Raw genomic sequence first — 72,089 nt, 5'->3', positions numbered from 1 at the left:
CTCATCACATCGATGTTCGTCTTAGCCGGGGATCCATGGATTCGCAGTCAGGGGTACTAACCACTAGACCAATGAGTCGTCAAACGTTTATGAACAAACAAAGACGTAAGATATTTATTCCAGTAGTAAGAAGTGTTTTATTCTTATCATCTTAAATTATCGTCTGAGTCTGTTATGGTAAACTTTGGTACAGAAACAGTACTACATTTTATTCCCATTCGTGAAATATATCTAATATATAAAATTCTCGTGTCGCGGTGTTTGTGGTTAAACTCCTCCGAAACGGCTTGCCCGATTCTCATGAAATTTTGTGTGCATATTGGGTAGGTCTGAGAATTGGACAACATCTATTTTTCATCCCCCTAAATGTTAAGGGTAGTCCACCCCTAAATTTTTTTTCTTTAATTTGTAGATAATTTTTTTATGATACAGCATTAAAAAATACATTTTCCCCCCTCTACGATCAACCCCTATTTTTTATTATAAATACATGATATACATGGCAAAACGACGTTTGCCGGATCAGCTAGTTCCCTATAAATACGAACGAAACTTGTGATCATATACCATAGAGATTCATCCTGTCAAAAGCGTCAGGCAAAATTTTATTGGAAATTTGAATTATCGTGAATTGTGATTTCGTAATTCTTGCTTTATGTAGATACGTAATTTTTTTTAAATAATTTCTTACTAAGATACTTCTTTGTCATTTTCACGAGTTGAGACTAACACTGCTCTATCAAAGAATACAGGTACATGAAAAAAACACTAATTAACAATTATTATAATAACTGTAAAAAGATTATAATGACCTTGATACTTTATATATTGTTATTTGCAACGTCCAATTAGTTACCGACTCTTTATAAGTTCTCTGTAATGTCTTTATGATTATTAAATAATATTTAATTCAATAAAGCAGAGCAGTGTTGGCCGGCTTCAGCGTGCGACTCTCATCCGTAAGGTCGTAGGTTCAAACCCCGGCTGTGCCTACCTAACCTACCTACATAACCTATGTACTTTCTATGTGCGCATTTAACATTCGAACGGTGAAAGAAAACACTGAAAGGAAACCAGCTTGCCTTAGACACCAAAAACGACGGCGTGTGTCGGGCACAGGAGGCAAATCACCTACTTGCCTATTAGATTAACAAATGATCATAAAACAGATATAGAAATCTGAGGCCCAGATTTAATAAGTTTGTAGCGCCTCTGAAGAAATTTAGTTTCACGTAATCCATTTAATTAATAAAACTAATTTTATTTAAAAAAACCGGCATTTTTCCACCAGCTCTTCTACAGGCATTTATAATAATTTATTATACTCCTATATACTGAAATATACTAGACGTAAGGAAGAGAGGAAGTAAAGGACGTTGGAACGACGACACAGAAGCAACGGTGGAAGTGGACTGGTTAAAAAGATGGTCCAGTAAGTTGGCAGAATGGTGTTCTTTACGAAAAGCGTGGAAGAGTACCACATAAGCGATGGAACGCACAAACATGATGGATAATTTATGACGGAACGTGGCGGGCAATGAAAGCGAATGAAGAAGAGTGGGGGAGGCTTTTACACTTGGCAAGCGGAAAATATTTTATAATACAAATAAAATTAGTTATATGTAAGTAATTTTGTAATTATTATAACATAACTAGCTGACCCGCCAAACGTTGTTTTGCCATGTATATCATTTATAATAAAAAATAAGGGTTGATCGTAGAAAGGTGAAAATTGAGGATTGTATGTATTTTTGTATGTTGTATCATAAAAAAATAATTGAAATTAAAAATTTTGTCTAAAAAAAAAATTAAATTTAGGGGTGGACTACCCCTAACATTTAGGGGGATGAAAAATAGATGTTGGCCGATTCTCATAGATACCGGTTAAGCACAAAAAATTTCATCAAAATCGGTCAAGCCGTTTCGGAGGAGTATAGCAACGAAAACTGTGACACGAGAATTTTATATATTAGATTTATATATCGCGCCCTATGAATTTAAAAAGATTATTCCCAGTGGACTTGCAACTTAAATACCTTAATTTTTTGTCATTAAATCTTAATATATATAAATTACGCGTCACGTTGTTTGTCCGCTATGGACCCCTAAACTACTTAACCGATTTCAATCAAATTTGCACACCGTGTACAGTTTGATCTAACTTAAAAGATAGGATAGCGTACATATATATAATTCTACTGTACAAGTGTATGTCACTGGACTCCTATTAAACGGCTGGACCGATTTTAATGTTTTTCTGTATGCGTTTGGGTGGAGCCCTGGTTGGTTTGCAGTCGGTACTTTCATACTTTGTTTAATATCCTAATCGCTTTAAATATTATGCAGGACAACGTCTGTGGGGTGCGCTAGTTTAATATAGATTTACTGTATGTAATAGTTAATATTTAGTAAACCAGCACTGAAGATGCTTCTAAAATGCTGTGTACAGATGTCATTGGACTCCAGGTTTACAAATGTTGTTTAGTGTGTAATAACTGTATGTATTTAATCAATCTGTTTTCTGTTTCTGTACCAAAAATGTAAAAATAAAAAAAATAAAAAAAAATATCGCACCCCAAGTAATAATAGTTTAAACTTTAAACTTTAAAGATTTTGATTTATCGTCACGTATTTGATGTCGCAAATGTTTATTAAAACCTAAATATAACCATCATACCACATACAGTATTTATAATTAAAAATGAATTATATATATGTATAATTAAAATTAAATACATAGTAATAATTAAAAATGAATAAACAGAAAATTAAAACAAATTTAAAAAGTTTGGTCCTTGTGGCAGTGTACCTTATATGTATTTAGGGTTGCCTGGAAGAAACCGCTTGTTGGCGATAACGCCGCCCATTGACTTATAACTTATGTAACCTGCTTTTTTTATTTTTTTATATGTATTTTTTGTATAAGGTAATAAAGTGTAAATAAATACCTTTAACGATGGCAGCATTTCCTCACTGAATTGCGTTAAACCTATAAAAACATTAGTGATAAGTAATTGTTTTAATCAGACGAATTCGTAATACCAGGACTTTTATGGGGCAAGATCCCCACCAGACCATTACACACCTATTCTTGAAATATAATGTATATTAATTACAATCAAAATTATAAAATTTTATTAATAAACAACACTAGTTATTATAAAATCACAATTGTATGCCAGTCAGAGTACAATTACGAAGTCCTATTTAGTTCCTAAACCAGCATTTCTTAGGACATACAGAGAAATGAAAAGCGTTTATTATTGATTGGAGATACAACTATAAAATGAATTGTATCCATTAATAGGTTTTGTAATATTTAAATTACTATGGCGAAGTTGAAAAGATCTGGTCTAGAAATGATATATACGTCGAATTGATTTGCATTAATATACCCACCTATAAAGCACATTCACTAAACGCTTTAAACTGTTTATAACTGTTTTTTTTTCTATACCAACAATAATACAGTGTAAAATAAAAGAAAGTGTGGGAGCTGAGAATGCAATGAAATTTTATTATTTATTTTAAAATCTTTACTCCTAATGAGGTATTTTGGTTCTGGTTTATTATTTCTAGAGGTCATTTCCAGTTCTTCTCGTTCGTTCTACGCTTGATTTCAGAACTGGCAGTAAATGTAAAATTAGAAGTATTTCTTTATTGACGTTCATAAGTGCACATTGTGTTACCTATATGAATAAATGATTTTGAATTTGTTACACGTTATTCAGCTTTTTTGTTGATTGTTTAATCACTTCTTGTACTTTACCCTTAGTTGGTTTTTTTTTAATTTTTCCATACTAGGCTTGCCTGGAAGAAACCGCCCGTTGACTTAAAGCTTATGTAACCTTTTTTAATATGTATTAAGGTAATGAAACGTAAATAAATAAATATTTTTTTGTACCAGACATTTTGTGGATATCTTAAAGGCAGCATATTGTAGAATCTTGGCATATATGTAAAACTTTGTAAGAAAAAAGGGAAAACTCTTTAAGCTAAATTTAAGTTTTTTTTTAGAATAAAATCATATCAATTACTTAGAATATGATGTAAAAATGTAATCAACCTAAAGTTGTTACTGAAAATAACCTGGCTAAAAACAGTCGATTCTTAAAAAAAATCCTTTTAATAATTCATTTTTATATGACTTCTTGCTTATACATATACCTCTGAAACGGCTCGGACGACTTTAAAGAAAATATATTATGTAGTTTTGGATTTTTTCAATGATTTGGCGCTAAAATATATATTAATAATTGTCACCCTTCTATTACCAATGGCAAATTTTAATAGCGGTATTAGTACTGTACTAGTCGTTATATGGTAAAAATCGCTAGTTGGTATATAGTACTTACCATTTTGTGATGTCTATTTCCCCGTCACTCGTTGTGTTTCATAAGACTGCTCCGTTTTGGAAACCTACAATTATTGTTCAATTGAAATTACAAGAACCACACTACACTGTTAGAGGCGTGTTGGCCTAGTGGCTTAAGCGTGCGACTCTCATCCCTGAGGTTGTAGGTTCGATCTCCGGCATTTGCACCAAGGGACTTTCTTTCTATGGGCGAATTTAACATTAGCTCGAACAGTCAAGGACAGCATGGTGAATAAACCGGTTTGCCTCAGACCAAAAATGCGGCGGCGCGTGTCAGGCACAGGAGACTGATCACCTACTGAGTGTCTATTAGATTAACAACAGATACAGAAATCTGAGACAGACCTAATAATGGTTGTAGCGCCATTAAGCGAAGTACTTTTATACAAAGTTCTGATGTTCTGATATCATGATGATGGACCTAAAATCAGAAGCTAATTTTATGTTAAGGCCTGCAGGAACACACTCTCAATTTTAAAAATAATAGTCTAGGTTCTATATTTGAAAATCCGTCACATCTTTGTGTGATAAGTCTAATAAGCTATTTATTAAAAAAAAAACAAAAATAAGTAATTCATAAACAGTACACATTTTGTTACATACAATAATACTGAACGTAGAATAATCATTCATCACTAATGCTGCCAGCCTCTATAAAAAGACACAAACGCGAAATTTGTCGTTGAGTTTGACCAATTATTAATTAGTATCAAGGAAATGCACTCTTACTGGCAATATGAAAAAAGGAGGGAAAATATTGAATTTTTATTACGTACCGTTCCATACATTTGCAAATGAATTCCCTGTTTTTACTAACGAACTTCACGTGGGTGAACATAGTCGACTTCCGCAGAAAGCTTTTGTGGCAAACGTCTCACTCGTGTGTGCGTATATGATTGAAGGTGCGCGGAGAGACTAAAATATTTTTTTAATGTTAAATTTGTAATAGGAGGCAAACGGGCAGGAGGCTCACCTGATGTTAAGTGATACCGCCGCCCATGGACACTCACAATGGCAGAAGGCTCGCAAGTGCGTTGCCGGCCTTTCAAGAATTGGTACGCTCTTTTCTTGAAGGACCCTAAGTCGAATTGGTTTGGAAATACTTCTGTGGGCAGCTGGTTCCACATAGAGGTGGTGCGCGGCAAAAACTGCCTTAGAAAACGCTCTGTTGTGGTGATACGGATGGTATTTTGTATTTTGCCTTGACGTCCGATGATGAAACTCGGCTGCAGGTATTAGACCGAACAACTCCCCTGAACACTCTCCATGGTAAATGCGGTAGAAGATGCAGAGAGATCCCACATCCCTACGCAACGTTAAATTTAATTAATTTTGTTAACAGGAACACTGAACAGGTTTATATGTAATAAAACGTTTAAATATGTTCTAGAATGCTCTTAGTTAATTAAAGCGATAGTTCAATAAAAAACAAGCTGGGAGCTTTCAAAGATCTAACCATCACGGGACGCCTGGCAGATGTGAAACATCGACATTATTTTGTAAAAGTAATATGCAGAAAAGAACAGATTGTGATAGGAACTAAATATGTCATAATGATCAAATAAAATATTACGATCTTTTTTTCAGATAACGATGACTATTTATTGAATGAAAATTTATTTTCATTGAATACAAAAATTTACGAATTAATTTCAAATCGTAACTACTAAATTCATTTAATCAGTGACTTCGAAATACACACACCGTACACACTACTGCATATAGACTGTATATATATACCATCATATAGCCTGGCGACGCGGGTTTTACGTGCGGCTATAGATGTTTAACATCAATATGAGATATAAAGTTTTTAAATAATTAGTTACATACCTTGTCCTTGCACTTAGATTTGACTGGGCATTCAATTTTTCTTAATTTGTGAACTGCCATGTGTTGTTTCAACAGATATGCAGCTGTACTGCGTATACCTCACACCTCACAGATAAATATTTATTCAGCACCATGTACTTTAGGAATGTGTGCTTTAAGAAGTGTTGGGGTTATGAATATTTTTCCAAAACTTTGCTAAAATAGAAAATTTCAGTTATTCATTCAGATGTGCCCAACCAATGTGTGTATTACATCATAAAAATACAGATAATAAAGTATACCTCATCTGAGGATACATACAACCAAAAGTTTCTGCATTACCTAGGTAACACTGAAAATTTTTAAGAAAATGAAAAACGGCTTAAGCCAATGATAAACTAATAGCCCCACAAAAAAATAACCAAACCAATTCACAATATTACTTATATATAGTTATTGTAGTAATTTAAATAGTTTGTTTCCATTAAAATCCACCCCTAAAAGTTTCCATGAAATTTGTATGTAAAAATTATTTATCAAAATAAATAGCAAATTGATACTTAGAATTAAGAGAATATTGAAATATTACACTACACATTTTATTTCATATCAAGTAAAATACACAGGAGGGATTTAAAATTTGTATAACATAATAAAATCCATTTCCTTGGCTCTATGATGTAGCCTGTAACAGCAGAACTTGTGACTGTGATAGACGAAGGTTAACAAGTAATTTTGTTATAATTTTTTTTGGCTAATAACTTTCTATAATTTAAGTACTCCCGATAAAGTTTCAGGCAATTTAAATTATATGATACTTTTCATAATAAATATAGAGACAAACGGAACTTAATTCACGTTTTGTTTACATATTATATGCATTTCAATATTACAACAGTAATTTGTCTTAATTTTCGTTTTAGTCAATACATCTCTAACATTTTCGTTGACTTACTTTCACTTTGTCTTGCATTTAAATTCAATAAACTCATTCATGTTTTAAATAAATTATTTATTTAACTCGGAACAGAATATTCGTTCGGAGTTTGAAAAACAGAAACAATGTAAATTAATAACGTCAAGTAGTTGTAAAGCCAAAGCACAAAAGTGTCAAGTGTGGACTGTGTCCAAACTCCATACTTCAAAGTCAAAACTTGTATGTCTGAACCTACTGTAGTCTATGGTGAGAAATAAAACTGGGAATTTAGAAATGTCATTTGAGTTTTGACTTCTGCACGCTAACAGCTAACTAAAATCTAAATCAAATATTACCTCTAGTCTCTTCATGATCTGTGACAGACACAAATGCGATTCTTTAATAGAGAATCTTTATATTTCTTTGTGCATAACAATTTTGAGAAACGTGTTTTGCACACTAAGTTAATTTTCTTTATATTTATCATTTAGTTATGTCTAAAGGCTCAGAAGTTTTTAGATCTTAATACTGCCCACTTTCTTGTAAGATTTATATTAATATCAACGTCAAGTTGTTAGCAAAAAAAACGTTTAAAAATGGTTGTAGCATCGACAAATTTTTCTGCGCCGGTTGAAGGTGTGCTTTTACAAAATCCCTCTACGAAGCTGCTGGTAAATAATCTGGAAATTGGCACAGCAACTTTATATATTACTGAAAAGTATGTAATTTTTACTCTATTCTAATCATATGTCTTATGAAAGCCATGTAAAAGTAAGGTTTGTTTTCATGAATGAGCATTGTAAAAATCTCGTTATTAGCATCAATACCGCTGTGTAGATTGAATTATAATCATATTACTGACACCCTTGACCTAGGAGGGTCAGGTTTTAGTTATTGACCTTCCAAAGGAAGGTGAACATAAAGACGGTAGTTACTTTTATTGACATTTCATAGGCAAGCTTGTGATCAGCATCTGTTTTTGCTTAATGAAGTGTTATACATGAAATAATATTTCATTTGGTGGGAAAACGTTTTAAATAATAATTATTTTTAAATTAACTTATTTCAGCAATGTTGTATGGGGTGGGGGCGCGGCAGCTTCAGGTGGACCATCACCACCTGTGTCTCTTCTTTATCCAAATATTTCTCTTCATGCAGTACAACGGGAACCAAGCCCAGCTCTATATCTTGTCCTTAACTATGAATTGAGGTAAAACTACTCACTTTTAACTATGATGGTTTAATATTAATAATATTTGAAGGTTAATCAATTGTTTGAAATTATTTAATAGTACAGAGCTCACTATTTTTTTACTATTTATGTATTGTGTGACCTCCAAATTATGATATTAATATGTTAAATATGAATTAATTGTGATTATAGGTAGTAACTAAAGTTCTGAAAACTTTAAGTTTGCACAAAAATTTTGTTACATAAATTTATTTAAAAACATAGTTTTTTGTTAATAAGGTAATAATTGTTTAAGATTACCCAATGTACCCACCGGAGCAGGTGATAGCAATGAGGCTCAAAATGAAAATGAGGATGAAGAATTTGATGCTGATGATCAACCCATCACACAGATAAGGTAATATAAAAAAATTTTTTTCAAAAGTGAAGTTAGTTGTGGTATTGGACCTACATTACCTTTTTCATTCTCCATAGTTTTTACTGTATACAATTTACATTCATTAAGAATGTATGTATAGCAATATAATAATAATGTATAGCATTTTTTTACAACTGATATTTTATTTTTTCCTCATTTAAACTAAGTGAGATTTAAAAATAGTCCTAATTCCTTTTACTTTCATTGATAGTGTATTATATTTTTGTAGGTTTATACCAGAAAACGAAAATGACCTGCAACTTATGTTTTCGGCTATGTGTCAGGGTCAAGCTTTACACCCTGATCCCCAGGATGAATCAGAAGATGACCCTTATATGAATTTGGACGATGGTAAGTCTCTTATATTTATTTTAAATATTTTTCAAATTATCTTGTGAAATTTTAGAATGTACACTTTGTTAACGTACATTAAATAATTTCAAAATTTGACAATGTATACATTTCCATTAGAACATCACTCAGTTCTTAAAATTTGACAGATGATGAAGAGTTTGAAGATGCACAGGAAAATGACTCTTCAGATGAGGCGGCTGGGAGAATGCAGCAACTTAGAATTGAAAATTTAAATGGGAGCACACATTATGAAGGTTATAATTTTTTTGGCTTCTAATCTCTACAAAAAAACAATGGCAAACATTATGAATATTTTGACAGTGCTCTATACTTATGGTACATATTGTAATTAAATTGTTTTATTTTCAGATTGCGAAGATGTTGATAATGAATAATTTAACTTTATTTTGTATGGTGCACACACAATTGACTGAAAAAATATTTGTGTAGTTCAGGAAGATAAGTTTTTTATAAATATTTATACCATACAAGTAGCAATATTCTCCATGTGTTTGGATATATCTGCTAATATCAAGGTTTTTATTGCTCAATATTCAATGAATTATTAAATCTTTATTTTTATTTTGAGCAATGCTTCAAAATGCAGTTTCCTCTGAAAAGCAGATGATTTTTAACAAATGTAGTCTTGTAATGATTTCATATGGATGTAATAGAAATTTACTATGCATATATTATTCTAAAATATTTGTCTTTAATACCTGTAGATTTGCTAAATAGTTACTTAATAAGAAATTATTTAAAGCGAAATAATATCGTAAAATTCGAATATAAATAATCTCTTCCTTTGGCAATACTTTCTAATAAGTTTGGTTATATACCACAGTTAAGTTTAAGACTTGGATACAAGGAAAACTGGTATGCATGTGAGCTTGTTCGAATGCTAAGCTGATCCACCAATTGGTACTTTCTAAATCTCACGAGTATACCATGGTGAGGTATTTTTTTTGTTTTTTCTATGTTATGAAGCAATACTTTTATTTCACTAGTGATTAACAACCACACTCTAATGTAGTATTTGTATTCCAAAAGCTAGATGTAATGTTTTGTAATAAATTGTATTATTAATTAAGTATTTTCATTTATAGTTGTCCATTAGAAAACGGAGAATCATAAACTCTGTCTAAACTAAATTTTTGGTCAGAAGGTATTTCAATTTGAAACTGAGCTCGAGAAGGCAAAAAACAATTACATTTAATGGTTTATTTAACGCAAAATTTATCTAACAAGTACTTATATATTAACCTTAGTCACTTAAACTCTTCAAAATGTGTTACAAATTGTAACCTAAGTACACTATCGGATTTAGTAAACAAGTTACACAAATACACTATCCGAATTGCACTTTCACACTTTGATGTAGTGATTTCGTTATTTAATTATATTTTATGTAATTTTGAAAATATTTTCAGTAACTTCCCCAATTGCACTTTATATACACGTAAAACGAAATACACTTTATAAACGAAAATACACTAAATCAAAGAGCACTTTAAAATTAATTACACTATACGGCCACGCTAAGGAAAAAAAACCCCTTAAATGTGCGTGTTTATAAAAATAAACGGATTTGATGAAAAAAACATGCCAGTCAAAAAACATTCACTCATAAAATTGTACGAAATTATTTAGTCTAGTGAATTATTGATTACTACTTTATACTCGAATTACATCTATTATGTCAATATATTAGTGTACTGTTTAGAAAGAAACAGGCTTTATAATAATTATTTAAATACAGGAATTTTAGATCAGTGTACCAAAAACTTAGCATCATATCCTTTATTCAGACAGATTTTTTACAGGTTTTTCAAAGCCAAAAGCTTTAATACACCCTGTATATGTAGACTTTGTACTTACAAAGCTGAATTAATCTATGCGTGACCGCTTCGGCGGCTTCGATGCCCGTTTTTAATAAAATACGTAATTATAACAACCATTTCTTTATATTAACTTATAACATAAACGGGATCTTGTTTAGCCGCTACTCATGGCTTGACACTTAACAAGGTGTGGAAAATAATTCATATAAAATATATTATAGGCCGCAACTGTTAAAAATTGTTGTGTTGAGGGTCTACAATTTTAAAGCCGTTTAAAAGTCAAAACTTAATCGTATACGGATAAGAGAAAAACATCGCGTATAAACAATACGAAAGTGTATGATTTCTTTTGAATCCGAAAAAAAATACTTTAAAATATGTACTAAAATAATTTAGTACAGAATATTTTATAAAGCTAATCTGGTAAAATTGTTTTGGGTAATTAAAAATAGTAGTCTGACCTCGTTAAAATGTTTACTTACAAAACGACGAAAATAATTGTAGACCCATAAAAAAATTACCAAATAATTTGTCAGTAATGCTCGGAAAACAAACAAACGAATTTTACAAGATTTAAACGGAAATATTCTCGTCCACACTACAAACACAATCACGCCACTGGTCCCTCCACACCGTTTACTTCAGTTTCGAGTTTTTCCGATTTTTCAGAAATTTTTTCAACCTTTTCTGGTTTTTCTGTTTTCTCTGGAACTTTCTCCGAATCCGTATCCATTTCTGATTCGATCTTTTCTACTTTGTCATCTGTCTGTTTGTCGTCTGCTTCATCTTTTTCTGTGTGTTTGTCTGTCTCGCTGTCGAGTGTGTCCTGACTGGATGTGTCCATAGTTTCCACTTTAGAGTCTTGTGAAGTTTCATCCGCGCTTTGGTCTGTGTCCGTTTGTTTGTTTTCTTCTTGCGATTTTTCAGATTTGTCTGAAACAGTTAAATTAAACATGTAATGCAAATACATACATATTTTATACATTTTTGTATACATATAAGCATAGTATAGTGTGACGGTAGCGATGTTACAGCACGTAAGTAATTGGACCTTAAACGTTATTTCGCCCAGAATTATTTTTTTGTTTGGGTACTTTGTTTTCTTTGGGAGAACATCGGAAAGAATGTCAACAAGTCTCTAACATAATACTAAACTCACCAGTGTCATCAACCTCCATAGCTGTCTCCTTTTTCTCATCACCGTTTATTTTCTGAAAAGAAAAATTATATTATTTTTCCCAATGTCAAAAAATATATAATAATAATCATCGTGCACTTTCATCACTCGATTGTTATGTCTACATTTGAATTTCAATTAATTTAGAAAGACAACAGGAGAGACTCACAGACTAAACATAGTAATATGATCAGTATACCCATACAAGGGGGAATTGAGACAACCATATCATATTTAAAATAAAGTTATTATTAATCGTCACGGATAATAAATTTAAAATGTTTAAGAAATTATTTATTTAACCCATGTTAGTCCGTCAATATTGTTTTATTGACGCACGAAAAATTATGATTTTGATTTATAAGATTACAGTTACAGTCAAAACCGTTTACGACGACATCGTTTAAAACAACATACCGGTTTTATTGACCAAAATTAAAGGTCCCGGCTGAATTCTATTGTATTATGTACTTAATAGCAACGTTATCGGCTGTTACGACTATCGCTTTTTACGACCAAATATGAGTAGTCCCTTCGATGTCGTTATAACAGATTTTGACTGAGTCTAATACACAAAAATACCTCATACCCCATACATATCATACCTTCAAAAGATACATCCCAAAAATACATACTAATAATCTAACAATACAGTTCTAACGAATAACGAAACGTTTAAACCTAGTTTCCATATTTACTAATTAACATTTAGTAGTAGAAGTAGAAACCGAGTCATGCTTTCGCACCACTAAACTTGAATATGAAACATTTCGTTATTATAAAACATAAAAATCACGGAATAGATTGAATTGTATGCAATATTATAGTACATCAAATTAAATAGGAGTATTTAAAAACTTAGGTAAGTATCACTCCCGCGTTCAACTATTACGTAACGTATTTGGGGGGGGGGGGAAGGGGGGTGTGTGTCCTTTTGTAAAACGTTACGATGCGGGGCGGGGATTGAATTACGCGTTATCGTTAATATTTTTTTCGACTTACACCACATGCTAGTAACTAAAGAGTCACTAGGTGGTCACGAAACGTTTTACTATACTTGGGTACTGAATAACGTTACGGCGAGTTACATGGGGGGGGGGGGCAATAATCTCCAAAAATTGCGTTACGTAATACTTGAACGCTCCCTATGTCAAAAACGCTGCTCTGTGACAAAGAGTGACCTACTTTTATCTATTCCGTGATAGAAACAACGGCACAACAAAAATTACCTAATTACCAATTACTAATCTAAACCTATTCTACTCTACAATAATAATAAAAAATTACTAAAAAACAGATGATTTGTTTTGATAAACTTGATTGTTTAGTCTCATAAGAAGGTATGGGACAAAAATCTCTCCCACACCACAAATATTAGGGAATAAAAATTTACTGAATTCACAAAAAATCATCTGTTTTGGTAAAAAAAGAAGAAAAAAAAAACCTATTTCTTGGCTTGCGAGTGGGTGCTGCCTTTTGTTTTTTAACCTATGTAAACACACAATTTTATTTATCATAAGTAAAACTGTTTATTTTATAATACAGTGCAAATTCTTTAAAATGCCAAAAAATAGCTCATCATCATCATCATCAGTAGCTATGTAGAGTTTACAGTGAATTAGTAATAACATATTTGAATTTTGTAAATTGTAAAAATAATAAATTAAAATGTGACCAACTTTGAAAGAATCTAAAATTCAATTTAGATCAATTTTTCACCATTAAAAAGCATATAATTAAATAATATAAAGGAACAAAAATTGCAATATTTTCTTAAAAACAAATTAACAAAGTCAAGTAAAGTAAGGTTATGTTAATAAAAAGTTGTGTTTTCTTAAAAGAGTAAATAAAAAAAAATACCTCGGAGCTGGTGCTCTCCTTGCGTTTCCTCTTGCCTTTGACTTCTACACTGACCTCACTCGCACTCGTCGACGTCACTTGCTGGTCTTGTTCCTGTTTGGCTTTCTTAGCCTTGGGTTCGGATTCGACCTCCGCTTGGGGCTCTTCTGGCTCCGGTTTGGGTGATGGCTCTTTTTGGGGCGACGTGTCTTCCTGCAATACCCATTAATTCATTAAAAACATACATATTCATTACAAAAATGTCCTTTTAAAAGTGAACTTCTTAATATATTTTTTATTATTTGAAATTAGGCATCTACATTTTTAACTGAAAAGATGTCGATTGTGTGTACATAATTGTAAATTTAATTAAGTAAAAAATAATAATTAATGATAAATTTTACTTTCAAACAGTTCTTTACATAAAACTAGTGTACTGATTTAACAATTATGAATAACTTCTTCCATTACATAAATCAACTACAAAATATTAAATTAAATCACTAAAACTACAATTAATTTTGTTCTACCATTCCCATAATTATTTATATATATGTGTTAAATATTTTAAAGTTACTTTTATAAAAACAGTAATACAAAAACAATAGATCATATTATCAACTAAATGATTATTAATGAAATTTTGAAAAGATAAATTTGTTATTTTTATATTTATATAATTGCAATAAAAGATTGTATTTTTGCAACCTTGCAAACTTACCACAAAGAGCACTGTATGTTGGCCCCCAGCAGATATTCTAGCCGGTTTGTGGCTGCCCGCAGACAGATTGACACCCAAACAAATGGACGGGGTGGGTTCGTTTGCGTCGGAACTTGTACCTGTGCCCAACTGGCCTTCACTTCCCATGCCCCATCCTAGTACTTCACCTGAGAAAACATAGAACATTTCATTGAAATTAATTATTCTTTCACTTATTAAGTTAACCAAGACTAAAATAAGAATATCAGCCTCTAATGAGAATGAACAGTGGGATCTGAAAACCATGAACCCCGATGGTACACCTTAAGTCACTGAAAATAAGCTAATAATATAATGTGCAACATTAATAAGATATACAAAAATAATTAAACAATAAATTGCTGAACTTAGTAATTAGTTTGTACCTGTTTCAGTGAGAGCAAAGGAATTACTAGTTCCGGCTGCTATACTGATACATTTCTTGTTCTGGAGAGCAGGAAGTGGCTCTAGGGCTTCTGCATCCTTATTTCTGTCGCCTAGACCCAGTCTGAAAGTAAAGACATTATATTTGTATTAATAACAACCTCAAAATATCATATGAGTTGCATTATAATAGATACAATAAATTTTAGTTTTTCGATAATATTTGATTCTTTGCATATGACATATATATCTTAATATTTAAAAATATAGATAAGGAATAGTTTATATAAAAACATTCAAGTCATGCATGAGTACAAATATAATAAATAATTTAGATATATATGTAATATTATGGTATGAATTCATATAACTGATTCACTCCATTTATTTTTCTGGGGAACATACCTGCCATATTCGCACCGTCCCACCGCATACACCTGTCCATTGGAGTCGAGGGCGAGCGAATGATGTTGTCCCAAAGCGACTTCCTGCCAACTGAGTGTATTGGAGAAGGCATCACATTCTGTCGGAGTGTGTAGTGCTATTTTGCGCTTATCACCTGTTATACCTACAAACATAAAACATTTACATAAATTTTATCTCATTGAAACCTATAAAATCCTCACAGGCTACTATAATGTTCCAGGAATTGAGAAGCTCTTTATTTTAAGTGAAAATACACATTTGAGGGGTAGTTCTTTAAAACTTAAGACCACTCAACATAACACAAATTCCCTAAAAAACTTTCTTCCAAACCGAGTAGTGGCCGACTGGAATAGGCTTCCGGAAAGTGTAATCAGTGCACCATCTCTGAACTCCTTTAAAAATAGATTGGATAGTTTCTCCAAATCTCAAAATACATGCGCATCAGTTGCTAGTGTGTTTATATACATTATAATAATAATACATTTAGGATTTTCTAGAAAATTTCAGAATATTTGAGTAATACCGTTTGAAAAAAATTTATCGCCTCCAAAATTTGTACTAGACAAAATCTCACCGAGTTGCCCGTAGTTATTGAGTCCCCAAGCGAACATCTTGTCCGAGACGGCGTCCAACGCGAACGTGGCATGGTATCCTGCCCAGACACGGGACACTACGCACTTCAATGTTACTTTCGATGGTACTAGCAGAGCGCCTGAAAAACAAAACAAAGTTTTTATTGTGAAATATCAAAATTCAAAGATGATTTATTTAAATATACTACTTATTATTTTAAAATTGATGTTTATACTCACTGAATCCATGCCGAGCTTCCCTGGATGCTGAGCGTTGTGACAATCTTCCGAGTTGTCCTTGTTCGCCACACCCCATGGTGTATACAGCACCGCTTGTCTGAAAAAAAATCATATATTATTATATGCTCACATAAACCATAATAGTGTATTTTTTATATTTTGAAATAAGCCTTACAAATTAAATTACACAAAAAAAAAGGTTACAAAAAAGCAAAAGTACAAAACAAAAATTAGATTCAAGACAACAAAGAAGACTATTTGATAGAAGTGTAAATTCTAGACTTTTACTGGCTTCACACGTTAGTTATTTACTACTTACAGATAGAACAACGAGGTGATCTCCCCCTGAAGCTATGCCCACAGCTGTCTCAGGAATGGCCAGTTTGAGAGGCTCTTTAGAAGGCTTGCCTTCACGAGCCCTCAATACAAGTCCCATAGTGCCATGGGAATCCTGAAAATTATAATGTTTGTTATACATCAAAATTTAATTTAAAAAAATCCATAGATTTTGGTCTTCTATAAGTATACTTAGTGAAATAATATAGGTTCCATTGGTTATAAGTTAAATCATATGAAGTCAAAAAAATTTACAGAAGATGATTTTCTAGTGTAGTTTCTTGATTATGAGTTCAATAATATTGCGGTTTTAATTATTTTTAGGAAGCTACTAATAAGCCTCTTTAGGATAGGTTACAATATTAACTATGACTAAGATTTTTTTTTGGATTTCATAGTCTTTAATTATTTTTAATATACAGAAATATTTTTACTAAACAATATGCATTTTGAATACTAGAATGACTTACCCGGAAAGCGCCCCAAGCATATACGTCTCCATTATTCAGCAATGCTGCAGAATGAGAATCTCCTGCTGAGACGGAGACTGCAGGTGCTGGGAGCGACACAGAACTTGGTGTACCTTCCTCTTGTTCATTGGTTGTAGGACGTCCTAGAGCTCCTTCATCATTGCACCCAAAAGTCCATACCTGTAAAGTATTGCTATATGAATTCCCTTGGAATGAAACTTCAGCCATGTGTGTGTCAAAATTATCTTGGTTGAATGAAATAGATGGCATTACTGGAATTATGATTTATAGACCAATAAAAGGAAAATAAGACAAATTACTTGTATATTTGTCATTTGTGTCTATACACTATATAATTTTATGGTGGAACATTTTTATTCACATCTCTGCTTAGTATACAAAACTCACCTTTCCTTCAAAATCGAGTGCAACAGTGTGCATGCCCCCAGCACATGCATCCACTATTTTGTTACCCAACCTTGTAACTTGCTTAAACCTGAAAAGAAAAAAGTAAATTGTAATTATGTGGAACAAATTTTGAGAACAGAGGCTAAGATTTTTTTGATATAATGGTCCAAAAGTATATTCAAAGAAAGTGCGTTTAAAACAAAAAAATCTTATTATTAATTAAGTCCTTGCAGTGTCCTTCAGCACACTGACACAAAAGTGATATGTATATTATTTTCTGTTAATACTTACTTTGTGGTCTCAATGACATCTTCACCCAATCCCAATTGTCCTACATCACCCTGACCACATGTTAACACACAACCACGGCCCTTTGGAGCACTTGGTACTTCCAATTGTATTGCTGAAATATGACATGAACATATAAATACAATAATTAGAAAAAAATTAGAAAGTCATTTTAATGATAATTTTATCAACATAAAATATGTTAACCTGAAATACCTTTAATATAAGAATGTAGAAAGAATTAGAATTTATTAAACATGCCTTGAAATATGACCTCAATAGATTTTTGACCTTGAAGAAACTGCAAATATGTAATATAATGATTGTTTCTCTATAATAATTGTTTTAGAGTGTCAATACATTTTATATCTCATTAAATTTTCATGATGAAATTTATACATATTATTACATAGCAATGGAATGCTATAACGATAGGTAGGTACGATATCTCTGAAGGACGCATAGTACTTAAACTTCGGCAAAAAATAGACTACGCCAGTAAGCCGCGATTATTCATCTAACCTCAAATTTTAGCCATTTAGTAAGGACGCTTACGTAACAAAATGAAAATAGAATATCAATACGAAGTTAAATCTCATTACAGGTTATTATACTTATTCCAATAGTATATCAATGTAAACAAATTGCAATTGTGTAAAAAGGCGCCAATACAAGTGAATGCATTTCCCGCCATTACGGTTTGACAGGTCATTGACGTCGTAGAAATGTAAAGAAAACAAGACCCATGTAAACTTACCTCCCCGTTTCTTCTTATTTTTGGGTGCCGATGATGCTGTAACGGCGGATGTTTTAGATGCCGTTCTTTTGACACCTCGTGCAGCCGGCATGTCTGCAATATTGTTATAACTTAAAGACGCGTCACTCGTCGGTAAACATACACATAGAGCGCGGCAAATCAACGCTCAAAGAACGCTTTGGCTTGATGACGTCTTCACAGTTTTTACAATTGTTAGCATTTTATTTCGACTTTGCTCGCATCTGCATCAATCACAATGCTATGCTATCGCTGACTTATGCAAAATCCGAGAAAGGTTATATTGCATTTTGTGTTGCACTAAACAGAAAGAACAACGCATCAAACCATTGTCAGAAATATCTTATAGACTTGAAGTATTATACTTACTGATTTCTCAAAAGATTTACTTGTAATCCAAATTAAAAACGAATAAATAGCCACTAAACATAAAATGACGTATTATTTCAGTGTACGAATCTCGTACATTTCACTAACTAATAACTTGTTTCACCTTCGCTTGGTCAACGACGAACGAAGTGCAAGAATGACAATTGACGTTTATACATTTCACGTTTGACAATTGTTAATATACAACCACAGACTAAAAATACAAATGATTCAAAAGTAATAGATAATGAAAAAGTTTATAGTTTTAAATATTTTAGTTATTAGACTATTAGTAGCAGGGTTCACAACCGTACGATAATTATCGTACATTTGCGATAATTTCATAACTACGTACGATGTACGATGGTACATGACTATCGTACGCAGATTGTACGATAATTTCCAGTCTGATAAAAAATTTGATGATTACACAGATAGCCCAATAACAATTACAGTTTTTAGTGTCAGTGCCATCTATTGGCTTATTTTTCTATTAGGAACTTATGCTGTCACAAGGCAACTACAGCAGATGAACAATGCGTTAATGTACAAACACAAAAACGCATCAGAATGCACAGCCAAAAAATTCACGATTTGTATGGTGACGCAGATTTGGAAGTCTTCGATAACATTTTAATACCTAACAAATTTTAAGTGATAAAAATAATATGCGATGTTTACGGACAATAGGTATATCACTTAGAGCGAACACCATTGAACAATCAACGAGAAAATATTGCGTATTTTTGTTCCTCTTTGACGGAAGAGATTGAATTATTATTATTTTTTTCAATTTGAAAAACACAGGTTTACAAGATGTAAACTATAAATCGTTTGCAACATTTTATTTTCACGTTTCATATGATTTTTTAAAGTATTTTTAGCCATTTTCCTGACTGTACGATAATTTATCGTATATGGATCACATATACGATAATTTTACGGCCCTGGTACGATAACTGCCTGGCTTCAGGTTGTGAACACTGATTAGTAGTAATTTGTTTTAATTTTATATATGTGTCCGTTTTGAAAATTTTGCTATCCTCCTCTAACCGCGTTCTTGTAAGAGTTTCGGAACGTCGTATATATGCATATGTCAGTGATAGTAATTAATATTTGTTAAATTTTACAATATAAGTCGTAGCTAAAGTTTCTAACATTATTATATAATCTTTTAGACTGTTCACACATTCTAAATAAAAATTACAGTAAAAAACCTATAGACGCATTTTAGCGTGTCTTGCCTTCCAACCAAAAATTGCTACATGGATAAAACAAACTAAGTGGTTGACTTTGGTTTATTATTTATTGTACCTGTCATCTTTACTTTTCACTGTTAATAAAATTTAAGGTTGTAGGTAAGTTGATGCACGTGCAAGTACGTAGCACGTAGCCGCCGCGCCGCCGACATCGAAAATACTATGTTTTCGCAAAATTGTTGTCTTATTTTACGGAATCAATTTTATTTAATAAATTCTCATTCCTGTCTTTCTGATGAAATGATTATCCCTGTCTTGGCTTCCGAGGGCTATACTTCCCGTTCACCGATCACTCTGCAGAAATTCTCTGTCTAAATTATAGATAGGTATATTTTTTATATAATTTTAATTGAGACAAAAAAACAACATTTATATTATTATTTACAACAGGACATTTTGAACTAATACAATATACACAGAACTTAAATAGTAGGTTTTGCTTGTTTGCAAGTTTTAGTACACTCTTTCCCTCATTGTCAGTGGCGTAACTATACCATCTGGGGCCCTTGGCAAAGTATTTTGATGGGGCCCCACTGTTAAAATCGTCACGTTTAATTTTAATAAACTTCGAGATTTTCAGCGTACTCAATTACACGTTGTATATGTCCCACTCACTGACTCATGGCCTCCTCTCATAGGCGAGAGGGAATGGTCTGTAGTCCCAACGCTAGCCCAATGCGTATTGGAGACTTCACAATCATCCATAGATCATAATATCTCAAGGCAGTCATCATCTATTCGCTACTTTTTCGGTGAAGGAACAACATCGTGAGGAAACCTGCATACATTTACATTACAATACATGGTCCAATTCTTCACTTTTGGAGCACTGTTCACTCGACTTTTCATTATTTAAGTCATCATTTTTCAAGTACTGACTAATTTTAGGTAGCTTTTATTTTTTTCTTCAGTCTCCTGAAGTCTAGTCTTCAGTCTTCTTCCTCTCTAATTTTTTTTGAGCTCGCGACCTCTTGGGTCGGGGGCCCGTAGCATTTTGCCATCCCTGCTACCCTATTGTTACGCCACTGCTCATTGTGAAGAAGATAAAACCATTCCGTTTTTACGGATTTCAAAGACGAAAATATTATAATTTTTTTGTTTTGGACCGTATTTCAAATTGTCTATGCGTTTTTTACTATCTATGGTCTCTGCAATTCCATTTAAGTTATAATAATGTTTTTTCGTTCATGATAGGCACACGATGGTACGATAATAAACACAAATTGTTCAGCATTAGCATTTAGATTGTGTAATGCATATCAATGCCAATGCTTAATAATGTTAATGCTTTTTATGTAATATTTTAGAATTACTTCAGAATGTAAACATTCTGCGGGATTATAGTTGTTACTTGTTTCAGATATTATACACGATAAAGTTTGCAAAAAATATAACTATAATTTTATAATAATAAAAAAAGATAAGAAATAATTATAACTATAAATAATAAATATTAGCTACTTGTTACTTTTTAAAACTTTATCGGTTTGGGAGCGTTCAAGTATTACACGTAACGAATTTTGGGGGGGAGGGGGTCTTTTGTAAAATGTTACGATACGGGGCGGGGATTGAATTACCCTTTATTTTTAATATTATTTTCGACTTTCCAGTAGGTACCTACTTTACACCACATAATGGTAACTTTTAGGTATAAAGAGTCACTAGGTGGTCACGAAACGTTTTATGTATACTTGGGTACAGAAAAACGTTACGGCGCGTTACATGGGGGGGTCAATAATCTCCAAAAATTGCGTGACGTAATACTTGAACGCTCCTTTAGTTAAAAATAAGCGGTTTTCATAACTTTCTTTTGAATAAACAGTTAACAACTGTATCTAATGAGGATAAAAATACATTTAAGTATACAAATTTGGGCCCTGGCCACATCAATAAACATTTTACGGTGTAAGATGTTTATTTCTCAATAAGTAAATTACAACATTCACTTATAAGAGAAAACGTAGCTTATTAATTAATTGTATATTACAATAGTATAACAGCAGGCAAGAAGTCGAAGACTTATCAAACACAATACAAAAAAAAACTTCTTACGCGTGTACTTATGTACGCGCGCAAGAAGTTATACTTCTTTGGCATTATTAAACATAGTTTTTGATTGCATGCAAATAATTAATTACAATTAAATAATCAAAGACTGGAAAAGGAGTCATTATAGGCTTAGTTTACATTTGAAAAATTAAACAAATAAATATTTATTATTATTCTCTTACATTAAGTGTAACATAAATTCTATTATTATTCGAATGTTGTTTTTAAATTATGTCCAATGCCGTAGCATCTTCCGTGGGCAACTTCATTCTGTTAATTTTGTGTAACGGTGCGCGCGCATCGTAAAATTTCACTCTCATCAATTTTTCATAACGCGCCTAAAGAAGCATAACTTCAAAAATCCCCAATAAAAATAAATATATACTGCAACTTCTTTGTGGAGCCAGCCGTCAGTAGAGGTCCAAACCTATCCGACCTAGGTATATCAATAAAAGTCGTGTTTAAGCAACCTTGCATTGTTAATTATTTATTATTATTCTTGTCTTTTGCATTGTTATATTCCTACCTTATTGATATATTTATGTATTTACATTGCATATTCGTGGACGCTTCGCGGACTCATGCCACCTAAATAAAAAATAAAGAGTCCCCTCGGAAGTTGTGAGCTCCGATATTACGGGCTACTCGATTGTGAGAAAGTTGCATGGATATGGTTACAGTTCTTAAGTAATTTTCACACCTTTTGCTAACATATTCTTAAGTGTTTGATTGTCCTCACGTTGAGGCAGATTACGGAATACCATCCGTATCACCTTGACGTCCGTCGTTCCACAAAAGCGTTATTAAGGTGGTTTTTACCGCGCATCACCACTTTGTGGAACCAGCTGCCCACTGAAGTATTTCGGAACCAATTCGTCTGCGGGTCCTTCAAGAAAAGAGCGTATCAATTCTTAAAAGGCCGGCAATGTACCTACTCGCGAGCCCTCTGGCATTGAGAGTGTCCATGAGTATCTTACTATTGACTTATATGAGTATATAACTTAACATCAGGTACTTAAGCCTCCAGCCCGTTTTCTCCCTTATATAAAAACCACATGAAGCCTTTTGGCGTTCATAAACAGTAAGCACTTCTTTTTAAGTGATTGGACAATGTTACACCCGTGTTGTCTAGTCTGTGCGAGCATAAAGTGGTGCTACCTCTTTTGACCATAGAGAATGTTACACTGTTTTCGGTGTACCTACACCGAAAACAGTGTAACATTCTCTATGGTCAAAAGAGGTAGCACCACTTTATGCTCGCACAGACTAGACAACACGGGTCAGGAACGTTAGTTTGAGTTTTTGGTCCAATCTTGGGTTTCCATCATCTGCATTATTATTATATTGCATTATTCATGCGTGATGATTTGAGGCTTAAATTTTAAAAGCTGTTAATTTGTTTACACTTGAAAGTCGTGGGTAATAATTAAATTGGAGATTTATCCATGTAAATTATGAATTATTATTTCATACAAATTAATTATTTTTAAATTTTCATTGCAATCGCTCCACAGGGACCAAAATTTTAAAAATTAGTTTTAATTTTCTATGTATTAATTATTATTATTTTGTAGGTTAAGAATATTGTAAATACTGTATATGTGTGTTGAACTAATTAATATAACCATTAGGTACGTTAAAATTTTCTAATATAGATACTATAACTTGGAAGCAAATTTTTGAATTCATTTCTCACACAATAAAAAGTCGAATAAACAATTTGCTAATCATTAACAAATAAACGAGTGGGTGGCGCCTTAGTTAACGCCCACCATCAAAGCCTTCTATATAGCCGTCTCTTTCACGCATCGTGGTTAGGGGTCAAATATGAATTTCGTAAAGGAACTAACAAGTCAACGGAAACATTCCAGACGAAACTTCAACACTAAGTTATATAATTTTTGACTTAAATTTTTTGTATTGAGCCTAGAGCATAGAGTTTTCATGACATTCCTAGGTTCATGTGAACAACCATCAGGTCCTGACTTAAACAAAAAGAGAGTTCATGTCTAATTTTACATTTCTGCCAGTTCTCAAATCAAGGACGTAGAACGGAAGAGAAGAACTGGTAACAATTCTAGTAAGACTCTGACAAGACTAGTATATTGAAACAGAATATTTCTCAGTTCTAGTAAATCTCATTAGATTATGTAACTTGTAAGAATAAGGCTGTGCCAAAAAACAATCTAGAAGGAACTGTTTAGGAAAAACACCTTTTGTATGGCCATTAAGGTTTACAATAATTTACCAAAAGAATTAAAAGATCTTCCGACTAGGTAGAGTCTTTAAAAATCGACTTGGTGTATTACTTTTCGAAAAAATGTTATATTCAATAAATTATTATTTATGTAAGACACTGTAGTTGATATAAATTTAATAACGTATGATATGTACGATACAAATAATATAAGAACTACTATAAACTAAAATTCCTTTAAAGACAAATTTGCGCGCCATTGTGTGTGGCAGAATATGTGAACTTACGATTGTACCACCTTACGCATTTTTGTACCATACTCTTGCAATAAATTAAGTATTATTATAAAACACCTTTCGCCACTTTACAAAATACTCGAAGTGGGATGTTTTTGCTGTGCAGTGAGCTGTGAGAGAGTTGTAGATTGGAGGAATTTAGGAGGAAAAATAAGATGATAAGCAATTTATAACAACGCAAATAATATTTCGTTAAGAGTTTTGCATAAGTAACAGCATCAAAAAGTAAATTACTAAGGTCATATTATGTACGAAAGAGGTTACGTATTTTTACTTTAACAACTTTCTGGTTATGGTTGTAAACTTTGAATTTCTACGAAAATTCCGCGTTTTGACTCCATTTCAAACTATCCTATTCTTGCGTCGCCCTTTTATTGAAGTGAAAACTTCTTTAGCGGCGTTGTACACTTTTTTTGGAATGGCTAACAATGTTAAACTCGCGTCAGGTCACGAGTCCTGATCGAAAATTCGTAAGACGGATGTTTTTTTAAAGGATTATGAACCTTCGTACTATATTGTTACGGTTTTAATTCATTTTTCTCTTTCCTCTGATACATTGATGCATGTGGAATTGGACCTTAATACATCAAGGTTTAATTTTGCGAAACGTCTAAAGCTTTATTATTAACGATTTTGTCAGACTGACGTGAATTTTCCTAATTGGATTATTTAATACTAATTTTAATTATTTTGTGAAGGTTTCATAAGACGGATGGAGAGTAGACAGCTGGCGCGGCGTATTTAATGTAATATACATTGTCATGATTCTGTACGATAGCGCAATAAATAAATATTTTATTCTACCACATAAATGACAGTACTTACTTTTATACTGATAATTAAAGCAATTCGTGCAAAATTATTCCCTAACCATTCCAAAATATCAAAAATGCACAACGTTAATAAGTTTTCACTTCTGCCGGCACTCCCGGAGTGCAACCCGTCGTTTTTATTTTTTTTACATAATATGGGGGGCTACCGGAGGCTCACCTGATCTTAAGTGATAACGTGCCTTTTAAGAATTGGTACGCTTAGTCTAAGTCCAACTTGGACCCTAAGTCGATTTGGTTGGGAAATACTTCAGCAGCTGGTTACACATAGTGGAGGAATATGCGTTAATATTTCAAAATAAGTTTAATTGAAAGTGTTCGATGTGATTAAATGACAAATGCTCAAAAGCTTAATTTATATAAAACCTCCATGGCAAACAGGTTGTAAAAATTCCAAAATCAATTTCCACGGCCATAATTCGAAAAAAAAAACTGTTATCTATAGCAACTGTCATTGGCCCTCCGCGCGGTAACGTGACTCCGCCGTATATCAGTACCACCCGCTTCGAGAAAGGATTTTTATTGTCTTAATTTTTGGTTTAACGTTTGGGAAAGCATTATTTATAATGATACGACGATATTTAATGACTTTGGTAACAATTTTTCTGTTCATATTTTTATTTCTTACACTCTTATTAGACGTTAAGACTTATTAGAGCTAACTTAAACTCCCTTGTGTTGTGTATTAGATTTGATATATGGGAGTTATACTTAGTAAGACTCCACTGAATCTTACGCATATAATAGTAGTAATATGATAAGTATCTATAAAACAACGTAAAAATAACATGCTTTGAATCTAAACTTAAAATCAAATGTAGGTATTATTATAAGGAGTCCCTTTAGCAAGGGTTCCAAAGATACTGAAAACTTTTTTTTTTTAAATCTAATAGGTTTTGGACATACGATAGTCATAATTACGGCTGTCTCGTTTAACCCGTATCCGACTCTGTTACCATGGTTACCACTATTGCAAGGTAACATGGTAGGTGATTAACGTTTTATAAGGCTGAAGTCAACAATTCCCCGTCCTTATTACGTTTTGAATTTATTTAAAGATTCATAGAAGTTAAACTGCAGAACTTAACTGTTTATGTTTTACTCCTGAGTGAAAATGAGGACTTGTTGAAAAATAACACAAAAACTAACTAGCTAATACAAATTAAAAACAGTTTTACATTAATCGCAAACTAATTATTTATTCCGGTGTTAGTAATACTTGTTAGAACATTCATTTTGTTGCGACGACCAATCCCTCTCCGAGCGGCTTGATCCCTTGGCTTTGTGTAGAGATGTGGAGTCACTCTGCATCTTCTACCGCATTTAGCATGGAGAGTATTCAGAGGATTTGTGCAGATTAATACCAGCTGAGTCTCGTCATCGAGGCAGAATACGAAATACTTCCCGTATCACGACGTCCGTCGTTCCACAACTAAGCGTTTTTTAAGGCAGTTTTTGCACCACCACTATGTGGAATGAGCTGCCCACTAAACTATTTACGAACCAATTAGACTTCAGGAAAAGTGCATACTAATTCTTGAAGGGCCGGCAATGCACTCGCGAGCCCTCTGACATTGAGAGTGTCCATGGGCGGCGGTTTAAAGCACGCGAAACGTCGGTTAAATTTAAAATTATGTTAAATAATTGTAAATTTATAATAACATAACTTTAATTTGGTTAAAAATTGTTTTTGCGAGAATACCAAGTTTTTTGGCTGCCACTTGGGCCTCAGAGGGTAACGATAGTTTTATCATAGCCTAGAATATAAAAGCAATGAATCAGTGGTACAACCTCTTTAAGTCTTAGCCTCAGATTTCTGAATCTGTTTCATGATCATTTTTAAATCTAATAGGCAAGTAGGTGATCAGCCTCCTGTGCCTGACATACGCCGTTGACTTTTTGGGTCTAAGACATGTCGGATACCTCACGATGTTTTCCTTCACCGTTCGAGCAAAAAGGTTATTAATGTTAAATGCGCACATAGAAAGAAAGTTCATTGGTGCACAGCCGGGGATCGAACCTACGACCTCAGGTATGAAAGTCGCACGCTAAAGCCACTAGGCCAACACTGCTCTTATATAGCCTATAATATATTTGATTTTAATATGTCGGGCATAGCCAAAGATGTAGTATGTCGTCTCGCAAGAGAGACCCAGAAAGAACAGGTCCTTGTGGAATAGAGGAAGAGTAGCTAAGTCACACTTCCGCAAAGTTTTATTAATATATGTTTATTATCTAGATCGTTTCATACAACAAAACCGAAATAAAGCAATAAATTGTTTGTCCTCTTTTCAATTATAACGTAAGCCCCCTGCCGCGCCTAACATAAAATTTTTACGTAACTACTTGCGGTGAAAATGTATTTAGATCGTTACTCAGCATATTGTTGCAACCCCAAGTTATATTTGTAATACATTAGAAATTATCGCACTTCATTGTGTGGTGGTTTTCGTCGCATTTAAAAACGTTTAATCAAATCGTAGGAACTTTTAGTTAATTCTTTTAAGTTAAATGCGGGAAAAGTTAAAGAAGTGATGACCAAATATTAGATTTTTCTAATCAATAATAAATATTACGAAATTCGCCATATTTGAACAACGAATAGCTAAGGATGTAAACGGAAACGGATCTCGCATCTCCTGTCATTTCACAATCGCTAATAATTAAATTCCATTCCTTTAAATAATCCCACTAAAGAAACGCGTTCATAACACTATATTTTTATTATTAAAAAGTAAAGGACTTCTTCAACTAGCACCAACTCTCTCTATCTTAAGCATGTCAGAAATTGGGTTGATATTTCGAGACGAGCGCTAACGAAGACCATAGACAATTGTCTTTGGTATGGTATACGGGTAACGGGAGATATACTTGACTGTGATTCTTAGATCTTACCCGATGTGTGGACACACACACTTGTGCATTATATCATCTGTGTTAATGAAAAGCTGCTGCAGAATCTCTGCTTTACAGTCCTACAGACTGAATGCTTGCCATAGTCGTTTTGTATGATGATTTGATATTTTAAAAGAGAACCGAGAGTTTTTACCCCGTCTTTAGGGATGTCTACCGATTCAAATTTAATGACGTGGAATAAGTGATACGTGTATCTTATATTCCATAATATATTACACATATACACAATTTTTTTTTATTTATTTAGAATGCGTCTGGACTCTGGGTAGGTACGTATATTTCTAGTGGTTTGACAATTGTCTACAACTACAAGGTACCTATTAAAACACATAAAGCAATCATTTACGCTACTAACTATGCACATTGTTGCCCACCCTAGCCCCTTGTTAAGGATAATAGCCGCAAAAAATTGTATTACAAAGATCCCACGTGGTAATCAGTTTTTATAATTCGGTAATCTAGTAATATTGTTTTTCGGCCAAATTCTTTGATTTGTGTCAGTGATTCACTCAAAAATAGAATATGTTTTATATGAAAACGAAGTTATAATAGCAGTTAATGTAAATATCATTATTTTTTTATTCCTACGAATGTATTCACGTTACTCAATATTTGTATAAACTTAATGAGCTGTTAAATCATCAAGATCAGCCCTGCGATTCTGTAACTCACTTTTCGAACTCACACAGCGGTTTTCGCATCGGCGGTCGCTCTGAAATCAGTCGCTCCCACGAGTAGTTTATTGTTTATCAGAATGCCAAATCATAAAATGACTGCTTCACGACTGATTTCAGAGCGACCGCCGATGCGAAAACCGCTGTGTGAGTTCGAAAAGTGAGTTACAGAATCGCAGGGCAGATTGTCGCCATAATCTGCTTCAAAACTAAGACTTTAATCTTTAATTAATCCATAATTGTTACTTTATTTATGCCAACTGCTGCGTCGAACCTGGATTAGCCAAAGTTCCACAGAACTCAAAAAACACTAGCACTGCCTACATAAACCCGTGGCAAAGCCACTTCTAAGCATCAACAGAATTAATCTCAAAATAATGATTACAATTACGGGCCACTGTCAAATAAACATCTCTGTCCTTGCGCAGAGGCAGTTTTAGCGCAGAGGAACAGTCACGCACGTAGTCCTGGAATGCGTATCTGTGGCTTCCCAACGAGCAGAAATCCTCGGAGCAGTGTGGTCGCTCCGTGAAGCCTGCGAAGTGCCTAGAAACTTTAGAGCTTCTGAAAGGAGCTAGGCTTGCTAACAGATAACATAACAGACCGACAAAAGTGTACCGAGAGGTTTTACGCCGGCTTTTCTCTCGGCCTACACCCTCTGTCTTCTTTTCTGATGAGTAGGGATGTCTACAGATTCAAATTTAATGACGTGGAGTGATACCTGTATCTTATATTCCATAATAAACATATTTTATTTTATTTCAAGTCAGGATTTAACAAATGAGTGTCTAGTGCCGAAATTCAGTTCACACTACACTATACAGTGTACACTAACGTAAGTGAGTGCTCCTATCGCTATGCCTGTTTAGAGATGGTTTTCTACTGTAATTGATTCCATATCACGTGTAGTATGGTGTTATGGTCGCAAGTTTACAATCATCTAGTAAAACAAAATGGCGAGTTGCTTGCCAGTTATCAAAACTATTAAAAGCAAATTTACAGACATTTGAGATTTGACGTTATATATCTAGTAGTACATGAATAAATTATAAGTATTTGATGATTAAAATATTAAATACGTAATACGCTTATTGTTTAGCAAAAAAGTACTAGAAAAATCATAAGTTGGAAGTGTCATATTTTTATTGTATTTTTGTTATTATTTTTTTGTAACATTTATGTTTACCGTAACAGTAATATATTTTAGAAAATAAAGCTTGTAACATAGCATATATTATATAGATATTGCATTAGCTATAATGTGAACTTTAATAAATAAATAAGTGCTTGATTAGGAATCGTAGTTGTCGATGGTTTGAATATACTGAAGTGCTACCTCGTTGACTTCCCTTCAAGACGGAGTGCACTTTAAGGTTTTTCTGTGCACTAGTTTAAACTATTATTGAATTACAATGAGATCTTGAACAATACTTATCTTGTTAGATCAATGTTTGCGATTGTATTGATACTTGACTGATGGATATGAGTAAGTTGAGTTTAGGGATTACGGTTCCGTAGAGATCTTAATCTTTTAATCATAATATTAATTATTTTAATCAAAGTACATTATTTTTATTGTTACTATGTAGGTTAAGAAAATTGTAAATACTGTATATATGATTGTTATGTTCGGGTTTTAATAAATGAGTTATTAAAACCCGAACGATTACACTCTCCGAACTTAATAAGTGAGTACGATTTGTTAAAAATCAAAGTATGTACCTACATTAAATTAATTTATTTTAATGTATTGTGTAAATTTCTTATTTTTGCATAAACCTTCCTCAGATTAATAAAAACTTCCTAAGAGTCACAAACTTTTGATTCATTCCAATATATAATTAATGTAAATTTTTGTTTCAAAGATGACCTATATTTACACTTTAGAAACTAATTTCATGGACAATAATCATTTCCTGAATGTTTTAGTTGCTAAATACAACGTTAGTACTCAATTAAATTTCTTACAATGCTTTTGATAAAAGGGTTTTATCTTTATTTATAATTTGATATTCACTCATAAGGATCTCCAAAACCGCACCGGTATTTTTGACAGTGAAAACAAGATGTCTACCGCTAAATGTCATCGAACAAAGAGCGCTAAGTACAAAAGCACTCAACAAAGGGCGCCAAATAAGCGTATAATAGCCGTATTCAATGGATTAACTACAAACTTTTTGGTGTATGTAGTAAAGCCTCTATGGTGGAAGAAAAAGGTTGAGTTTCGTATAATTTTTCAAATTTGGAAGCGACTGCGGTATTTTTTAAGGTGCTATTGCAGGATATAGATTTTTAAAGGAGAAATCATTTTTTTTCTGGATCACCTTTACGACATCACCTCTAGAATATATAATATTGGAGAATAGATTAGTAAATCTAAGTCCCGAATAATTATAACTTTATTAAGGCAATTGGCAATGATCCAATTTTGGACTATAAAACTAATTTAAGTCTTTATTACTTCCTAATATGCGTAAACGCAAGAATGAAATTTAAGAAGCGAATTTTCCTTTATTGCCTATCTAATATACATGTTGACTTATATTTATTTTTGCTATAGGATAATTTTTGATCGACTTAACTATAAATCTTTTCCTTACTGGCTTAATGTAAACTGTGGTTTAAATGAAGAATGGAATAAAATGAGCAAACTACAGAGTCCCGCCTTTGATAATGGGACATGTTTTTGGTACGCTTTTAACTTTGTTTGCACATGTGGCGTTTGGGAGCGGCACAAACGTCTTAATAAACTCGGGATATTTTTTCTTTTTCTTAATGCTTTTAATTTAAATTTGGAATTTGTTTGATTTCAGTTTATTTACTCAGAAAGCATTGTAGTTTAAAGTAATTGTTTTATATGGCATTACCAATCCGCAAATGCAATTTCTTAAATCATAGTAAAGTGAGTATCATTATTTTATTATGAGCTTGGCAGCGGCTGAGGTTTTTTAAGAAAATATTATGCTTAAACAAATATGCATAAAAATACTATGCTTCCATAATTGCATTACATCAGATCAGCTAAAATTAATAAATAAATAGACTGAGAAGTTTTTATATCCTTTTTAGTGAAAATGCTCTTTAGCCATAGAAACAGTTTCCGAGTGTTCGGTGGTTTAATAATATCAGCTGTCCGCGTTCGAAATATCTCTTTCCGAAATCATTAAAATACGCCTACTTTAACGAGCCCAATTGTTTCAGACACGCTAAAATGGCGAACTAGTCAAACAACCAATGGGAGGCGTGACCATGCCAGAAAATGGAGCATTCAGATTGGCGGTTTCACTCTGTTCATTAGAATCGACCAACCAGGATCGAGTACGGAAGTATGGGAATCCAGTACCATTTTTGCTACGAACGCGTGTGCACGAGTTTTTCAAATTTGGAAAAAGAACGTTTTTATCTGATTTTGTGTTTATTTGTTGTTGTGTAGCTGAAAATTGTGTCTGTGTTCGATTTGTAACTGTTGGGATAAATTTGTGTGGATGTTATAACATTATTTCAACACGGTGAGCGTTTATTTTTAGAAATTAGCTTGTTAAAGTTTGTTATGTGTGGCTGGTCTTAATTTAGAGTTGCATATTAGTGTGTGTATGTTACAGTCTGCTCTATATATTTTTTGGCCGACGGGGATTTTGTTGTTTTTAAATGTTAAAATAATCATAGTGAATGCGGTTGCAAACGATGAATTTGTATAAAAATATATTTCATAAATCTTATTACTTAAAAACAATTTCAAAGTTTACAGAGACATATCACATACCTAAAACCTATCCAGATAAATTGTATACGTTTACCTAAAGGAAGCGCAGTCTACTCACCTACTAAAATATTTTTATGTCAATTTTATACCTTATATTGACTAAAATTGACAACTTTATGCCCAAATCAGTTAGTGAATCTGTTTAAATACGTAAATTACTAGTTGTGGCAACTGGCATTTGTCAACATAACACTAGTAAAACGATAACAAACGAATAAGCTAAAACTACTATTCGTGTGGCATCACAGACAGCACAAAGCCCCGCGGTAAATTGTGGTAATTTTGCCAGATATTCAGACAAATTACCTCATAAAAGTACCTTGGTACTGATGATAATGGTTGCTGCCGCTTTGTCATTTGACATTTTTAACTATACGGTAGAGTTTTTGTAAGCTTTGGGCTATTTAGTTATTTAAGTATAATTAAACATCACTTACATTATATATTTAAGTATAAACTATTAATACTGTAGGCCTTCATAACTACTATTTTAAAAATATAATAACGCGAATATTTGGATCTTCTTATAGATAAATAAATAAATTAAAATAACTTTAACTAAAAAAACGGAAGTTACGGCAGCGTAGAAAACTGCTTTATAAGATAATATATTTTATAGTTATAAGTGATATATAGGTACATTATAAACTAAAATATTCGAGTAAAGATTTCTTATATACTTATAATGGTATCGATCGCTTATACGAGTACTGGGAATAAATAAGGCGCAACTGCGTTTCTCTGTGAATACAAAAGAAACAACATTTAAAGCCATAAACATTTATTCTAGGTTTTATAAAATTAAATAATAAAATGAAAAAATTAAAACATCTTACATCTATTATGTCAAGTGACAAATTCAACACCGTCGATCAGACGGCAAAGAAGAAAAATAAAATATTAAAAGAGTTTGTATAGGAAAATATGTTTTCCTTACATACTTACTACGCACACCGAATTGTACCAAAATAAAGAGTTTTTTTAAGAGGATAATAATTCTATACGTTCTGCTCTGTAAAAATTATGAACGCTATTAACGACATCAATAAAAATACGTTTTAAGAAACTTAATAACACGTGTAATAAATGTAAGTCTTCTATCGTAATTTTGACCTTACATGATCATTAATTAACCCCCTACAGCTTTGGTCATATAAAACCGTTTTACGCTTCGAGATACGATCTGACACGAGTGTTAGGCCTATTCCATTTTTGAATGTGACATACCCATAGTGATTGACTATGGTTTATAATTACCTGTTATCTTGAAATAGACAATGTGTAGACCTACATCGATGTTCGATAATGGCGCTACAATATTCTGTTCCAATAGGTTAAAAAATAAAAAGTTATCAGTTAAATGAATTTATACCATATGAGGTATGAATATTATTTCTACAGTAATTTATTATTATTGTTTAACTCGATATTAGAAACATAATTGGTTTTAATTGTACCTACGTAATATAAATGTTTTCTATTTTTATTTTCATAAAAGTGAAGTATTAAACATTTATAAGCTTTTGTGGCTTATTAACTTTATAAGAGTAGTAATTAAAATACTAAAGGGTGACTAACCAACTCGTTCATGTAAATTGGCATAAACAAAATACAATTTCAATTAATTGTGCAGATTCAGTTTAAAACGGGCACTGACCGTTTACGGCTTGTTAATATTTTATCGCATAACACAAAATCACATCACTAATAGCAAGGTGATTTGTACCATTATCATGGCGCAGTAATCTGTCGATAAATCTTGTGTTTTACAGCTGGTGCCCGCGATAAGGATCGTACGCCACGTGGGGTTCTAGTGATGTGTCAGAACTTAGATGTCGATAACCTTACTTAAAAACAAGCTTAAATTATACTGCTACTTAGATATTTACTACATTACCTTAGTGTTGAATGAGCATGGATTTTAATCCTGTAATTCTGAGTTTGATTCCTGCCCTTTACCTTAACACTTACCAATAACAATGTCTACTTTATGGAGAGTTACAAGACTTCAAACAAAGACGCTGAGTTATTTTATTTATAAATATAAAAAGCCATAGAAATTATATAATAAAACATATTTTTATGAGGCAAAAATAAAATAATTAACAGAATAGAATAAAACCTTAACTGAGCATTAAAATTATAAATAAATATAATTCAAATTATTATTATTATTCCACTGAATAGTACCTAACGTTAATGCGGGCAGCGTCTCCTCGCTGTAGTGCGAGGCTTATACGCTGAGCGAGGGAAGCACCAGCTTTCAGCTAGGGTCACCGGAACAGTCTATCAAGACAACCTAAATCTTGTTTAGCGCCTATGTATTTGAACATGGTCCAAGAGTCTCTAATCTATAGGAAACAAAAAAGCCGGAAAGAAAAAGAAACACTTGTACTAATATTTTTAATTTTTGTTGTTTCTAGACGAAAACCAAGTACTATTTTTATAATATACAAGTAGTACAATAACGTAGGATGTAACAGGCGATTGAAGTAGGTTTATTATAGAAAAATAGGTTGAATGAGATATTTTAACAAGTTTGACAAAAGTATTTGGATGGGTGCCATCTGGACAAATTGATTGAAAAAATAGATACAACCAATTGCATTGAGTGTACATTTAATTTGGAATTTAGTAAATAAATTGTTTTCTGGTATTCTTATGGACGGGATTTGGTGGTATAAATATGAAGAACATTGTTGTCTCTAAGTCGTAGTCTGTAATATAATATTATTTATTTATGTTCATATTCATTGACATAAAGCGTCAGGTATGAAATTAATCAAGTACCCAAATGGATATAAAAGTTATTAGGGTGGCGAACTAATCGTTGTAAAAATAAAACTTCCAAAGTATTACCGTGATTAATAATATTGATTAACATAATTTAAACTAATGCTAAACTGTGACATCCTGACCACCGCATAATGCGACATTTTAATTAGTTTCAAATAGAGAAACATGACGAGATGAATAATTTATTTGGTTTTGATAAAGTCGTTTATTTGCATAATGTATTCCATTGTAAATATACATGAACAACATTTGTTTCAATTCGGTTAAATTCATATGTAAATTAAACTAATAAAGGAAATACATTTGCCTCGTTTATACCAACTTATTTAATCGTCAATTTAGCCCCAATACAATTTTATCGATAACTATAGGTACTCATCCCTAACAAATCGTCAACTTCATATATCACCAGGGCCTCCCTAGCGATCGTGTCGATGATAAAAATTACTTAAAACACCAAACATTTAACATTATGCCCCTTTACCTACAGCGTCCCTTTCACACCCACGTACTCACGTATGCTCGAATGAAATAGAAATATCAATGTGAGTTATTAATACGACAATTTTGGGTGCCTCTAAGAAATTGTAGCGTAAGCATTTTTGTTTAAAGGAATGTATTGTAAATCTCTGTTGTCTCATCGTTAAATCTCAGTAATATTTTATCTGGATATATTTATGAATTTTATTTCTATCAGGTCACAAGAATTTTAATTTTTGTGTATTTACGTTGTATAATGTAAATTTTTGTTTTGTTACAGGTGACGCACATATCTTGTGTTGCCGATTAAAATGAAAAAGAAGAGAAAATTAAAACGTATAAGTCTATAAAACACGCACCCGTGATTTCATTTCAAAATCACAATATTTATAAATAATATAAACCAGACAGAGACTGGGGTGTCCATTAAAACTATAAATATTTAAATAACAAGTTAAAAACGCAAATACGTAATCGCTTTGTCAACACTTCTGGCACTGCCGCCTTTTGTTTAGTTAGTTTTAAGTGGACTATCAAAATAAAACAGTACAGAACTTGAAAGTATACAACCTTCACGGATCGAAAATAAATTTATTTCCAGCCAGTTTAAAAAACAAAAGGGACATTGACAATTAACAAAATACGCGCGAAATGTCAGCGTGAGTCTTGCGCGAAGTGATCGTTTTGGCGCGTGTTTTACTGTGAAGTACATATTGTGGTGGCAAAGTGGCTGGAGACGAGCATTTAGACATGTTGGGGGGCCCGGAGTGGGGCCAGCGGGAGGCCACCCCCCCAAGAGATGCACCCCTGCCGAGTTTTGGCTTCACACAGGAGCAGGTCGCGTGCGTTTGTGAGGTTTGTATTGTTTTTATAAGTAGACTGTAGAAAATCTTTTTTGTCTTTGTATATATTTGGCAGACATATTTTTACTAAATTTTCTTCTAAGCAGGCATTTAGCTGTAATGAAGTTTTGTTTTTCTGGTATTGGAACCTAGACTTTACCTTTTTTTATAGTTTAACTTAAACCATAACTAACAGACTTTAATAAATAGCTATTTAGTTGTTATACATTCATCACATCCAGGCATTTCAGTTCGGTAGTCTTATTTACATTCCAAGCACCAAAAAACACACTACCATATATTTTCTATAGACTGTTTAAAGACAATGAAATATATAAAAAAATGTCTCATAAAATCTACTGTATATTTAAAAATCCTCCCTTTACATAATTAATATATTGCTATTACCGTTGTAAGCTTTTATTTTAATTTTCTTTAAGCTTTATTTAAGCAGTGTTGCCTAGTGGCTTTAGCGTACGACTCTCCCTGAGATGGTAGGTTTGATCCCCGGCTGTGCACCAATGGACTTTCTGCCTATGTGCATTTAACATTTGCTCGAACAGTGAAGGAAAACATAGTGAGAAAAGATGTAGACCCAAAAAGTCGACGGCGTGGGGCGGCGCGCACAGGAGGCTGATCACCTACTTTCCTATTAGATTGACAAATGATCATGAAACAGATACAGAAATCTGAGGCCCAGACCTATAAAGGTTGTAGCGCCACTGATTTATTTAATATTTTTAAGCTTTATTAAGAACTAATCGCGATCCAGAAAACTGTAGTAGGTATCTACTAACGGCAAAAATTAATAATGTATCCTCAATCTATGATTATAACCAATCTTGGACTTATTCATATCTAAAGACCGATCTCCAATCTGCATGCCAATAAACATTTCTGCTATCCGATTGTTTATTTGACAAAAGATTGACAGCAATCTTTTGCGTGATCCTTGCCTCTCGACCGCGTTTCGTTCAATGCAATATGTTGTGTTCAAGCATACCAAAAGATTACTGTTTTTGGAACGAAATAAAATAAGTAAGACTTAGGGTCTGTTTCACAATGTATGGATATAGCGTTTTGTTTGTTTTTTTGTTACGAACAAATAAAGTTACAAAATTCTATAGAAAAACATAGAACCTTAACCTTTTTGATGGTCATTTAATATTACTTGTAACGAAACGGGCTGTCATTTTCATATGGTATTATTGTTTGTTAGGTTATTGAGTATTTTAGTACATATTATTACAAATATAAATTTTCTCTAAGTAGTTTGTGTATGTTGTTTTTGTGATTCGAGGTTGGTTCTTTAACTTAGAAAAATGTCTACGCAAAAACGTGAAAGATGCGTCAATTTCAGCCGGGAAGAAGTTGACCTTCTAACTTCGCTTGTTGCTGACCATAAAAATATATTAGAAAATAAAAAGAGTGACTCAGTCACCTGGCAGGAGAAAGAGCAGTGCTGGAAGACGCTGGAGGCGCTGTTTAATAGCACAAGTGGGGTAAACTTTCGCAGTGCTAAAGCTTAAAGAGGGCTACAAGAAAAAAAGTCTGCCTTGATACATGCTGAAACATATCGTACAGGAGGTGGCCCTAGTGCTGCTACTCCTCTTACCCCCTATCGAGGAAAAAGTCAAAGACATGATATTGTTGTCTGTCGAAGGAAATGAAAGTCAATTGAAAGGAAGAGCTTCTAAATAAGAGAAAGCAATGGGCATTTGAAGAGGAAGAAAGAGAGCATAAAAGAGAATTATGGGCCATAGAAAAAATATATTGTTAAATAAATTAGAAAAATAATAGATTTTGTGCCTGGAGCGAGGATGTATTGTATTAAAAATTTGTATTTTTACTTAAATAAAAGCATTGAAATTTTATTTAATTTATCTCAAAAATGTTGTAATTTATAAAATATTATAGTAATAAAACAAAATAATCACTTATAAGATTACTTCGCACACTTGCATTTCCCACGTTGTCAATTGTGCTTTGATCAATATCATCAGCTTGTTCATCTACTTGTGGCAGTAGTTCAAAATGTTCATCTCGCATATCAATAGCAATATTGTGCAACACTGCACATGCCACTATCACGGCTTGTACACGAGATACTTGAAGCAAAACCTTTTTTGACAAACCGATTTTGGGGAACCGATTTTTTTACACCACCATACTATGTCCTTTCCACCACATTTCTGCTTCGTATTTGAGATTCGTTATAAAGATGTTCTGCTGGAGTCTTGAGGTTTTGAAGTGGAGTTAGTAGGTAGTATCTATAGTAACAAATATTTTTGGTTGTAGCTAATATTTAATTTTTTTTTACAAAAGTTGATAATGATAAAAGGCATATATGATAGACATCATTTTGTGTAAAAGTGTCTCCAAAGCTTCTTTTGTTAACCTAAATCTAAAGAGAGTGTCAGTGCAGAGACAATAAATAAAAATCCATCTTTCGGAAACGCCCGGATTTTACAACAAAAAGATTGCAACAATTGAGCATATTTGTATAACTTTAAATAATATCAAAGACAATGACAATTTTTTTTGACAGCAATGACTAAATTGAAGATTTAATAAATTCTCTTTCAAATTATTTTTGTTTATATGCAATATATCCAACCTAAAAACATTTAGTCGTAGTTCGATGTCACGCGTCGAATATAAATGTCTTATTATTTTTTTATGATGTCAATTAAGAACCAAACAATAAACGATACTGGGGTCACGTGGTACAAAAACTCAGTAATGAAATTCATTCCGCTATTGCGCAATAAAGATGCTATATACCCAGAAGCAATATTGATACATTAATTAAGTTACCAACTTTTAAAATAAATAATTTAATATGACTATTTCGCATACACGATAAAATGTGACAAAGTTTCATAAAAAGGTAATTAGCTAATAGTCAATACCTGATTCTAATAAATATCGAATATACTACGAACGTTTACATCAGTTAATGACGTCTAAACCAATTTTCATACATACAGATCTAACGGATAAAATTGCTATTAATAAACAGGAAAAGGAATATTATGTAATTTTGAACATTACTATGAATATAACGCATAAGTTATTATGTACAACCACATATGGATACAAAACTTGGTCTGATAGAAATGGTACATAAAAAAATACATCAAAAATATTACACTTCCAATTTTAGATTTAACTTGTCATTTTTTGTATATGTTTTTACGTATTAATTTTTTGAAGGAATCCTCGCAAATGCATTTCGTTTTCAAGCATAGACATTATGTGGGTAATATGTGTATAAAGTAAATAATTACTGTTGACGTAATCACCAAATGAGAAAATCAAACACTCCCCCTATACTTGAACGGCTCATTATCAGTGATTTTTTAAAGATTTATCTTGTACTACAGCTTTTAAATTGCGATCACATATGTGAATATATTTTTACTTTACAAAGTTGCGCTTGTGTGTTCTGGGTGTTCCATTCTTAGTATTGGTTATGAAATCTCTCACGCTGAGAAAACCAGGAATGCTTCATGGGCAAAACAAGCTTTCGCCTATGTTTATAAAGCGATAAGCCACTTGCAACGGTTTCATAAAATTTAATCGTTATATTATATATATAAAGATATAAAATATATATATAAAGATATCTTGTTAAAATAAATAAAATATCCACAGAAAAATGTCTAGTTATAATTCAAATTACAAGTATTTTTGACCGCCCGGCTTTGCACTACTGGATATTAATTTGATTAAATACGTATTTGTAGATGTGTGAATTTCTTCTATACTAGCACTTTCCTCTATTGTCAATAGATTTTCAATGGTTTTCTTTTCACACATTGGATTACATTATTAAAGTTTTCATACGCATTCCTTATATTTTTGAAACTATTCTATAGCTTATGGTTATTGTTTATGTTAATGTAATAAAGCGGGCTGTTCGGGGTATTTGTTGTGATTCTCCTAGGGAGTCGGTATGGAATAAGTTTAAGGAATTAAATATTATGACGCTATCTGGTCAATATATTCTTGAAGCCTTGTTGTACAACAAAATATAAAAGATTTTAAAACAAATGGTGACTTTCACCAGTATTATTATACCTACTGGTGAAAGTCACCATTGAAAGTCAAATTAGTTCTATTACGCGTATTCGCGTAATAGAACTAATTTGAGTGTACGACCAACCAGGCTCCAGAAGATAAACCACTCCTTATATGGAAATTGTATTCGTTTTTACAACTGGAAATTAGAGAATTATCACTAAATAAATTCAAAGCCCTCGTTAAACGTAAATTAATCAATAAAGCTTTTTATAAATTTGACGAATACTTAAATATATATCTATATGTCGCAAATTTTGCCATAATACACGAAATCCAAACAGGTGCAGCTACGAAGAACCTAAAATCTTTAGTAGTTTTCTGTGCAAAAAGCAAAGTCTTGCCAAAATAGACAAAATCAAAACAGGCAAAGCTACGGACATAAATTTAAACTATTTTTTGTACATAAAAAGCTTTAAATTATTATACTTAACACGTCATCAAAATCAACGACGAACGTCCTACTAAATTCATGTTCCATAAAGATGCCAATTAAACGCATAAAACATTACTCCGATTTATATGAAACTTCATGAGCATCTCGTTCCTCAAACGGCTGATTCATATTGTTTGTTTTGGCGTTCGTGGAATGATTTGGTTTATTTATCCTTGTTATATCAGGAAGGGACACAGCTGCCAATGAAGACGAATTACTGAGTGGGTTAGCCATTAAGTATTTTGAGCAGTGTTGGCCTAGTGGCTACAGTGTGCGAGCCTCATACCTGAGGTCGTAGGTTCGATCCCCGGCTGTGCACCAATGGACTTTCTTTCTATGTGCGCATTTAACATTTGCTCGAACGGTGAAGGAAAACATCGTGAGGAAACCGACATGTTTGATGAGATGAGACCCAAAAAGTCGACGGCGTGTGTGCACTGGAGGCTGATCGCCTACTTGCCTATTAGATTTAAAAATGATCATGAAACAGATTCAGAAATCTGAGGCCAAGACCTAATGAGGTTGTAGTGCCACTGATTTTTTTTACACACAGTTTAACAAACCGAGATATTATAAATTCCTATAAGAGTCAAAGGCTTAAATATTAGAGTATTTTCTCCATCTTTGATTTTGTTCCCTTTGGACTAGAGAGTAGATTATACAGATCATTGATGTAGCTATGCATAATCCCTCTTAAGGGATTTTGAGTCTATAAAAATTCAAAGCAGTGTTGGCCTAGTGCAGTGATGGGCAAACTTTTTAAAAGGAGGGCCAGATGAAATTTAAAAATTTACAGGCGGGCCAAAAAAAAATACAAGTTATAGGCCTAAACCTTTTTATTGTTTAATTTTACATCATACACAACTTATATACTAAAATGGTAAAAACTTCCAAACAAGTCACAAAAACACCGAGCGATCTACAGGACAGGCCACACGCATCGCACTAAATCGCTATACTACCGATATACATACATTTTCTACAGAAAGAAAACACGCGATGCAAACTCAGTTAGTGCTAGATGCGATAATACCATACCTAGGGCTCCCGTTAACTATTATAGCTGCACAAAAAAAATTATCACTTCCTATGTGCAATTAATTTTAGGGGTTAATCAAAATCGTGTCGCGGGCCGGATCAGACTAGCCCGAGGGCCGTACTTTGCCCATGACTGGCCTAGTGCCTTCAGCGTGCCACTCTCAGCCCAGCTGTGCATTTAACATTCGCTCGGACGGTGAAGGAAAAGTGAGAAAACCGGCTTGCCTTAGACCCAAAGAGGCGACGGCGTGTGTCAAGCACAGGTAGCTGATCACCTACTTGCCTACCCGATTCTGTACTGGTTCAATCTCCGTTTTTTTACCAAGAATTTTACTCATTTGCTTAAACTAAGACTCTAGTTTAAATAACGTACTCTTTATGTCAAATTGTTTCGCTGGGATAAAATATAAATAGTTAAATTCAATTATTCTTTATAAATAATGGGGTGAATTAACTTTATTATTGTAAGTATCTTAACTCTTAAGCATCGCAATATAGCGAGAAATTACTGCCAGCGTTAAACACAACCACAGGGACAAAACTTTTCAAATTTGTTTTAATTTTTAATCATTTATTTATTACTATGTACTTTATTATTATCATACGTTTAAAGACCACAATTACAATTTAGAATGGTCGTTAATGGTAACTAAAGTTGCACAAAAATCCACTTAATTCAATTTAAAAGATTGCGTTATTTATATGTATTTATTAAATTCGCATATAAATATAAAATAAAAAAAATACACTTTCAATTTTACTAGTATTTTTTGCTTTTCAATGCGGATTTGGTATCGGATAGGCACTTAACAATGTTTTTTTTTAAATTGATCAGTCCATTTATCATATACCAAAATCGTTTGAGCAGTGGCGGATTTACCAGGCTGGTTAGGCTGGAGTGGCAAATTTGGGAACCGATGTTTTTTGCTATCTCATAGAAATCAAAAAGATTTCTGCATGTCGGTTGTTTGATGTTTGACAGACAATTTTTGTCCAACCCCTAACCAGTAATCGACCTCTGCGCCATCAGCTCATACTTTGTATAAGTCAAAACAGCGAAATTGCACTAAGTGTATTTCTCTCTTCGCTCTATCAACCTATACTGGTCCTGTTACAGGTGGCTGAGAACTGGATGGTTTGTGTATAATTTTGTGCCCAAAAATTATTTTACGTGCAACGAAATTGATTTCTAAAAATAATCTACAAAGGACGGCAAAAATTTCAGTCTATATGTATCTTAAAAAAATTATAAATCCGTCACTGCGTTTGAGTCCAAATAAAAATGCTTTAATAATTGTTTATTATCAGCCGTGCGATTCTGTTAATCCGTGAATTCACCCCGCACTAACAACGCTCCTATCCTCACTCACGTCATTTTTGGAAACTGTTAAGCAATTTCATATTACGTCTTGACAAGCGGAGGGAGCTTGTAGTTTGTTTATCAGAATGCCAAATCGTAAAATGACTGATTTGAGCACGACCGCCGCTGCGAAAACCGCTGTGAGAGTTCGAAAAGTGAGTTACAGAATCGCAAGGCCGTAGGCTAGTTACGAGTGTGAAAAAATCCATATTATATACCAAACTAAATATCCGTAAAACATTATTCAAAATTATTTGGAACGGTTTTTAATTAAATTGGTATCACCTTCCTAAAAGTTAGTTTGTAATGGAATATCGGCTTCGATTTGAATTCTTAATTTGCGAAGCCGCCATTTTAAGCCGTAACCTTGGCTACCGGTCGCTAGACGGATATCCGGTTACGGGGCGGGACTCTACTTCCAATAAAACTGTCTAGTAAGCTTAACTGACTTCGAAAAAGGTGTTTTTATACGTATGTTTGTGAATTAAATATATATTGTCAATTTCCTTTTTTTAACCTTTATAATTACGCTGTTTAAAGGAAAAAGTTGCTACATGCCAACATTTGGAACATTATGCTATGCTACTCCATAAAAATGTTCGCTGATAAGATTAAAATCCTAAGTATTAAATAAAACTTTATTATGTATAATTTAATAATGCTATGCTACATACGTATAATTTGTATTTACAATTTTCTTAACCTACAAAGTAAAAATAAAAATAATTAAAAAGAAAATTAAAACAAATTCAACAAAGTTTAGTCCCTGTGGCAGTGTAGGTATCTTTAACGATGGCAGCATTAATGGTTAAATAATATAAATATATTTTTTTTAAATTTTCCTCTCCATTAAAACCTTGCTTAAAAGATATGTATTGCGTTAAATAAAATGGGTTAAGATTGTAAATACTGTATGTTTGTGTGTTGAAAATAAATATCATGTACCTAATCGTAAACTTTGTAGCCAAAAATATTAGTAGCCAAAACAGGGCGTTACTATAACTCCATTATAAAGTACTCTTAATCCCTGGCGTGCTTAATGAAAAGTACACTTATCGCACCCTTACAAAGCCATGATCTCATTGTTTGGCACAATTACACCCCATACCCCATTGCCCCTTGAATTAATGGGTACAATATTGTGCAGACAGGTATGATCAAGCTGTTGAATGTCGATAAAATTGCACCTATTACTGTCAATATGAAAATTAATTAAATTAAAATAAAACTTGAGAAATTGCCACATCTATATAAACTTGTGCGACCGATTTTTATGTTTTTTATGTGTGTGTGTTTACAATTAGTTGTTATTTTTTTATATTTTGTTTTTTATTTAAGAGTAAATTGACAGGGAGTACAAATTGTAAAATTTTGAGACTAGCCAAGTACAAAAGTTTAGATAGTAACTAAAAATACCAAATAAAATAATAATAAATCACTGCCACTTCAATCACATTTTTAGGTCTGGGTCTCAGATTTTTGTATCTTTTTCATGATCATATTTTATTAATGTAACGTGCAAGTAGGTGATCAGCCTGCTGCGCTTGACACACGCCGCGGTCGACATAGACGGAAAGTCCATTGGTGCACAGCCGGGGATCGAACCTACGACCTCAGGGACGAGAGTCGCACGTTGAAGCGACTATGCAAACACTACTATAAATTATTATAAAATTATGCATCCATAATACATAGAATTAATAATTAAAATCAAACTTAATTGCGACAATTAATTCAGTACAGTAGGGTAGGGCGGGGCTAGTTGAGCAATTTTTCACTTGATTGGATATAGCTCCTCAATGATAAGTCTCAATGAGTTGTTATGTGTCCTGATGGATTAGTAATTTATCCCTTAACAAATGTGTCCATAGTATTTTTTTGTAACAAGTCCAATATAATAGCTACAGATGTTTAAATGCAGAAAGTCAAGTATGCTCAATGTACCCCATAGGTGGGGTAAGTTGAGCAAGGGTATGGGGCAAGTTGAGCACTAAGAATGTCTAGGCCAAACCATGGGTTCTATGTTAACTTGAGATGAAATAAAATATGTGTTAGACAGTGTGTTACACATTTATAGTCTTTTATTGACAGAACAACAAAATTTAAAGAAATTTTCTTTGTATATTTAACCGAAACTAGAATCAACAAAACATGAGCATCCATAGCTATCCATTACTTCCGATAATTTCTAAAAAAGATTACCAAGGCTGGTGGGTTCTGGTTTCTGTATGGATAGCTAGGATTTTTTTGTTTTTAAAACATCATCAACCATTCTTTTCCGGAAATCTTTTTTGCAATTCAGCTTGGTGGAATTTCAGCACACTCTTAGGTAAGGCGACGGACGTCTTTTGGAGAAAAATGCCATTTGTAGCAAGAATTTTTTCAACAGTTCTCTTGTGAGAGAGGATATACTTCCCTCGGTGTTGTATAGCCCATAAATGAATCATCACCTTCATTTAATTTATTTAAAAGTCAACCAATACCGAATTCTTTAGCGGCGGTATTCACACTTTTTCACTCATCGTGGACAGTCTTTGCAGCATTATTTAAGTATTCAGTAGTGTAAGAACATCTTGTAGTCTTCCATTTGTAAGTCCGCATCCAAACAAAAAATAAAAGATTCATTACTCATCAGTTGTTTAAGTCGTAGAGTTAGTTGAGCTATAGTTGCTCAACTTACCCCAACCCAGAATTTTAAAAGAAAAGTAGGATTGTAAATAAATGCCTAGAATTAGACCCAAAACCTATTTACAAATCAAAAATACAATAATCTTCTGAAAGATTAACACTCTCCTGATTGAAAACAGAGAACATTTGACAAAGACAGACGAAAACTTGCGATAAACAATGTTTTTACTTTTTGGTCACAAAATAAACAAAACGCCGTGACACTTCACTCACTCGTCGAGCTGCCACTAGCTATCGTGCGATGATTACCTCTCCTACGACTCCTTCTTTTCGCTATATGATACTCCCGCGTAAGGTGAATAGTTTCCGAGATATTTCGATTGCCCAACTTGCCCCTATGCTCAACTAGCCCCGCTCTACCCTATTCTCGTAGTGTATTTTTAAATTAATTTGTACTCGTAAAATATAATGTCAGATATAATTATATTTTGCCTAATAGGATACCGCATCCTTCGAAAGCCATTTTAACCATTACGGAACGAATCTCATTAAACGAAAACACCCTCCCCAATTACATGAGTAACTGATACTATGATAGGGAAAGGTGCCCCTAACGATGGGAAATTATAATCGATTGAAAATTATTTTCATATTTAGGGAGAAGTTTCGGTCCAGGTTTTTTCGTAATGTTGCGAAATGATGCAGGTTGTGTGCAAGGATAGTGCGGTTATGCGAACTGCGTATCATTTGTTAACAAGTTAGTTTCGGCTTAATATGATTTTACGTCTACCTTTTTAGTAGCAACATATCCACATATAGAACACTTGACAGACTGAAGACATAGAACTGGCATAACAATCTAGTTTTCTAGGGTTTTCCGTGCATTCTTTCCAATATTCTCTTCATTATAACCTTCCTCAAAGTTCAAAGAATAAATAAAAATACTCGAAGCTTAGCAACATATTTTGCGATTCTAGTGTTGTCAACATAACAGAAAAGGCAAATATGTATAGCACTGTGGCGATCCCTTTAGGGGTTTCTTTTCACACACACTCTATCTAACACTGATGAATATTTATTTATTATTTGTAATACACAAAAGGCTTTTTGAAATTTGTAAACAGTATTTAACATAATATTTGAAAATTCAATTATACAAGAGTAGAATCTGGTCCAGACGAGTCCAGCGCGCGAAGATACTCGAAGAGCTTCATCGATGATCATTCATAACTTGAATTCGGGTTTTATGGTAGGGGAGCCCAAGAGGGGATTTCGGGATTTACTAAAGCGCGGCAGATTAATATATAGGGGGATACCTTGTACCCGGTTAAGTACCTCCACAAAATATGAGGCCCATATATAAAGCCGCACGTGAAGGAGACAGGATCAGTTTAGTAAAAAAAAATTGACCATCAGAAATTCCCGAGCGCGTCAGATTAAGGTAGGGTGAGTTAATTACATCCTAAAAAGTGTATATTCCACTAATCTGACAATTTGAGAGTGACGGAAAAAAGGGGAGGGCAACAAAGTTGTAAAAAAAAAACGTCATCTCGACATTCTCGAGCGTAGCTAATTTTTTTTTTATTTTGAAGGAAATAATTCAAGAATAATGAAAAATATATAATCTGACGATTTCCGCAAGCCGAAATAACAAAAATTCGTCGATAAAGTTAAATGCGTGCAGCTGCGTGATGCCTACATTTCCTTAAACCGATCGGAATCTACTAAACGGCGTTCTAAATATTTCCCTCAAAATTACATTTCCTGTGAATTTGAACCGATTCGGACCGATAGATTTTGAGAAATTTTGAAAAATCTTAAAAAAATAAGAAATATTTTTTTTTAAAGTGGTTTCTTTATCGATCAACTTCAAAAACTAATCCGCCTTTGAGCTTGAAAAACCACGTCGATTGGCACCAAGCTGGTCAAAAGCGGTTGATTCGTTCGAGAGATATCGTACACGAAAGAAACCCGAAAAAGTGTTTTTTCGGGATTACTCCGAAATTTGTGGTTCGATCAATTAAAATTGCAAAATTATTTATGAGGATGATAAAACTGCGTCGAATGCCGCCAACCGCGTGAAAATTGCTTGATCCATTCAAAAGTTATTGCGGTTTGAAAATTCCAAAAATAGTGTTCTATGAAACTTCTATCAGACTTTCGAGCTGGGAGAGCTCAAATGCATAGAAATGTTATTTCTTTGAACTCAGCGAGCTCAAAATATCAATTTTAAGCGCCCAGGAATGGAATTAGCGGGAAGTTGCAGGGATGGCCCTTTAGGTGAACCGTTTTTCTATTTTTTTTTTTGGCAGATCAGGCGAATCCCTCTAGATAATCGTCAGATTATGAGACAGTACGTTTAGAACATAAAGATGAACCACATATATCTTAATCTGACGCGCTTGAGTATTTCAAAATTGCGTTTTTTTTTTGCAAATTAAGAAAATGGCTGTGGGTCTGCGTCCCATCGAAATCGTCAGATTAGTGAATGAGAGCTTTTTTTTGGTGCACTTAACACTCCCTTAGAAAATCTGACGCGCTCGATAATTTTTTTTTTTTTTAATTTTCAACCCTTAAATACAACCACCCGCATCAGATTAACATACGTACATTATTAAAAATACGTAGGGCATAGATGCTATCAATATCTGACGCGCTCGAGGATGTCCATGTAACAGTTTTTTTTTACATATTTAACTATCTATAGCCGCTTCCCCCACCGATGAAAAGGAATTTATCATATAACATTTTTTTCTTCTTTTTATCTAAGCTTTGCATCCCAATAGGTCTCTACGACGCTCGAGTAAATCCCCATTTAGCATCGTGGGCTCCCCTACCATTACCCACTAAACAGAATTTGACTGAGGTTACGAATTTTTTACCTAGAGCTTGGGTTTGTATTTAGAAGCTTGGCTTTGCATAAGCTTTTGGCAGTGCAAGCCATATTGCCTACATTCTCTGTGAAATATTTTTTTTTAAATCCTTTTATTCACTTATATATATTCTATGAGCGCTGTATCATGATGCGGGTGACAGTTGCTTAATTTTTCATTCAATTTGATATTATTTGTCGCCTAGAACATTCTGGCTGGGTTAAATTTAATTTACTACAGTTATAAATTTTATATATTACGAATGTAGTACAGCTGAAATACATAGTCATAATTTATTTGTAAATGCATCTTTCAAGAGTGAAACGAAACCATACTGAAACTGTCACCCGCACCATGCTACGGCGCACATAGTATAGTCTGTGATCAATTTAAATTTTGAAAATAGACAATTGATGGGAAATAATATAAAAACATTCTCAATTAATTACTGGTTAGTGGTGACTCAGGGTGGTCACAAACACTGTCTATTTGCACACATGTCGAACAGTGTCCGGTTTTTTGTTTAGCCCTAAATACACACGAATTTGGCAAAACCTGGTTGAAGATGACATTATTCATAATTGTCTTATGCCTTTAGCTTCGTAGTTTGAACTTTTAAAGTAAATATATCTGTCAAAGTATATTTTACTAAGAGGTTGGCGTTCATCAAAAAGGAAACCAAAAGGACTCCTTTTAATAATATATATTAGTTATTATATTTTAAGTTTAGTTAGGTATTCTTTTTTCTTATATTATTAGCTGTAGCTGTAGGAAAATTTATTATTTGTATTATTTTTGACACCTAATATTTTAATGACAATTAAATTCATTATATTCTTAACATATCGTCCTCTTTACCTCCCTCGAAGTCTCAGAAATCTAAAGTTTTAGATTTGTTTTAAATATGAACAAGACTTAAAAATTATTTGCCAAAGAAGTTTCACTTCTGACATATGCACTTTATACGCAAGCACTTTTTTATCTGTTGGGTACAACTGCCCATAGTAGCCTCTTATTGCTACAACGTATCCACGATTTTAACTCTTATCTAACCCACTTGAAAACTTAAATCATTCCATTTTACAGGTCCTCCAACAAGCTGGCAACATCGAGCGTTTAGGGCGTTTCCTCTGGTCCCTGCCTGCATGTGAGCGGCTCCATGCGCACGAGTCGGTCTTGAAGGCAAAAGCAATGGTCGCTTTCCATAGAGGCAACTTCAAGGAGCTGTACAGATTGTTGGAGTCACATAACTTCAGTGCGCACAACCATGCTAAGCTTCAGAGTTTGTGGTTAAAAGGTAATTAATTAATGCTTAATTTTAACTTAATGGGAATTTAAATAAAGTTCTCTATATATATAAAAATCTCGTGTCACAATGTTCGTTCCCATACTCCTCCGAAACGGCTTGACTGATTCTTATGTATTTTTTTATGCATATTTAGTAAGTCTGAGAATCAGCTACTATTTATCTTTCAAACCACTAAGTGATAAGGGGTGTGCACCACAAAAAAATAATAATAAATAAAATAATAATTATTAATAATAAATAATAATATAAATAATTTTTTGTTTTTATTTTTTTATGATACGGCATAGGTACACATACATACATATTTACCCCTCTTTGATCAACCCCAATTTTTTATTATTGCAGATTGTTAATTAAACAATGTTTGCAGGGTCAGCTAGTTTTATATAAAATTTTAAATAATAGTTAAAAACAGAGATCTCTTTTAACTATAGATAGACTATTAATATCAGTCTATCTTTCAAACCCCTAAGTGATAGGTGTCCACCCCAATTTTTTATTTTATTTTATAGAAAAAAAAGTTGTTTTTATTTTTTTATGATACCTACATCATATATTTTTATTGAACTAAAAAAAATGTTTCCTAGAAATAATATACACGGCAAAACAAACGTTTTCCGGGTCAGCTAGTAATTATATATATCTAAATATTATTTATAGCACATTATATGGAGGCGGAGAGGCTCCGCGGACGGCCCCTCGGCGCCGTCGGCAAATATCGGGTGCGGCGTAAATTTCCACTACCGCGTACTATTTGGGATGGAGAGGAGACATCTTATTGTTTTAAAGTAAGTATATGAAAATAAAGCCCTTTAAGACATATACAATACATATATATATAAAAATAAGTCGGGTTTTCCTTCCTGACGCTATAACTCCAGAACGCACGAACCGATTTCCACGGTTTTGCGTTCGTTGGAAAGGTCTCGGGCTCCGTGAGGTTTATAGCAAGAAAGAAAATTCAGGAAAAAATTCAACAGAAAAGTGGGATCACCAAACGAAATGTTACATAAAACGAAGCCATCTGGTGGCGAAACGGAGTTCGCCGAGTTTGCTAGTATATATATATAAATTATATATAACAAAAAACAATTTAATAAATATATAGTCAAATATCGAACTCATAATATATAAAAGGTTCAAACATGGAAAAGAAAAGTACTAATAAAGTTTTGTGTAGTTCAGGGAAGTTTTATTAATTATATAATTATAGTGCAAGAGACTGGATTTGTTCTAAAAATACTGGACCTTTCACTACATCATCCCTAGAATATAGTATTTTCAAAACAGGGATATGTGATATAATCGAACCTAAGAGAAACATTTCGTTTAATATCCCGATATCGTGTACGCTGCGAAAGCTATGGCAAGTAAAGTGGATGTATCTACTACAGTTTTATAGAAGACATCAATATATATGTCGGAGCAATGGTGTTGGTGTCAGCTGACTTTTTTATTATAATTTAATAACATTAAAGTCAAATTATTACAAAACCGACGAATGGTTTATTTAATATGACAATGTTGCTAGATGTATAAATTAACGACTATTCAATCGTCGATAATAATAATCTTATAACTTTAAACATTTGAAACTTAATGACAATCAACATTAAAATAACGACACTCGTTCCTTTGACTGCCGTTCGATTTTGATGTTATTAAATTATAATGACAATGGCAGCTGACACTAACACCATTGCTCCTACATTAATAATAAATCTTATGATATTCCTACTGACTATAAAAAAGTCTGTTAATTGGTAGATCTTTTAACATTAGCAAATCAAATAATCCACAGAACAGTTTTGAACTAATTTCACTTTGATGTTATGAAATTATAATGAGATATATATTGATATCTTCTATAAAACTGTAGTACATGCAGCTGTACAAGCTAAGTGGATTAGCACTTTTGCACAGCTTGCTTGTTTCTACAGCGTTCGCCATATCGGGATATTAATAGAAATTTTTATAGGTTACATTATCGAAGTCATACATATCTCTGTTTTCAAAACACCATAGCCAATATTCTAGGGATAATGTAGTATTCTTATAGTAAGAGATTCGGTAGATATAGAACCAATCCAAATTCTTTCTCTTGTAAATAAATATAAATAAAACTTCCATGAACTAACCAAAAATTTATTAGTACTATTCTTTTCCTTGCGTAAATGTTAAACCTTTTTGTATAAATATATATGTATTATTTGGATATAAGTTAAGTAAAATGGTTTTTTGTTATATATGCAATTTTCTACAGTGAATACAGAATTTCTAAATAACTAAAACTACAAAAAAGAGAAGAATTAAATTATTAGAAATATTCGCTTAATGGCCAACATCGTTTTGATATTATTATAGCTATTTTCTGTTATAAATTTCAACTGTTAGGTAAATTTTAGATCGTAAAGTTCACTTTTATAACCACCTACACAAATTATTTTAACAATTTTGGAATTTGCCTCATCCATATTACGATATGAAATACTTTAATAGTTGATCTAGCTTACTCTGTTTATTATTACTTATATCCATAAAAATGGGGCTTAAAAGTCTGAAATTTTAGTATTTAATGCCAAAAGATCTTGGGGTATACCCTTATAACTTAGGGATAAGAAATAGTTTACGAACTACAAAATATACAGGTTGGCCAAAAAGTCGTGGATCAAACGCAAATAGGAGATAGATTAGGTCATCAACTGCAAAAAATTGTTCTACGGGAGGTCTCTAAGCTCAACACCTGCAGAGTTATAATTTATTTTGCGTTTTTATAAGAAAATTAACTTTTTTTACTAATTCTTATTAAAATTCGAAAAAATCTACGTCCTGTATCTTTTTCATAATATCCACTAGATTGGTACTGATGACGCATTGACATACTATTCATAGTTGTTTATTGAGTGTATTGAAGATAATATTATGTTACGATATAATTTTTTTTCAAATCATTACTTTTTGTTTACCCTACTGTGAAAAAAAAATTACTCCACCGAAAAGTGTCCCTGTATTACAAGTTTTGGCGCATTTAATAGGGATTCTGAAAAGGTATTACATATGGCCATGAGTCGCTCTAATATCTTTCTAGGAAGAATTACAAACAACGATTGTGAAATAATTGTATTAAAAAAAAATGATCATGAAAACAGATTCAGAAATCTGAGGCCCAGACCTAAAGAGGTTGTAGCGCCACTGATTTATTTATGTTATGTTTTGTATGTGTGTAGGAAAAATCGAGATCAGTTCTCCGGGACTGGTATCTACACAATCCGTACCCATCTCCGCGAGAAAAAAGGGAGTTAGCTGAAAGCACTGGTCTCACAACTGTACAGGTAAATAATTATATTTTTCCCAAAGGCTGTATCGTAAACTGATACGTTGGCTTTGAGGAAGCGGTAGATTGGTGTAAGGTTTCACCGCAACTTGTGGAAAAATAAAGAAAAATTTATGGACATTAGATTTTCCTCAGACGAGTTGACATAATCCTCTTACTTTTTGAATTGAATCTTCTTGTGTGTAAATTGAATTGAAATGCAATAATAATAATATTAGCGTCACGAAGATGTGCAGCGTTAATATAACGGGGCAAACCATAATAAACCAAAAAACATAATTAGTGATACTGCCGTTTATCAACACTTACACTGCTAGAAGGCTCGCGAGTGCGTTGCCGGCCTTTCAAGAATTGGTACACTCCTTTCTTGAAGGACCCTAAGTCGAATTGGTTCGGAAATACTTCAGTGGGCAGCTGGTTCCCCATAGTGGTGGAACGACGGACGTTGAGGTGATACGGGTGGAATTTCGTATTCCGCCTCGACGACCGATGATGAATCTAGTGCCCGATTAGTGGAAATAAAAATTATGATCCCACTGCACTTATTAAAAGCCATTTAGGGAATGTACCTGACATTATTTCGTGTTCACGTGAAGGATTTTGAACACGGAAGTCACTTAGGGCCTAAATTTAAGTTTTGGCTTCGAGAGAAATATTAAGAAGTGTCAAATGTCAAAAACTAGGTTAATTTTCATGGTTTTTCTTGGAGATTTTCTATCACGGGATATCAGCTTTGAAACCAGCACACATTACTCGGTTAATACATAATATGCTCATTTATTTGGATAGTCTTAAACTTTCGTAAACTATAATTACAGAATGTCCTGAATGTCACAAAGACTATATGTGACATGGAAAACATATATTTGAGGCTCAAACAACGTTTATCTTTATTGATATATATTATGTAGAGTTGTATTACATATATCAATTAACTGCATTTTGAGTAAATGATGAATTAATATACATATCGCGTCTTTATATACTGTATACGTGTTTTCAAGGTACAATAATATTAAAAACAAATTAACTTGGTACCAATTCATAAAAACTAAATTGATATTATATTGACTATTTGTACTTCGTCTCTTTCTTTCAAATAGTGTTTTCACTATGATGAAAAGAGATAGGTGATTAGTTAAAATTATACATTTGGACTAATATTATTTATTAACTATACTATAGACACATCTGGGTCTATTTCATAGATCTCCATTCATAGAGCAGCGTTCTCCATCTATGGATAGAATGTATGGTAATGTAGGCACTGCAAACGTTCCGCAAGTATTAAATCCACTGATGAATGCAAATGATGGACCTGTACATCTGGTACAGTTTAATTAAGATTCAGAGTTTGAATAAAGTTTTAATTTTATTTTACAGGTTTCAAATTGGTTCAAAAACAGACGACAACGAGACAGACAGGCGGAACACAAAGATAGGTGAGTTTTTTTAGAATTACCCTCATAAATGTCAATTTGCGGGTAGTTTCAACAAACTTAAAATAATAAAACGCGTTCTAAAGAACTCAATTAAAATTGTGATTGGTCAAAAGGTAGGTATAATGAAAAACGTGTTACAACGAATTTTTGGAGCTATTTTTATTGTTAAATTAATTATTATAAATTAAATAAATAAATTCTGTTAACCCCTGTAAAACCCCTATTATAGACAGACCCACAGCACAAAGTAGTGAACGAATTTACTCAACCATACTCGCTGGCTTAGTAACTTGATATCCCGTACAAACAAACAAAACACATACAAAAATAGCTTTTAACCTGTATTCAATAGAGTCGAAAGTTGCAAAATAATTGTTACTGTAGACGCTCAGCTGTCTGTATATGCTTATGGCCCGGTTTTCTTCGTTTTATTAAAGTTTTGCAAGGGTTTTATTAAATAAATATCTTCTAAGTAAATTAATCCTACTACAGTTTAATACTTACCAAGGCGTAACTTTGCAAAAATTCTATCCAAATCCGCTTAGCCGTTCTTAAACTCTGCCATATTTTGGACTATATACATAGTTATTCAAAAACTTCTTCTGGTGCCAGTTCATTGAAGGTTGGCTGTTAACAACTTGAATTGCCTAGTATCGGATATGATGCCGGTCCACTCCCGTACGTTCCGCAACCACTTCTTCTATCAGCCAGTCTCTTGTCTTGAATTGTGCTCATCATAAGATGCAACGAGTCGTATCGATGATGAAAACGTCCGAGCTATGCGACTCCATATTTTTATTTAAAAAACAATTTTTATATAAATTTTTAGATAACTAAAAATGAATTAAGTTCAAAAAAGTCTTGGTATTGATTTAGATCTCAATTCTTTCCTTTCACATGTTTTTGAAAGTCAAGTCAAGTCCCTAGACTATTCACAGGAATTTTACGAAACTATTAATTGTTGTTACTTCATTCACATAAATAACACTGTGTTTTATAAAAAATACTAAATTTATAAAAACACATCTTAGATATATTTTTTATTGTTCCTACAAATTCTGGAGGATTATATAAAACACTTTCCACATTAAATAAGTGTCAAAATTAATAATTATTTTCCAAGTCCGCCCCTGAACGCTTTTAGACGCAGATGGGATGGTGTCAGGTTACATGGAGCCGTTTCGCTCGCACACCACCTCTCTTTCGCACGTTCCTTCATTTCGCGTTTCCGCGTTATATAGTGGTTATTAAGTAGTTGTAACTGAAAATTATTTATTGTATCTGCCGTTTGCCTTAAAAGTACATAATATAATAAGCGGACCCGACACTTCTTAAATAAAATAGGGGTCTCATAGCCTAGCGGTCTTATTAAGTGGCAGCTAGGTGAGTGGTACCGGGTTCGATTCCCGGTTCGAGGGCAAACTTTAATTTAATTTAAATTTGTTCTCGGCCTTTGGGAGGGTTGTGCGGTACCGGGCGAGCACCTAAACCGTACATGGAGGACACGCTCGAATTTCTAAAGACAAGCACGAATTATAAAAAATCCTATACTTGACGCTGGCTAATGCACAAATCGTACCAGAGCCATTCCAAAAAAATACAATAAAAATCTAGTAAATCTAAACCACATGAACACCTGCAAAAATTTAATCAAAATCGGTTTAGGAATTTTAATTACTCTACAATATAAATTAGATAAAAAAATGATAAAAAATTATTTTATAAGGCTGAATAGTTAACAAAAATTATCTATGTCAAAGATTTTCAATTTACCATAATCTGTGCCAATACAGATCCGTTCAGTTGTCATAATTATAATAAAAAAAGGGATAAATAGAGACTTGAACAACAAATTTAATCAAAATCTACAAACACGCATAGTTTTGTATAAATGTAACTTTATAGAAGCGCTTTGTTTTAGACTATATATACAGTCAAAATCCATTATAACGACATCGAAGGGACTATTTGGTCGTAAAAACCGATAGTCGTAACAGCCGATGACGTTGTTATTATACAATAGAATTCAGCCGGGACCTTTGATTTTGGTCAATATAACCGGTATGTTGTTCTAAACGATGTCGTAATAATACTTATTAAGTAAAATTCGTGTTTTATGGAAATTCTATTAAAACCCCGACTCAGGTGGTCACGTCCACCAAAAACGGATAAAAAATTAATACCTTTTAACCAGTCATCCGCACATTTTCACTTCATCGATCACAAACAGGATTAAGTATTAGATCCTTTCACAAAAACAAAAAAAAACGCCTAAACTATTGTTGTATTGTATATGGCGCTTCCTTTTTAAGGTAACGAAGGTTTAAATGTTGCCGTGTCTAGTGCATATTCCAATAATGTAGAATGATTGAGGTAGGCTAATGTTGCCGCATTAGGCCGGGAGATAGTGACACAAAATAGTGGGTCATTTGTATGGCGGTTCTTCAGGGATCTTATTACGCAATGAAAAAAAAATCGAACTAGTTGGATTAATTACGAAAGTCAAACGATTTGTTCCACAAAAATTCTAGTATATTCCAATAGTCCATAAAAAAAGAAGAGGCTGCAGTGCCATGCTATACTTCTCCGGTGTGTCTTATATCCCGCCATACCGACGGGAATACGTTAATTAAAAAAAAAAAAAAATACCAGATAAAATTCAACCAGGCTAATTTTTGCACAGTTAATCATCGTCGTGCAGCCATTGACGAAAATCACCATGCCATACTTTTCGGACGGTTCCAAATGGCCGCCATACCGCCCAAAATCTGCAATTTTTTTTTGTATTTCTATGTTTTGCGGTATTTAATTCATAAACATGCTACATCATCCTCAATTAGACAGTTAATATTTTTATTTAATAAATTGGTGATTATGTACCAGTTATTTTTTAACATTTTTTCAAGCCATGTTTTATACTTTTCTCATATAGTCAAATAATTTATTATGTAGAGAAGATTTATGGAGAAGATGCCAAGTGTGTTACGGGATACAACATACTTTAGTCTGTGTTAGATTTAAATATCGAAAAGCGTTATTTTGTGCTCTGTGGTGAAGCTTGTCTTAAGCGTGCGACAAAGTCGTTCACGGTTCATCGGTCTTTTCCTCTATGGACTAAAGTCCTTTGCCTTTCCCATTTAGGATAAATTAATATCATCATCATCATCGGTCTTTTCTTTCTACGTAATACTCACCCATACGACGAAAGAAAAGATCGCAAGGAAACCGGCATGTCTAATGTCAGATTCTGAGTCTAGACTTAGCGCTTAGTACTTTTCCAATACTAGAGGTATTGGAACTTCTCGACTCTGAATTTCAAGGTAAAACCAAATGCTTAATTCACTGAAGCATGATCTGGTTATTATTTAATATATAAATTTATTATAGAACTCGTTATACTGAGCTGTTTCATATCCCATTTATTTCTACAAAATTGTAATTCTCCAAACGCGTATTGCGATACTTATTCGTTGAGCGAGGAAATCACCAACTCTGTGGTCACCGGTACTATCTACCAGGCGCCAACTTAAATCTTTAATTAATGTCTGTGATCTTTAATCCCAATTCCCACTACATAAGAGTCTCTACTCCAAAGGGACTAAAATCGAAATTGGAGGTAATTTTCCGCCTCCTCTGCGGCCGCTCCAGATAAAAAAACAAAACAAAAAAATAATTTTTTTCGTGTTTTTATATACTGTGGCTATATTTTTACATATAAACTGAATTAGCAATAAACTGTTAAATAAACAAGAAAAATTATTGAGACAGATGGGGCGAAGACATTGATATGACGTTTTAACACAATCTATGGATATTCATAGACAACACCGTCAATGCATAAAGACGCAGTTAATAGTTGTGGAACTTTTTTTTAATTTTGAGATATAAAAATGATGGAAACCGTTTGTCTATTCGTCTATCGCCCGCACGTATCACATTACTGGGGGCGGTTGTCAGTACGTCACTTTATTTTACCTTCACTTGGTAACTCGATATGTCAGGGGTCCGATTCTATGCTCCTGATATTTATGACATGTGACAGTCGACTGAAGTCACCATTGACCATCACCAAAACAACTTGGTTTATACCACAGTATAACAAGTACTCTATAATCGTTAATATTAAAATTTATGTCAACGAGAATCATGAGATAATTTGCAAGTCAGGGGCAAGGTCAATCAAAATAATTGCTTATTAAAAATGGTTTAAATTTAATAAATTTTCCACAATTATTAATCATAGTTAAGCATTAAGTAACTGGCAATAGCCATGACGATTTTTGTTGCCATAGTATGTGTTAAAAGCACCAATGTAATTTAATCTTTAGTTTATGGTATATATATGTTAACGTAAAATTGTAAAAACCGTTAGATTGTAATCTATCGGTTATCGGTTTTCGGTATTCGGTAGATTGTACTACACTAACTTAGTTATCATTCAAACTTCTTTGGTCAATTACAGATTAATTTTACTTCCCAACAATTTCATATAACTACCGAATAATAATACGTTAAATTGCAAGCAGTATGTTGAGTTGACAATCTTTCGATAGTTTACAATCTCGCGAGATAGATTACAATCTAACGGTTTTTACAATTTTACGGTGACATATATATCGTGACTCTAGAATTATGCCCCGATCTCACTTCTTGTTTATTACAATATGATATGCGATTTTCGACGCTATCATATTTCTAATATTTATGCGTTCCTTTGTTAAAATCTTTGATATTTAAGACAACACGAATTAAAGGCCGACAATACACTTGCAAGCCCTCTGGCAAAGTAAGTGTCTATCGGCGGTGTCACTAAACATCATGTGAGCATTCTTTCTGCCTGTTTGTTACAAAAAAAAAACTCAAAGTATTCAAATCTTTTTTTTTAAATTAGGTTTATAGTATAATTATTCCTAATTCTTCACAATGGCTCTTTTACAAATGTCTAAATTGAATTGCATTCAAATGAATTACGAAAAGTGTTTAAAATTTTACAATTATAATCAGGTACCGGATTTAGAGGTCTTGAGACCTCGGGACAACAAAGGAGTGGAGTCGGCCTTTAGCACCAAATTATTATCCAAATAAAATGAACAATTTGTTTCAGTCGATTTTCTCAATAAATAGTTTATTGTGAAACCAAGTAGATTATTTTAGTATTAACAAACATTAAAAATATATTAAAAGAAAAGTTGTTTACTAGTTGGAATTTAAAACATTTCTTTTCTGAAGTCTCTATTGTGGCAACTCTTTTGTAGAGGCACCGGGGCCTGACCCTGATTATAATGTAAATCATGGATGGACAAAACCTTGATATCAAAATGTTCGTGGTAAACAAAGACGATGTCGTATTATAATACGACATATATAATATATATAGTATATGATTATCTGACCCACGTTTCATAAGTGACGTCATCCGTCTTCTATTTTGACCAATCACAACAAAGAGCAGTGTTGGCCCAGTGGCATCAGCGTGTGACTCTCATCACTGAGGAGGTGTGCACCAATGTACTTTCTGTCTATGTGCGCATTTAACATTCGTGGAAGGAAAGCATCGTGAGGAAACCGGCTTGCCTAAGACACAAAAAGTCAACGCGTGACAAGGCACAGGAGGCTGATGACCAACTTGCCTATTAATAATAATAATCAGTGGCGCTACAACCTTTTTAGTTCTGGGCCTCAGATTTCTGTATCTGTTTTATGATCATTTGTGAATCTAATAGGCAAGTAGGTGATCAGCCTCCTGTGCCTGACGCACGCCGTCGACTTTTTAGGTGATTTCTAAGAATGAGTTATGGGGAGTCACTTTAGAAAACGTAAGAGACAATGGACGGTTCTCTTACCAAGATCAGTCCCTTGCCCAGCTGGATTCGCCAAGCTCTGATGATTTACTATATGTTACAATTTCTTTCAGTGGCGGTCCCGGCGACAAGCAACTAGACTCTTCGACAGATGATGACAGCGACGCGCCACATGTCACTCCTGCGCACTTGACGTCAGCACCCCCTATATACCCACACGCCTTATATGAACACCCTCTAGCTCACCTGCCGTATCACCATTCGTGATACTAAGCCTTACGTTAAGAAGCTGCTTATCGCAAAAGGTTATTTATTGGTACGAATCACATACTAACAATCAGTAATTACACTGTAACTAAAGTAACAAGAGCCCTTACTCTGTAATCTATATCATTTGCAAAATTCAATATCGTCTGTGGTTGCAATGCTTGATATGTGTCAAGTACTTATGGCTACGCATAGATGGCGCGTTTCAAGAAATCTATAATTTATTTTCTATAACAACTTCAATTAAGGAATTATAAAAATATTAGGAATTAGTACATAAGGGTAAAACACACTATCTATTATTTTATTATTCAATTATTATATTTGCAAATAGCGCCATCTATGTTTCACATTAACTTGACACGACGTGTCAACGTCATGAGAACGAAACAAAATTTTTATTGGTTTTATTTTTGGAAAGTCGGGCATAGATTTTGAAAGGCCGTAAGTTGTATTTTTTTACTGTTTCTTTTTTATAATATAAAATAATCGGATTCTGTATGATTAAAATAAATAACATTGGTATAAATTAAATAAAATTGGTGTGAATAAGGTTTAAAATAATAGTCTGAATTTGTGATTATTGGCTTCCTATAGAAATTATTGTATATTTAAGTTCTATTTAATCTATATTTTATTTATAAGTAATTTAAGTCACCACTTTTCATTTTTAAAAGTTTTAAAAGCCGTCCCTAGATGGCGCTGAAATACATTATTTTGTCCTTATTTTATTCATACATATTGTACATTTTCATAAATTTAATTGTATAATGTTCTATATTTCTTACTCTTTCTACCAAATTCTGTTTAAACTATATTGAGAATTTTCTATAGATTGTTGAAATTTAGAATCGCATTTTATATTAAGATCTTACTGCGTCTTAATAAATGTATTTATTATAAGCGCTATTACACCAGCACAACTTTTCTAATAAACTTCAACATTATTTGCAACTAAAATGTAGTTATTTATTTAATTAAGTTCATGTAAATTTTAGTTTTAATCATGTAACATAGAATAGAATTTTTAAATGAAAGTGTGTTGTTATTATAAATGGTGTTTTATTTGCTTCTTGTAAACATACCAATAGATTTCACCACTATTACTTCGAGGATATTTAACAGGAAGGTTCGATTATGTGTGCAATTTTTTTTATTGTAAACTGGCTTTTTTTTAAATAACGATTCGTTCCACTAACGCCAAAAGTGAAAAGTCAAAGTCAAATCATTATTGCAGTCTTTACATTTTTACTTTACAGATGACATGTTATAATTTTGTTACAATAAGGACCTTGGTTAGACACAGCAATGTTGTGATAGTGCATGCTTTATTATCCTTATTCTTTTACATTTTTAATCTTAAGTAGATACATTATTTATTTATTATATTTGCTTAGACTTCACTATACAAAGCTTTCACTATACTAAACTTACACAAAGAAATTAAAATCTATCAGTCAGATACTCTGTAACAGTGTAATAATGTTTCTAATAAATATAATAAACCTCAAGTGGTTTTTTCCTACATTAAATTTTCCGGGAATTTTTTATATATTATTGAGGAGGTCAATGAACCTGATTGATGTAATTTTAGTCTGGATGTTGCCATCTAGTTTAAGAAACGAGAGTTTATCGGCAGGAAGATAAAACTTCGAAGTTCCAAGGTTTGTATTACAAGTTCTATTAAATTGTGTAGTGATGACAACCAATAACTCGAATAGTATGTAGTGACATAGTAACATTACAGAATACTGAGCTGGTAGGACCCATGAAGTTTAGATCACTGGCTTAAAATTTTAAATCAAAATCTATTCTAAGGTTATTTTTCCGGAAAATTTAAATATGATGCGAAAGATACGATTTGTTCTCTACTAAGGAAATTTCGAATGAAACTAAAATATTTATTATTGTTCTTATATTCGTAATTAATTGATATAAACAACTTGTTGAACCAGATTTTATTTCTAATTTCAAAACCCGATTAAGGAGGAGGTTTTACTACAAACGATTCACGCACCTGAACTGGCTGACATTATAACGTAATTAAAAAAAAAGCTAAACATAATTATTAAGATCTTTCCTCAAGGCGGTATAGACACGATGTGATTTTAAAACTTTTTCAACGGATGAATCAATATTCTGAGTGAACGGTTATGCTATACCTACTCGATTTTTAAAGTTAATTTTATTACTAAAACGTCTAGATCAAATCAATGAATTAAAGTTTCTTAACTATCTTTAGTATAACTAAATTAAGTAAAATAAATTTAATCAGTGAGTAGTAAATTAGGGTTTGGAGAACGTTTTGCTTCCATTATTTTAACTTTTATGATGATGAGATAATGTAAGAGACATCGCTGCGTAATAAGGCTGCTACGTGTCTAAGCCACCTTATTTAGAGAAGCTGGTTTGATGTTATACCATAGATTTATCTTTGTTCAAAACATTAATAAGTGGATTCACTTTGCAAACCGACGTGTGAGTATAAACAAACAGATTTTTATTTATTTTAATCGTTCTAAATAAAATCAAAATATTTACCTTTTGTGACATTAAAAGGAAATTATTTACATATAATAATAATAATAAAATTATTCACTAACAGATACATAGATTTAGATACATAATTGTAATCCAAGCGATTACATACATTTTAATTATATATATTTTTTAACACTAGTTATCGGTCAGGTTGTCGTCTTATATAGGCCTCCCCTTGTAGTTTCCACTTGCCCCTTTCACGAGATGACCTCCATCCTTCCGGCAGATCCTCTTTATTTGACAGCCTCTTTCCTTTCCTCCATCTCTGGGATACCATTCTATGACAAAAAAATGGACGAAAGACATTTTTTAGACCTCATGATATATCAGTCATTACATATATTTAGGAATAAAACCGCAACAGTTTCCTTCAGATAATATATGAATTGCGATAATAAACACTTCGAACTTTGACTTTAGCAAGCTTTTAATTACTTTGAATTCTAGACAGCTCCTAATGGCGTCTTATTGGTTTGTGTATTTATGAACAGATTGTGACATCTCTCTTGAATTAATACAAAATAAACTGTGTCGCTATTACCTACCTACCTATTCATATCAAGAAACAGCTCATCTGAGATAGTACCTTGACCCTATCGTCATTCTTACGAGATTCTTAAAGCCACAATACACTATAATGTCTCAATTGTAATTTATCTAAAAAAACATCACATTTAAGCTATGGCAAATTCACAATTACCAGGGTCTTCCAAGACCTGGTTTCTCAAGTATTCATTGATAATTTTTCTTTATATGCCTTACGTCCATTAGGTGATGGTGACGTAATTGGTGTTTGGGTGAAAATCCGGTTTCCTCACGCGGTTTTCCTTAAAGTTGCTAATCGTATAACCACTGGATTATATTAAAGTAGTTTTTTATTAAATAATAATTGATTGATTGAATCATAAGATTATTTGGGAAGAATTATCTTAATTGTTGTCTCTGTCTTGTGTATTGGTAACTAACATATTATTATAGTTTCTAGGCGTATTCACAACAACGAAACCACACATATACAATATTTTTATAGTGTAAGCATACATACTCATCTAGCCTTAGCGCCTAAATCATTATTAAAGAAAGAAAAGAAACAGAAAAAAAAAACCATAATTATTTTGATAAGTAATTTTTTTTTACAATTTTTGAAGTTATACTTCTTTAGGCGCGTTATGAAAAATTGATGAGAGTGAAATTTTACGATGCGCGCGCACCGTGACACTAAATTAACAGAATGAAGTTGCCCACGGAAGATGCTGCGGCATTAGACATAATTTAAAAACAACATTCGAATAATAATAGAATTTATGTTACATTTAATGTAAGAGAATAATAGTAAATATTTATTTATTTAATTTTGCAAATGTAAATGTAACTTTATTGACTATAATGACTCCTTTTCCAGTCGTTGACTATTTAATTGTAATTAATTATTTGCATGCAATCAAAAACTATTTTTTTATAATGCCAAAGAAGTATAACTTCTTACGCGCGTACGTAAGTACACGCAGCCTTTTTTTTAACAGTTGGGTGTCTAGTTATGGGCCCCTTTGGATAGTCCAAGGTAGGTCCAAGTCAAATTGGATCTGTTCTTAGTTTCCTTCATCCATTTCTCCCCAGAATACTTAAGTATGTCGTCAGCTCATCGTTTTTGTGGTCTTCCCACGTTTTACTGGAGGACCCCTCCAGCGGGTGGCTTTGGAGGTCCATCTTTTATCTGCAGACCTTGCAATGTGGCCTGCTGATTGATACAGTGCTAAGCCAAATTTTATAAATAACTACTAATTATTATATATTATCAATTATCTCAGTTTATTTTTTATTGCTCATTTCAGAAAGATGCTGATAACATTTTTAATTTTAACTATACCAACTCTCATCCACTCATTTGAAGTCACTATACAAGGTTCATACGAAAAAGTAAATGTGAAGGTTTCTGGAGAAAATGTAGATATAATAAGTGATATGGAAAGAAGAATTTTCAAACTAACAGAGGAAAGATTGAAGGATGCTGTCAGTGTTCAGTTCGGTCAACCGCCTGACGACGTATTCCTCAAGAGTCCAACACCTTGGGGTGATTTATACACAACGTACGGTTGGAAGGAAGTAACGGTTACAACTAAACCCATGTCTAACTACAAAGTTTCGAAGGAGTTCAGAAATCAAACAGTTGCCAAACAAAAATACACAAATAAGACATCAAGTAACGCAACGCTTTGGGGAAATATGTCCAGATCTGTGGACGAAGAGGTTACAATAAACTGGTACAATCCGAAGAAAATATCTATTAATGGCAACGTCAGCCACCATTTTGAATTCACGCAAATTGGCGGGAAAGATTTTCACTTGACAGCTCCATGGGGAATCGATACTGAAGAAGTACATCCTATTGAAATTGGATCAAAGATTGGTTTCAAAGACAAATTAAAAACAAATGAAGCTTTAGAAGTAGAAGTACGAACAATAAAGGCTAATATAAAAATAGAGGTGGTGTATGAATCCACTCTATCAGGAAACGTGGTCCTTAACTACAAAAACAAGCTCATGGGCCATCATTTCTGGGCAGTTGAAGTTGCTGACGTACTATCTATAATTGGAATGAGACCTCTAATAACAAAAGAAGTTATAGAAATGGAGTTCTACACGAAAACTGAGCAAAAGTTAAAAGTAATTCAATTGTGAGAATAAAAATTATATTTACATATATATTTTAATTTATTTCCTAATACTATTAGTATAACAATCAAACTCAAAATAAGAGTATTTACAGTCCCGTCATTTTGCCCCCCTAATACGTGAGAAATATGAAACGTCATAAGTGACAGTCATTTTTCACGGGTCAACCTCTATAAGGGAGATAGATACTTGCCAATATAAGCGACAGTTAAACGCGCTTAAATTTTGCTATTTGTGACTCATTCTTAAATTTCGAGGAACTCTTATTTAATTAGATAGAGAAGAGCAAAGTAGAGCAGTGTTTTTAGAGTTCTTGTTTCGTTATATTTGTAATTTAATAACGCCTGTTGTTTTTTAATATAAGGTCTTTAATTCTACGCAATAGTAAATATTATTTTGGCATCTAATTTGACTTAGTACATTTAATACATTGTTAATGGATATAAAAAAAGAATTATACCCAACTAGATATTATTTTTATATAATATGTTGGATACATATAAGGGATATATATAACTGAGGGATAATAATATATAATAAGTCGTAACGGCGCTGCCTAAAAGTTTAATTAGGCAGCGCCGTTTAACAAGCGATCTATATAATATTCCGCCGTAGCGTTTGTTACAACACTTAATAAACTGGCTGGTTAATGCTTAGGCCATTCGTACCATGTGGAAGAAATAAAAAAAGCTGAAACATCTGATATAAGAAATTCTCTATTTAATATATTTAAAATGTAACATATTAGTGTTCTTACACTTACTTTTAGTGTGACTACACTCTTCCATACTCTTTTTCATTAAACTTTGGAAAATATCATCAAATTTGTTGTTTGCCGACGCTATATTGACAGTTGTGTGTTATTCTTGGGTGTAGGTGGCAGAAATTGGAACGTCGCATATGGTACAAAAATGTTATAGTGGTACAATATAAAGTTCGCATATTCTGCAAAACATAATGGCGATAATGGTGATTTTATCTTAAAAGGAATTTTACATAGAAGTTATATAGGTAGGTACGTTATGAGCCATATCATTATAGTCAATTGTTATATTGTTTGAAGATATAAAATATCACATTATTCAAATATATCATTACGTTATCAAATTAATATAATGTTTTACGCAAATAATCATTAATAGAATAAAATTATTTTTCAAAAGTAGTACATTAAGTCGATTTTTAAAAACTCTAGTAGGAAGATCTTTTATTGGTTTTGGTAAATTATTATAAGCCTTAATTGCCATACAAAAGTTGTTTTTCCTATACCAGATTAATTTTTAGCACAGCCTATTTCTCTCGATCTTTACTTCGACAGATGTCTATTCCCGTTGACTTTAAAATATTTAAGATATTGTGAACTTATAAGGACATTTCTAAAATATACATATAGGGAAGAGATAAAATTAAAAATTTTAAACAAAGGATCAAGATAGAGAGATATTAAGGAAATACTACTTTAATTTAATTTGACTACGACTAATTATTATCATTGCATATCGTGTAGTGTCTCAGTTCATTTAGTCGATATTCGATAATTAAAAAAAAAAATTTAATTTAAAACGCCTTATAGTATTTAGTGAGAAGAAACGTCTACCATTGCTACTATTCAAAACGTGTTGCACACTTTTATTCCATACATATTGTACTAACATATTACGGTATAACAACTCAGCGTTTTGTGTATTATGTAAGTTTTTGAGTTGGATAACAAATGTTTAAAAACGATTATTTAAAAAAAATATACGTTGATGCCTATCGACTATCAAACCCAGGCGATTATCGGGAATTGAAATTATAAAAAATAAGTTAACACTCAAATAAATACTTTATTCAGAAACTTATACAGTAATAATCTAAAAAGCTATGTCCATCATCTTATCATTTGACTTTCTGTCATACACTACTACGTTGGAGCTGGTGAAGAAGCCGACATCAATGACCTGTTTCGATGTCAGGTGATCGCTCAAACCAGCTTTGTTCATCACAGCCTCAACACTAAGACCCCAGAAATGATGACCCTTGTATGGCGTGTTGTAGTTTACGGCGACGTCTCCAGATACACTGGCCTCGTATTCCATCTCAACCTTCAAGGATCCTCTGGTAGCGTGCAGCTCAGCCATAACAGACTGGCCAGGTTGTAACAAAACATCGACATGGGATGAAGATCCAACAGTCACAGTCTGTGCTTTCTGGCTGCTGCTTCCATAACTCGAAGAAAACACCATTGAAGTCTTGCCAGCAATGTTAGCGAAGTCAATATCGAAATCGAAGCCGATGTCAGAATTGATGGTAAGATCTTCTGACTTACTCCACGAAGAGCTCATAGTGTTTTGAAGGGATTGGGATATCCCAACGTTGAAGGTGGCGGGTTTGGAGCTGTTGTTCTCGAAGATTTGCTGCATGACAATCTGTGGTTGGGATGTCATGGATAGAATGCGGCCTCTTTTGGGGACGAGAGTTCTTCTAACTTCCGGCCATCCGTATGACTTGAATAGATCGCCCCATGGAGTTGGGCTCCTCAAGTAAGCATCGTCAGGCCACCCGCCGAAGTAGGCTTCTACGCCTGTTTTCACATTTCTGTCGTTCAATTTGAAGGTGTCTCTTTCGCGGTCACTGATGACGTCAATCTCCTCTCCTGTGAAGGATAGATGGAGATCTTTCTCAAATGTACCAGAAAGCTCTATCTCGATCTTGGCGATTGCCAGTGCAGGTAGAAGGAGTAGAAGCTTGAAAACCATGGTGGATCTGTAAAAGTAAATGATTGTTAAGTATATGCATGGAATAAAATAACCAAACAACCAAAACTTCGGTTTAGGTTGACACTATGTCTTTGTTTAACCATGTGCAATGTGAGATTTGGCCTATTTGGTTGAATTTGGTAATAAAATACAAGCACAAAGAGAAAAAAAACACATTCATAAATTATAAAAACTAAAGGAAAATCGATTTCAAAGTATGAGGGGAGCAATATGGATATCCAGATCTAGCTCGTTTATCAGAATGCTTAATCTGGATATCGGTGAGATTTTGCCAAAGCGTGATCTTCTGAACAAATCAGATGTTGTCTAGGGTATCCAGGTCCACAAAAATTACATTTAGGCTTGCATATAAAATATACCGTCCAAGATCTACTTGAGTAGATAATAATCTGTGTCTGTTTGTGCTTTACAGGGCACAAGATTATTACCATTTAAACACAAATAAAAATAATTAAAAATAAATAGAACTCACCAATTATCTTCGGATGTCACGCCTCAAGTGATAATATTCAGTCGAAAATTATGCATTTTATACGAAAAAAACTAATGACTGGTACATTGCGTGTTATCGTCAATATGCTTGCCTGGATATTTTTAAATTGGCTAGGTTAATTCAAACAATAATATATCGGATATAATATAAGTAATTATAATATCGAATTATAAATAATAATAATAAATAAAAATCACTTTATTTGACGAAAAAACATTTGGTACTTACATTCTAAAGGTTATAAACATACAATATGCAACGAACATGCAACGAAACGTTGTTTTTCACTATTTATTTTGGTCAACCTCGAACATAAAATAATTCTATGTGCACTAGCGATTAAACTAGGCCTAGCCTGTATCTTAAACGCTAGTTCCTTCCAGAGTCTTTAACAATTTAGTTAGATTGTTTGTCATCAAATATTTATGCGGGTTATATTTTTATTGTTTATAAAACTAAATGAGGGTATGATGTAATGAATCTAAAAAAAGTTGTTGCAATAGGTTAGACTATAGTAAATGTGAACTTCGACAAATATATACATTTTTATTTAAATCTTGTGGATGAGAAACTTGAATTTGAGATATGAATTTATTGTTGTTATAATTTATATAATTACGGAATCTAAAATTTAGTACTAAGATTTTTTATTTAATTTACATTTCAGCACACTCTTAGGACTGAAGTTAGATATTTTAAAAGGGAAAATTTTATTATTTTACATTAGTAAACAAGTTTTCTATTTCATTATATTTCTGAGTTTTAAGCCATTCAACCAGTTTTATTTTACATTCATAGATATTAAGGGGATAAATATTAAGAATTTTATTCAGTCTATTGTACAACATGGGGCCTGTATAACATTGAAATTTTTGTAAGTAGCTTGTTTTTGCTTGAGTGGTGGGACAGACTCTATGTGTTCGTCTATTTGCGATGGCATCATCATATATTAATTTTTTATGTTGATAGATTATTATATTTTTAATATATAGTTGTCTGACTGTTAGGACGTCGCATTCTGAATAAAGATCAACCGTAGGGTACCTGAATGGTTTAAATTTAATGACTTTAAGTAAGGTACGTTGTGCTCTTTCTAGTTCTATCAGATGGGTCTTTCGGGCACCACCCCAAGAAGAGATACAATAACTCAAGATAGACTCAGCCAGTGCTGTGTACACATTTTTTATTAGTTTGTGATCCGCTACGTGCCTCAGCTTCCTAAAAATACATATGAGTCTCCTTATTCTCCCCGCCAACAAGTTAATGTGTGGGACCCATGTTAATCTTTCGTCTAGGAGCACTCCCAGGTATTTAACTATTCTGGTTCGATCCAGAAAGGTGCAGTTACATTCATTTTGTACATTGTATTGGCAGGTGTGTAGTTGAATCCCGAAATCATTTCCAATTGGTAGAGATCGTACTGTATTTCCAAAAAGTATGAATTTCGTTTTAGTAGTATTAAGAGTTAATAGGTTATGGTTAAGCCATTTTGCTATTTTATTTAAGCCAGTCTCGGTATTTAACTTTGCTTCATCCCAAGTTCTACCGTGAAAAACAATAGATGTATCATCCGCAAAGGTGAATAATCTTCCGCTTTTTATATCTAAATCACACAAGTTGTTGATATACAATAAGAAAAGTGTTGGACCCAAGACGCTACCCTGCGGCACTCCATACTCACAACACACAGCATCATCACTGTAGTCATTTGCCAATTTTACCCTTTGTTTCCTACTTTTTAGATAGTCTTTAAATATTTTCAGTGACGTCCCTCTGATACCAACTTGTTCCATCTTGCTTAGCAAAATAGAGATAGAAACTGTGTCAAATGCTTTTGCAAGGTCCAAAAACACTCCGACACATCGATATTGCTTGTCAATGTGGGTGGCAACATATTCTGTAAATTCCAGTACCGCATCTGCTGTAGATCTGCCCGTTCTAAAGCCAAATTGATTGTTTGACAGAATATTTTCTTTTTCAAGGTACAATATTAATCTTTTGTTCAAAATTTTCTCT

The 72,089-nt window shown here is 33.0% G+C and overlaps 6 protein-coding genes across 7 annotated transcripts in view; 3 read left to right on the top strand and 3 right to left on the bottom strand.

Annotated features, from left to right (window-relative positions):
* The window catches only part of LOC125052726, a 19,887-nt gene extending 15,483 nt beyond the window's left edge, over positions 1-4,404 (bottom strand). The window contains exon 1 of the mRNA XM_047653726.1: positions 4,356-4,404. Coding sequence (XP_047509682.1) covers positions 4,356-4,358 — 3 coding nt within the window. The 5' untranslated portion in view covers positions 4,359-4,404. The remainder of the gene's footprint in view (positions 1-4,355) is intronic.
* A 3,056-nt stretch (positions 4,405-7,460) lies between these two features.
* Positions 7,461-10,153, top strand: LOC125052727 (methylosome subunit pICln-like). Its single transcript, XM_047653728.1, has 6 exons — positions 7,461-7,821; positions 8,173-8,313; positions 8,591-8,692; positions 8,943-9,064; positions 9,214-9,321; positions 9,437-10,153. Exons 1-6 carry the CDS (start codon positions 7,700-7,702, stop codon positions 9,460-9,462), a joined length of 621 nt encoding a protein of 206 aa, XP_047509684.1. The 5' UTR covers positions 7,461-7,699; the 3' UTR covers positions 9,463-10,153.
* Positions 10,154-10,273: 120 nt separating this feature from the next.
* On the bottom strand, positions 10,274-19,089 carry LOC125052725 (regulator of chromosome condensation). 2 transcript variants are annotated; one of them, XM_047653724.1, is made up of 15 exons: positions 18,932-19,089; positions 18,545-18,637; positions 17,791-17,902; positions 17,500-17,587; positions 17,092-17,271; positions 16,605-16,736; positions 16,286-16,382; positions 16,048-16,185; positions 15,453-15,615; positions 15,050-15,171; positions 14,646-14,812; positions 13,946-14,137; positions 13,530-13,573; positions 12,068-12,119; positions 11,708-11,841 (listed from the first exon to the last, which is right to left on the bottom strand). In XM_047653724.1, the coding sequence occupies exons 2-14, from the start codon at positions 18,633-18,635 to the stop codon at positions 12,113-12,115; spliced, it is 1,533 nt and encodes a 510-aa protein (XP_047509680.1). In that variant the 5' UTR covers positions 18,636-18,637; positions 18,932-19,089; the 3' UTR covers positions 11,708-11,841; positions 12,068-12,112. The 2 variants fall into 2 exon arrangements, with proteins under 2 accessions (XP_047509678.1, XP_047509680.1); XM_047653722.1 differs by lacking the exon at positions 13,530-13,573 and having other exon boundaries at positions 10,274-11,841.
* A 13,389-nt stretch (positions 19,090-32,478) lies between these two features.
* On the top strand, positions 32,479-62,659 carry LOC125052472 (homeobox protein SIX2-like). The gene is made up of 7 exons (XM_047653346.1): positions 32,479-32,661; positions 36,472-37,046; positions 50,538-50,748; positions 51,421-51,548; positions 53,988-54,092; positions 55,478-55,536; positions 61,451-62,659. The coding sequence occupies exons 2-7, from the start codon at positions 36,942-36,944 to the stop codon at positions 61,602-61,604; spliced, it is 762 nt and encodes a 253-aa protein (XP_047509302.1). The 5' UTR covers positions 32,479-32,661; positions 36,472-36,941; the 3' UTR covers positions 61,605-62,659.
* Positions 62,660-64,039: 1,380 nt separating this feature from the next.
* Positions 64,040-66,842, top strand: LOC125052716. The gene is made up of 2 exons (XM_047653709.1): positions 64,040-64,082; positions 65,978-66,842. Exon 2 carries the CDS (start codon positions 65,982-65,984, stop codon positions 66,822-66,824), a length of 843 nt encoding a protein of 280 aa, XP_047509665.1. The 5' UTR covers positions 64,040-64,082; positions 65,978-65,981; the 3' UTR covers positions 66,825-66,842.
* Positions 66,843-68,627: 1,785 nt separating this feature from the next.
* LOC125052153 (spherulin-2A-like) lies at positions 68,628-70,131 on the bottom strand. Its single transcript, XM_047652770.1, has 2 exons — positions 70,053-70,131; positions 68,628-69,566 (listed from the first exon to the last, which is right to left on the bottom strand). The coding sequence occupies exon 2, from the start codon at positions 69,557-69,559 to the stop codon at positions 68,675-68,677; it is 885 nt and encodes a 294-aa protein (XP_047508726.1). The 5' UTR covers positions 69,560-69,566; positions 70,053-70,131; the 3' UTR covers positions 68,628-68,674.
* Between the last annotated feature and the right edge of the window lie 1,958 nt (positions 70,132-72,089).

This window comes from Pieris napi, chromosome 9 (assembly GCF_905475465.1).
Source record: "Pieris napi chromosome 9, ilPieNapi1.2, whole genome shotgun sequence".
Lineage (NCBI taxonomy): Eukaryota > Metazoa > Arthropoda > Insecta > Lepidoptera > Pieridae > Pieris > Pieris napi.
The sequence above is the reverse complement of the archived record's forward strand: the minus strand, read 5'-3'. Positions and strand labels throughout refer to the sequence as shown.

Bases quoted from the DNA above. Each gene is read 5' to 3' on its own strand.
- LOC125052153 (XM_047652770.1), bottom strand. From the start codon at position 69,559: ATGGTTTTCAAGCTTCTACTCCTTCTACCTGCACTGGCAATCGCCAAG.
- LOC125052725 (XM_047653722.1), bottom strand. From the start codon at position 18,635: ATGCCGGCTGCACGAGGTGTCAAAAGAACGGCATCTAAAACATCCGCC. The intron at 17,272-17,499 runs GTGAGTTTTGTA...AATACTTTACAG, and splicing joins CACTCGATTTTGAAGGAAAG to GTATGGACTTTTGGGTGCAA. The intron at 12,120-13,945 runs GTATTTTTTTTT...TTTTCTTTTCAG, and splicing joins AGGAGAGCACCAGCTCCGAG to AAAATAAACGGTGATGAGAA.
- LOC125052727 (XM_047653728.1), top strand. From the start codon at position 7,700: ATGGTTGTAGCATCGACAAATTTTTCTGCGCCGGTTGAAGGTGTGCTT. The intron at 7,822-8,172 runs GTATGTAATTTT...AACTTATTTCAG, and splicing joins ACTTTATATATTACTGAAAA to CAATGTTGTATGGGGTGGGG. The intron at 9,065-9,213 runs GTAAGTCTCTTA...AAAATTTGACAG, and splicing joins TTATATGAATTTGGACGATG to ATGATGAAGAGTTTGAAGAT.
- LOC125052716 (XM_047653709.1), top strand. From the start codon at position 65,982: ATGCTGATAACATTTTTAATTTTAACTATACCAACTCTCATCCACTCA.
- LOC125052472 (XM_047653346.1), top strand. From the start codon at position 36,942: ATGTTGGGGGGCCCGGAGTGGGGCCAGCGGGAGGCCACCCCCCCAAGA. The intron at 37,047-50,537 runs GTTTGTATTGTT...TCCATTTTACAG, and splicing joins AGGTCGCGTGCGTTTGTGAG to GTCCTCCAACAAGCTGGCAA. The intron at 55,537-61,450 runs GTGAGTTTTTTT...AATTTCTTTCAG, and splicing joins CAGGCGGAACACAAAGATAG to TGGCGGTCCCGGCGACAAGC.